Here is a 72089-nt window from a genome sequence, read left to right on the forward strand (position 1 = left end):
AGAAAATGGCTCAACTTACCCCACTCTCCCCGACTAACATTGAATAATATTAGACTCACACACAACAAAGGAGACCACGTCAACATTTCAGTACAAAGAGCTACAGTGAAGGAGTATTACATGACAATGCATACCCATGCAGTTTTTGTGCAGCCATGCTTTGGTGAGGGATATCACTTACCTTATAATGTAGACCTTTCATCTCAATATCATATTGGGTCTCCGTTTGACTTTATTCCGTTTTAGTGAGCGACAGAGTTGGTAAGTGGGACTCTGGGCTGAGGCTCGGTCATCACCATTTCCTACCACTGTCAGAAATGAATCCTGGTTTATTTAAAGCACAAATGAATAAGGTCAGATTCATCATAGTGTTCTTCCTCTCATAGTTTAAATTTTTCATGTTATTCAGGGGACAAAAATAAGCTTTCTCCTCCATTCCTGATCTGTGATATCCCATTACTCATGAGTTCTCACTCTGGGACTCATATATCTGCGTAGGCCTGGTAGGTGCTGTGAATGCAACTACTTAAAGCAGCAAGGACCTGGTACCGACTGTGAGGATTGACACTGTTTTCAAGGTTATTTTTGATCCCGAGAGAAAGAGCCCTTCCCAAGGGCAGAAGCAATTTAGAAATCAAAAATAAGTATTTCATGACTCTCAGTTTATATCAAGGCTCTAACTTTTAGCACAACATTTAAAAAAGAGGTTGCACCAATGCCGAAGAAAGAATAATACAGTTAAATATCTTGATATCTTAGACCTCAAGATGTTTTCATCCAGTCCCAACTTGAGATAATCCTTTTTTTAAAGACATTCTTATGAAATGGTCATTAAATGATCATTCGTGGGTAGCCTTGTTGAAGTGGATGAAGTGGGCATTTGGATTGCTTCAACCAATTACTGACAGCTTTTCCAGGCTCATGAAAAAAGTCCTTGATGCTCACAAACAGGTTGGTGTAATTTTTGCCTCGAGGGCCACATTGGGATTTTAAAATTAACAGAGTGCCACACAGATTTTTTTCAGAACGATTTGTTTGTCAAAAGCAATTTGTGGGCCAGCAAAGTGCAGTTATTTGAAAACATATAGCTCCATTATAATTTCTACATACTTCCTATTTAGTTTTATACATTCTAGAGTGGGTTTTTTTAACCCCAAAAATATGTTTTTCTACTCAAACCTCACAGCATTGGTGCTCATAGTGTTGGGTGAGACAGGATCTTTCCAGTGGTATTCAGATGCTCCTGCAGTGCTGTGCTTGGTGGAGGAGGCCCTGTCTTTGAACTCTCTCTCATACAAACACATACAGCCCACACAGCTCTCTCATATGTAAGAAGCTCTTAGGGGCTTTATAGGGGGAGGTATGTTAGCCCTCTCTAACCCACACCCACAGGTGTCTGTGTACATTCATTACAAATGCTATCTCTTTTTTTTTTACAAATGCTATCTCTCTTCCTGAAACATTACTTATTTTTGCCTGTTGACATCAGACATTAGAAACACTGTATCAGTGTAATATAGTATCATATCTCAAGATCCATGTTCATTGTGGTGCCACACTGGTGCTGATTAGAGGCAAGGCAAGCTTAATTCTGACCCATGCAGCTTGGGCTACTGTCCTGTCAATCAGGGGAGGTAGAGATACTGTTAGTTTGGGGATGATGAGAGTAAGAGCAACCCTGTCAGCCCTCACCATCATAGCAGGGGTGGCTCGAAGAAGTTATATGTGTTACATTAGATACAGTCAGTGGCTGAGAAACAGAGGCCGGTTTGGCTGAGTTCCTTCACATTCTCCTGTACTACAGGGACACAGGGAGGGAGGGGGACTGGGCCTGCATCCTTATTTATTCTCAGCCAGGCTGGTGGCAGCAGGTGCGTCCCTAACTTGTAGTTATGGCATCAATTTAAATGACAGATAATTACTTTTGTGACAATGTGCCAATTAGATTAGGCCCAGGCAAACAACATAACAGCAATTTGCTATGCTCTGGTGAGCAATAACACACCGATCATCATTAAGAGCTATGACCAAAATAGCATGCTGCTGTGAATTGCAAATACTATTACAAACCAAAACGGAAAAGGAGAGATCATCTGCTTGGAAAGAAACCTGGAGGATTATATTTCTCTGACCTGTTGAATAACATGCATAAACTTTAATTAACTTATTTAGCCTTGCTTCAGGCCACAATGATTGGTTAAAGTAGGCTTCAAGACAGCAACTGTCTGTTAAGTTTTTCCAAAAAGATAAACTGACAACATATAGTGGATGTTGTGTCTACGACGTCAATGCTTCTCTGAATCTACAGGTAACTGCCAAAATAAAGGAAACACTTAGGTAAATGAGGGATACAAAGAATATTGAAAGCAGGTGTTTCCACACAGGTGTGGTTCCTGAGTTAATTAAGCAATTAACATTTCATCATGCTTAGGGTCATGTATAAAAATGCCCAGTTGTCCATTATTTTGGCTACCATGGCTAGAGGAAGAGATCTCAGTGACTTTGAAAGAGTGGTTTTAAAGGGGCATAGGGGGTTTAAAGGGTATGTGTGTGTGTCTGTTTCAGTCACCAGATCTCAACCCAATTGAATACTTATGGGAGGTTCTGGAACGGCGCCTGAGACGGCTTGAGAGCGGCACCTGGAATTTCTCATGGAAGAATGGTGTTGCGTCCCTCGAATAGAGTTCCAGACCTTAAAGAATCTATGCCAAGGTGCATTGAAGCTGTTCTGGCGACTCGTAGTAGCCCAATGCCCTATTAAGAGAGTCCCTCATACCTACAATTGATTGCGCTGATGTCATTCTCAGTCAAACAGAGACTAGCTCAGAGGTTTTCCATGAACGCACATCTCTCTTCTCCGCTCTGCATGGAACAAAATGAGACTAAAACAGCAGGGCCATATGTTTATAATATTCAGTCTTCATTTACAACCCATTTATGACTGCCTACCTGGGGAGTCTTCAGCATAATTCATTGTTATTATGATCTAATTGGTTTGCAAAAGGCTTAATCTTCCTTCAGGAATTAACAGGGTGGTGTTGGGGGTGGGAGGGTGCTGGGGGTACGGTGGAAAAGGATTTGAATAACTAAAGCTTGCGGAGAGGCATTCTCTCTTTTTTGTTCGCTCTGACTGACACTTTGGCAGCACCATGACGCATTGCTTGGGGTGGCTCCCAGAGCGAGGCACCTAGCTAACGAGAACTCAGTCATGGCAGCCAACTTCATGTTGTTTATCTGAAACAGACGCCGCCTCTTCCCCTCCGTCCTCATGCCTGAATGACCGGCATGAAGAACGCCAGGGGCCAACGTCAAAGCACGAGGGCACCTTTACCCATAAACGTCTCCTTTGAAATAGCCTTTGGGAGGTGCTACCTGTTGGAAACGGTGTGGTCCGGAGATGCCACAGTCACACAGAGGAATATGCACCAGGGAACTTTCCCCGGCTTCCTGTCAATAGAGCTTGGAGTGAGGCTCCATGAATAATATATCTTCTGGCATTTGCCGTCGGGGGTCTTAAGAGGGATGAAGCGGCCGCGATGCCAGTCATCCGGCACGCAGCGTGACAATTGTTCTCTCTCAGTTGTCATGGGGATTCTTATTTATTTATTCGTTCTCCAGTTTTATTGGGATATGGTGATGGACCGGGGAGGGGGGAGGTTGTTTTGTGGATGATGCATGCCTCTCTAAAGGCTGATCTTAAATGTATTAATTTGCTCTGCTACGCTCCGAATAATTGTCATGCACTGCCAGATTTACCTCTTACAGGCCTGTTATTCCCAAACTCATATTTACACCTGGCTTTTTCAATTCTGAGCTGCTCCCAGATTCACAGCTGTCACTCTAGTTACACACACACACACACACACACACACACACACACACACACACACACACACACACACACACACACACACACACACACACACACACACACACACACACACACACACACACACACACACACACACACACACACACACACACAGGCACACACACAGGCACACACACAAGCACGCACACATGCACAAACACAAACACAAGCACACACACACTAATAGATATCTCAAATATATATACTGAACAAAAATATAAATGCAATAACTGAGTTACAGTTCATAAAAGGAAATCAGTCAATTGAAATAAATAAATTAGGCCCTAATCTTTAGATTTCACATGTCTGGGTAGGGGCGCAGGGAGCCAGGCCCACCCACTAGGGAGCCAGGCCCAGCAAATCAAAATGAGTTTTTCCCCACAAAAGGGCTTTATTACAGAAACACTCCTCCGTTTCATCAGCTTTCCAGGTGACTAGTCGCAGACGATCCTGCATGTGAAGAAGCTGGATGTGGAGATCCAGGGCTGGCGTGGTTACACTTAGTCTGCGGTTGTGAGGCTGGTTGGACATAATGCAAAATTCTCTAAACACCATTCAAGGTGGCTTATGGTAGAGAAATTAACATCCAATTCTCTGGCAAGAGCTCTGGTGGTCATTCCTGCAGCCAGCATGCCAATTGCACGCCCCCTCAAAACTTGAGACATCTGTGGCATTGTTTTGTGTGACAAAACTGCACATTTTAGAGTGGCCTTTTATTGTCCCCAGCACAACGTGCACCTGTGTAATGATAAAGCTGTTTAATCAGCTTCTTGATATCCCACAGCTGTCAGATGGATGGATTATCTTGGCAAGTGAGAAATGCTCACTAACAGACAAATTTGTGCAAAACATTTGAGAGAAATAAGCTTTTTGTGCATATGGAACTTTTCTGGGATCTTTTATTTCAGCTCGTGAAACATGGGTCCAACACTTTACATGTTGTGATTATATTTTTGTTCAGTATAGAAATGTGCACAAGCGGGAATGCTATTGTACAGTATATCTCATATGAGAGAATGCTCAGAAAAGAAGACAATTACTCTGTCTGCCATACAGTATGGATAGCAATTGTGAAGGCAATTTCTGAAAGCTTCTGTCTCATCATCTCTCTCATTCTGGGCACTTTACTGAGAAGATGGACAGAGATGATCTGTACGTTTTCAGCCTTCCGTCTGATTTCACGGCACCTAGTTTCTTTGTTACACTATACTTAACTACAGATTCAAAAATAAAGAACAAAAAGGGAAGCCAAAATCAAAGGCCTTCCAAACATCCGTGCTGCTTCGCATGGTTTCAGTAGGAAGTACACTGCAGCAGGCATCTGCCCTTCAATTTGCTACAGATGACAACTGCTCAGTGAACTGTGCTGCACGCACTTTAGACTGAAAGGCCTTCCTGTCCAGTCACAGATGGAGCTGAATGATAACAGCTTCACCCAGGGGCAGCAGAGGAACGTTACCCTCTCTTGTCAGAGAAACTCTCATGGCTTCAGGCTATTATTCAACAATGACATTTCCCGGCTAATCAATATCTCATCATTGGCAGTCAACACAGCCTGATCCTTGTCCCTGGAAATAGCTGGAGTTCTAAGCGCACATATACCATTGTGTGTGTGTGTGTGTGTGTGTGTGTGTGTGTGTGTGTGTGTGTGTGTGTGTGTGTGTGTGTGTGTGTGTGTGTGTGTGTGTGTGTGTGTGTGTGTGTGTGTGTGTGTGTGTGTGTGTGTGTGTGTGTGTGTGTGTGTGTGTGTGTGTGTGTGTGTGTGTGTGTGTGTGTGTGTGTGTGTGCGTGCGTGCGTGCGTGTGCATATGTCAGTTGTCACATCTCACATCAACTATTTCACGATGAAAACTTAGCCTACATCAATGAATTGATAAATGTGTGACAGACATTATTAGATTACATTTCCTAGACATCCAATCTTCTCATACAAGACAATGAGGTGAGAAAATGTCCTCTCTTTACTTTGGTTTCTTTCTCTCTATGCAAATCATCAAAGAAACACATAAACACCACAAAACAAAACGCACATCAGGCTCAGAATGGTGAAATGTCAGTCATAGTTCATAAGCTAATAAGCTTTAAGGCCCCATGAGATTCCCATTCTTTTCTTGTGCAAGACAAAGCAGTTGAGGAGGCGGATGATGGAGTGAGGTGTGATGATAGGGGGGTTATGGTAAATATGAGCAGGATATAAGTCAACAGATAAAATAAGTCACTCAAAGCCGTTTCCTCTCCATTTCACACACCGCGATATAGTTACATTTTAGAGCTGTCCGTCAAAGTGACTGGCAGCCAGTCCCTCTTCAGCGATAACACATAAAAAACAACTGTGCTTTCGATATAGAATAATATCCTGTTTTCTATGATAATTACAGACACCATGCCTATTTCATTGTTGTTTTGGGGACACCTTAGATATTTAATGACAAAAATGTGTCGGCTCAATCAGAAATTACCTTTACATTTCTATCGCACAATCTGTAACACTTTAGCGATACAGATTGAATAGAGCCTATACCAAGGCAAGAGATAGAAACACAATAATTTATTGATAAACAAAATATTGAAAAACGTATTTTGCATAGAAGTGCGGAATGTAGCATTTACGTTTTCTAATTAAGCAATAATGCCCAGGGGGGTGTGGTATATGGCCAATATACCACGGCTAAGGACTGTTCTTAGGCACGACGCAACGCAGAGTGCATAGATACAGCCCTTAACCTCGGTATATTGGCCATATACCACACCCCCTTAGGCATTATTGCTTAATTAGAAAACGCACAAATACACGCACGCAAACAGACACACATGCCAGAGGTGCCTTATTGCTATTATAAACTGGTTACCAACATAATTAGAGCAGTAAAAATAAATGGTATACGGTCTGATATACCACGGCTGTCAGCCAATCAGCATTCAGGTCTCACCACCCAGTTTATAATTACAATCAATCTTGCAGAATGTGCAGACAGTGTATGGCACTCGCTAAAGGCAGCATGCATGTTTTGAAAAAGTCACTGCGAAATATCAAAACATTCTACCCACACAGCTACATAAATGTGATAAAATTAGCAATTGCTCTTTTGTTTTAGAAACTGCATTCATAACCAAGTGGGAAGGTGGTACTTACCACATTCGACTGGGAAAAATCCACTTAATAACTAATGAAAGTGCTGCCCCTCCAACTCGTAATTACAACTAGGAAGACCCCGATCTTTCCCACATGCTGAACTCTAACACCATGAACCACTGAAAATGGAAGCAAAAATGGCCGTGATTTCAACTGTCAATGGTGAGAATAGTTCATTAGTACCTTCCACGCTCCAAGCACGTGAACACTCCAAGTCCTTCCTCCGAAATACACAAGTCGCTCCTCCAATCACTCCAACATGATGTGAACGCGGCATTACTAGTGGGAAACTCATCTATCATCCCTGGGGGGCAATTCGTATGATATGTTACGAATTACAATTTGTACAATATGTTACGAATTTGTAAGTGCTTAAGATCCCGGACTGCATCTTTAAATGCAACAACAAAACATTATTTATTAAAAGCAATATATTAATATGGTTTTTGAACACTATAATTTGTTTGCGCGCGTGATAGCTGTACTTTTAGATTATGGTTAACGCAGCTTGACATTGGTGTTTTACCCAATGAATGACTTGGAGTTTATATATAGAGAGAGTGTGCAGCTCTTTTTATAAAATAATTTGCCGCAGCTTGTTTGCCATTAGCCAATCTGAGTTTCTCAACAAGTTCAAAGCATGTGAACGCATCCAACTCGTATTTACTACTTTACAAATGGAAATTACCACCTTCCCACTTGGTTCTGAACACAGCATAATTCCAATAGTTCCAAATTATACTGCAAATAAAGGGTGTAATTTTCATCATAAATGGTGGATGGAGGGTGTTTTCCAGGTCAGAGTTATAATGCTTATTTATAAAGTTTATAAATATAAATATTTTTTTACACGTTTTCCTTTCAGAAATGGTACACATAGATATTAAGTGTGAAATTTATGCAACAGTTATAAATGCGGCCCCTGGGCCCTGCTCATCCATAAGGTCTTACGGCAGGCCTGCCTCCTGCCCCATGGAGGAGGACTGATGTCTGGGTAATGGGTCTCCCATCCCTGGGTGAGCCATTTTTCCATTTATCTTAGTTGGAGGGTGGCTGGGTGGGCTGGCAGTGGGAGGCGGATTGATGGGTGGTAATCAAATGAGGGCCAGTGTTGCTGCATCACCTGCATAAGGGACGAGCCCTCCTGATGTGACAGCTCCATTGAAGGCCCACACTCAGCACTCAACGTGGATTCTGATATTAATTGGTGTGTTTGGCACAGCCCCCGCTGATGCTTGGCACCACCAGACGCCATAAACTTTTCTCCATTTATTACACTCAGTCCACTTGAGTGGCAGAGTAGAAGGCATTCTGATCAATTCAATTCCAGTCCATGCTCCATTGGCATCATTTATATCTACACTACAGGTCCTTGCCAGGAATCTAACCGAAAAAACCTAATTACCTGCCTGGGAAGACGTTTTCAAAGGAAATATTGGGAAAGCTTGGACTGGTGCCAGCAGGAGGAAATACAGCTGAGTGTTGCAGTCCTTGTAGCATCAACACACACACTGACAACACCTAGCACACTTTTAGTCCATCTTCATTCCATCAAAGCACGCATGTATTGTAGTAGTACAGTGTATACAAATCATATGCTTTTATTCCATTTTTTATTTTACTTTTATTTTAGCAGTCCCATTGAGACTGAGCTTTGAAGAGCAAAGTATGATAAGAGTCTCTCACTTTCTTCACATTACAGTAGGTTGGCTTACACCACTGCTACATCAACGGCAGGTAGAATATTTAATTGAGGAATTATTTGCAACTTACTGATCATGATGGATCACAACTGACTTGACTACAACCCAGTCTGTATGTTTAAAGGTGTATTTACAGGAAAGAGAGCCAGGGCTTTTTTCACTTCATTTTGAGCTTAAAAACTCTAAATGAGATCCTCTGTTGAGCCATGTTATTATTGTCCTCAGTCGCTCTGGAATTCATAGACAATTTTTTACAATCTCATATCTATCATTTTCATTGCTGTGTTTATAACTCATCTCCACACCAAAGATAGGCCTCTTACCGTCAGGATTGCTTTCCAGTCGATTGTGCGCGAACAATCACAGGTTCTATTATCATGGAGGCATTTTTCCAGGTACAACAGGGTGAGAGGGAGCATCAAGAAAACCACTGTCTTTTTTTCACAGCAAAAATAAGGTTAATAATAAAAGACAGGGACAAGGTCATTGCTTTCAAATTACGCTTAGCCTGATCTCAAATATCTCCTTTGTCAGCTACAGGGACTGGAGAAATTGTGGCGGTGGGAAATCTCTAGCTTTCATGAAGCCAAACACCACAAAAGCCCCTTTCATTTAACCCCTTGGCTTTGTAAGCCCTGACTCGCTGGGTCCTTTTGAATGGAGACCTGAGTGTAGAGACCAGAAATGAATAGGATCAATCTCCCTTCTGGTGCTGGGACATGGAAAGGAATTCTCCTCTGGTTAGGAACAGGTAGGGAGGGAGGCCATTCATACGCTCTGCCAATCCTAATTACTTCACTATAGATTTTATACAGGACTTCAGTTATAACAGACTGGTAGATTCTGATGGTATGAACTGGAAATATTGCAAAGATATTTCTAGGGTTTTTTGAAAATCAAAGTATAATTTAAATGCCAGCTTTTAGCAGATATCTTACAGTATGTGGTGAGCATCACTTTTTCTCATGTCTATTTTTAATGCTGTTATTCTATTACAGCATCACACAAATATCCCTTTAAGAATACTGAATACACACAGACAGAATGGTATGCAAAACGATGTAACATGCTCTCCTTTTTCTCTACCATATCCTCGGGTGTGTATCCACACTATACTTTCAGTGCTGACACAATACCATCATTATTTTTACTTGCTGTGGTATTTTGGCTCGCTGCACTCAAATGAAATAATAGTACAGTGACAATGTGTGCATGGCTGTATTTAACAGCTTATATCAACCTCCTCCATTCACAGTATTCCATCCATACACTGAGAGCAGGACTGGAGCTGACAGAGAGGGGGGGGGGGCAGATAGAAAGGACAGATCACAGCACTAAAAACACACCTGTATTTGTATTGTCCACATCCTGCAGGATCAGATCCATCAACAAACCCTCACTGCCTCCACCCAACCTGGTCTCAGAGTATTTCATATTATTCTGTACGTAAATCCGAGACACTCCATTTAGTATCATATGTTACATTTGTTATGGTTAAATTCGTAACATATTCGTAACAAACACTTCAGCGAGCAGGCCTTTCTAGTGCTTTCCTCACCATCTTAAATAAGCATGCCCCATTCAAAAAATGTAGAACTAAGAACAGATTCACTTTTTGTGCTGCCCTTGACCAGCACAAAAACATCCTGTGGCATACTGCATTTGCATCGAATAGCCCCCGCGATATGCAACTTTTCAGGGAAGTCAGGAACCAATATACACAGTCAGTTAGGAAAGCAAAGGCTAGCTTTTTCAAACAGAAATGTGCATCCTGTAGCACAAATTCCAAAAGGTTTTGGAACACTGTAAAGTCCATGGAGAATAAGAGCACCTCCTCCCAGCTTCCCACTGCACTGAGGCTAGGAAACACCGTCACCACTGATAAATCCACGATAATCAAGAATTTCAATAAGCATTTTTCTACGGCTGGCCATGCTTTCCACCTGGCTACCCCAACCCCGGCCAACAGCTCTCCACCCCCCACAGCAACTTGCCCAAGCCTCTTTTTCACCCAAATCCAGACAGCTGATGTTCTGAAAGAGCTGCAAAATTTGGACTCCTACAAATCAGCCGGGCTAGACAATCTGGACCCTCTCTTTCTAAAATGATCCGCTGCAATTGTTGCAACCCCTATTACTAGCCTGTTCAACCTCTTTCGTATTGTCTGAAATCCCTAAAGATTGGAAAGCTTTTCAAAGGGGGAGACACTCTAGACCCAAACTGTTACAGACCTATATCCATCCTGCCATTCCTTTCTAAAGTCTTCGAAAGCCAAGTTAACAAACAGATCACCGACCATTTCGAATCCCACCGTACCTTCTCCGCTATGCAATCTGGTTTCCGAGCTGGTCATGGGTGCTAAACGATATCATAACCGCCATCGACAAAAGACAGTACTGTACAGCCGTCTTCGTCGACCTGGCCAAGGCTTTCGACTCTGTCAATCACCACATTCTTATCGGCAGACTCAACAGCCTTGGTTTCTCAAATGACTGCCTCGCCTGATTCACCAAGTACTTCTCAGATAGAGTTCAGTGTGTAAAATCGGAGGGCCTGTTGTCCAGACCTCTGGCAGTCTCTATGGGGGTGCCACAGGGTTCAATTCTCGGGCCGACTCTTTTCTCTGTATATATCAATGATGTCGCTCTTGCTACGGGTGATTCTCTGATCCACCTCTACGCAGACGACACCATTCTGTATACTTCTGGCCCTTCTTTGGACACTCTGTTAACAAACCTCCAGACGAGCTTCAATGCCATACAACACTCTTTCCGTGGCCTCCAACTGCTCTTAAATACAAGTAAAACTAAATGCATGCTTTTCAACCGATCTCTGCCCCCGCCCGCCCGACTAGCATCACTATTCTGGACGGTTCTGACTTAGAATATGTGGACAACTACAAATACCTAGGTGTCTGGTTAGTCTGTAAATTCTCCTTCCAGACTCACATTAAGCACCTCCAATCCAATATTAAATCTAGAATCGGCTTCCTATTTCGCAACAAAGCCTCCTTCACTCATGCTGCTACACATACCCTCGTAAAACTGACTATCCTACCGATCCTTGACTTTGGCGATGTCATTTACAAAATAGTCTCCAACACTCTACTCAGAAAATTAGATAAAGTCTATCACAGTGCCATCCATTTTGTCACCAAAGCCCCATGTACAGTCGTATGAAAAAGTTTGGGCACCCCTGACAATTTTGATGATTTCCATTTATAAATAATTGGGTGTTTGGATCAGCAATTTCATTTTGATCTATCAAATAACTGATGGACACAGTAATATTTCAGTAGTGAAATGAGGTTTATTGGATTAACAGAAAATGTGCAATATGCATCAAAACAAAATTAGACAGGTGCATAAATTTGGGTGCCCCAATAGAAAAATCACATCAATATTTAGTAGAGCCTCCTTTTACTAAAATAACAGCCTCTAGACGCTTCCCATAGCCTCTAATGAGTGTCTGGATTCTGGATGAAGGTATTTTGGACCATTCCTCCTTACAAAACATCTCCAGTTCAGTTAGGTTTGATGGTTGCCGAGCATGGACAGCCCGCTTCAAATCATCCCACAGATTCTCAATGATATTCAGGTCTGGGGACTGGGATGGCCATTCCAGAACATTGTACTTGTTCCTCTGCATAAATGCCCGGGTAGATTTTGAGCAGTGTTTTGGGTCGTTGTCTTGTTGAAATATCCAGCGCCAGCGTAACTTCAACTTTGTGACTGATTCTTCAACATTATTCCCAAGAATCTGCTGATATTGAGTGGAATCCATGCGACCCTCAACTTTAAGCCTTTTCTGCGTGTGTGCAGAAAAGGCTTCTTCCGCATCACTCTCCCATCCTTGTGCAAAGTGCGCTGAATTGTTGAACGATGCACAGTGACACCATCTGCAGCAAGATGATGTTGTAGGTCTGTGGGCTGTTTTTGACCGTTCTCACCATCCTTCGCCTCTCCGTTATTTTACTTGGCCTGCCACTTCTGGCCTGAACAAGAACTGTGCCTGTGGTCTTCCATTTCCTCACTATGTTCCTCACAGTGGACACTGACAGCCTAAATCTCTGCGATAGCTTTTTGTAGCCTTCCTCTAAACCATAATGTTGAACAATCTTTGTTTTCAGGTCATTTGAGAGTTGTTTTGAAGCCCCCATGTTGCCACTCTTCAGAGGAGAGTCAAAGAGAACAACAACTTGCAATTGGCCACCTTAAATACATTTTCTCATGATTGGATGCACTTGTCTATGAAGTTCAAGGCTTAATGAGCTCACCAAACCAATTGTGTGTTCCAATTATTCAGTGCTAAGTAGTTACAGGTATTCAAATCAACAGAATGACAAGGGTGCCCACATTTTTGCATAGCCTATTTTTCACATCTGATTTAATTTCATACAACTTAATATTGCTACACTAAAAATCTTTGTCTGGACAATACCCCAGTACTCAGCTTTTATTAGAAAATGAATGGCATGCCACTGTGATCATTTTCTGTGACGACAGAGTAAATTATTATGCAACCTCAGAGGGGTGCCCAAACTTTTTCATACGACTGCACTACCCACCACTGCGACCTGTATGCTCTCGTTAGCTGGCCCTCGCTTCATATTCGTCGCCAAACCCACTGGCTCCAGGTCATCTATAACTCTTTGCTAGGTAAAGCCCTGCCTTATCTCAGCTCACTGGTCACCATAGCAACACCCACCCGTAGCACACACTCCAGCAGGTATATTTCACTGGTCATCCCCAAAGCCAAGTCCTCCTTTGGCCGCCTTTCCTTCCAGTTCTCTGCTGCCAATGACTGGAACGAACTGCAAAAATCACTGAAGCTGGGGACTGATATCTCCCTCACTAACTTTAAGCATCAGCTGTCAGAGCAGCTTATTTTTGTTAAACTTTATTTAACCAGGTAGGTCAGTTGAGATTAAGTTCTCATTTACAACTGCGACCTGGCCAAGATAGAGAAAAACAACAACACAGACTTACACATGGGATAAACAAACGTACAGTCAATAACACAATAGAAAAATATATATACAGTGTGTGCAAATGTAGAAAGATTAGGGAGGTAAGGCAATAATTATGCCATAGTGGCGAAATAATTACAATTTAGTATTAACACTGCAGTGATAGATGTGCAGATGATGATGTGCAAGTAAAGATACTGGGGTGCAAAAGAGCAAAAATAAATAACAATATGGGGATGAGGTAGTTGGGTGGGCTATTTACAGATGCGCTGTGTACAGGTGCAGTGATCAGTAAGCTGGGGCGGCAGGTAACCTAGTGGTTAGAGTGTTGGGTCAGTAACCGAAAAGTTGCAAGATCAAATCCCCGGGCTGACAAGGTAAAAATCTGTCATTCTGCCCCTGAAAGAGGCAGTTAACCCACTGTTCCTAGGCTGTCATTGTAAATAAGAATGTGTTCTAAACTGACTTGCCTAGTTAAATAAAGGTTAAATAAAAAAATATATCACACATTTAGAAAATTCCTAACATATTGTAGATTTTGCAAATTCTTAACATATAATAAAAATTGTAATTCATAACATATCATAGGAAATGGGTGATGGACTTCCACAAATTAATACATGCCATACAAAACGTAATATATCATACTAAATGGAGTACCCTCGGATTTATGTACAGAATAATACGAAATGCTCTGAGACCAGTTTGCTCCACCATGTAATAAGACAGGTTCATGTCACAGACAAGGACACTATCTGAGACAACTCAGTCTTATCCTTCCCGCCCCCATGTCAAGGGTAATCTTGTTCCCTGTTCGTCATATTGGCCACCACAATGAGAGGCATCATCACTCTTGCCTGGGCCGACAAAAACGGACAGTGATGGTGAACAGAGAGGACCCGTGTTGGACCACAGATACTGTCAACATAAAGCTAAAGTGAGAGATTTGAGAGAAAGGGGAGGGCGAAAGGGACGGACAACAACATCAACAACACTATCTCTTGCATTCAAAGCCAAGAGATCTGGAGGCCATCTTTACAAAAAAAACTTTATCTGTGCATTCTTTCAATGATACAATGAATAACAAATACTTGCTTCACTTTGCAAAGGTCACATTTTGGCAACATGTAGTATTATTTCATAGAACATCTGTTTTCACATTTGATTTGAACAGTTCACTGACGGCTCATACAAACATGCACAGTGTATCCGTGCTGCTATCTTAGGTGACCTGTCTTCTTATTCAGGATTCAGCACTATGTATATGTCAATAGACATATTTTTAGATGGCCATCATACAGTACCCTCTACTGTATTTAAGCCATGTTGCATTGCAGACAACAAAATCATAATCAAACGCATACCATACTGTACATGTAAATATCTGAATAAAAGTCCATTTAAACCCAACCACGTCTGTTATGTCTGCAGCCGGTCATATCAAGCTTTATTAGATAACATGTTTGAGCTGAAAAGCTTTTAAGAGGCATGTTGAAGGGGCTTCTCCTTTTCCTTTCCTTAGGAATAATCATGGGCCCACAGCACCATCTACAGGGGATCAGCATTTATGGTAGCCATTGGTAGTGGTAGTACAGCTGTAGTGAGACTCAAACAAGATTAGGGGGCTCAAACGTTTCTCTTTTTTATCACCAAAAATGTTACATAATCATTTTCCATTAATAATGTCACCTCCTGGTGCTGTGAATTTGCTCTCATCTACAAGAAAAAACTAAGAGAAGAACAAGAAAAAAACAGCACTGCTGTTGATGTCATTCGTTGGAAACCTTATTAAAAGTCAAACAGGATGGGATGACATGCTAAAATTGCCAATGTTTAGCCAGGTGAGTGGATGAGAACTAAACCACAACACAGGGAAGTGATTCAAAAGAAACGGGACTGCTTCAGAGTCCAATAAAGGCCACTGTATGTACCACTCAAGTGGATATGCTGTCAAGGGCTGGTGGAGTAATCTGTTCATACTCATGGCCATTTCATTCCAGCATCCGTTAGCAAGGGTTTTTCAGAGTATTCATGGCATCCCCTTTGTTTCTTTTGGTCTCCAGTGAATGCGTATAGCTTCAGCTCCTGCTCAGTGGAAGGATGTGTGTGTAGGTTGGCCCTGATAGGTCTAATACAACACAGCTAGAGGACATACCGTGACCTTGGGACTGACTAGAAGGTTCTATCTGACATTTTGGTCAAAAATGAGTTATTCACATAGAGTTGCTGTTATAGTGAGATACACTATATATACAAAAATATGAGGACCCCTTCAAATTAGTGGATTCGGCTATTTCAGCCACACCCGTTGCTGACGTGTATAGGTCTTGTTATTGTAAAGTTGAAACGTTTTGGAGCAACAACGACAAAACAGCTCTGAGATCTGGGACTTGGAAAAGACTCATTATCTCAAACTATACATTTTGAAGATAGAACCTTATAGTCCCAAGTCCTTGATTATTAATATCATAGGTTCTGGTCCACTTTTTCAATTACTTGTATTTTTTCCCACCACATTTTCAGAAGAAAGGCCGTAATGTAAACTCTTTATGGTAAAAACAAATAAATACACGTGCCTTAGTTTAAGTCCCTTAGGAGAGACTGCTGTTTTTGGTCTTGTTCTATATCAGTATAAAAACCTCCATGGAAGGTGTACTTCACAAAAATGACAAACTTACAACATTTTATAGATTAATAACAAGTAGTTTACTAACTTTGGGTGTCAGAGACCAAAAAAATATATCAGTTTATTCATCCAGTGCTAAGCTTTAGCGATGTTGCTAGTTATCCATAGGATATAGTGTACTTGTCATTTTAGGGAACTATCACTTTAACAAATGTGTGATGAACATGAATTAATATATTGATGATATGATTAGAAAGAAGGAAGTGTATTCTTTTTTATTGAAATTGAAATAATATTTACATTCTGTCCCAGATAGAACCTTATGGCTGAACCCAAATTACATGTCAATGTAAAATGATTTACAAATATTTTAGGATTTTGATACTCTGCACTTCAGGTAGCTTTAAGGTAAAGACCTTAATGGGTTATGAAAGAAGAATTTACTACAAAACAATTCTGAGATCTGGGATGAGAAACTTTGATACTCAACATCTCAAAATTATGCTTTGCGCAGACTGAAACTTATAGTCCCAAGGTCTCAATACACTAAGTCACAAACCAACTCTCTACTTTAAGGAGAGGTACACAGACTAGCCAGGTAAAACACATAGTCCAAATTGTAGGAGGGGACAGATACACTGCTTAGGCTGAGATATGGGTCGATAAGAAATCCACAATGTGGAAAAGAAAAACGATTAAATCAACGCATGCTGTGGAAAGCAGCAAAGTCTTCAAGATGCTACATGCATCTTCCCTTTCCCTGGTACATGGCAAGAACTCATGGCCATCCCGAGGGACTGGATGATCAATCATAGGGTCACACAAAGAACACACACCACACCCCATACTGTACACCAGTCATATGTACCAGGGATAGGACTTTATGTCAGCAAACAGTTGGCTACCAGGAGACAAGCTAATCCCCTGGTGGAGATAATGCCCAGAGAAAGAGAGGAAGGAGACCCAGTTTATTTTGGTAGAAAGTCTGCCTTAAGCCCACAGCCTTCTAATACCTGCTGACAGACTAGGCCACAAATCCAAGGCCGTGGCACAGGATGACAGTCCATGACAGAAACACACGTCCCTGGGGGGATTTCACCAGGCCATGATGGAAGCATTATTACTATCAGCAGAGTAATAGCCTCGGGAATGGATCAGTGTCATAAACACTGACTGATGCGCCATATGCTCACATAGGAGGTGAGGCACCGGAGGGCTCAGAGCAGAGCCCAACAGCAGTCTGAACCGCTAACCAGGAGGTAGGAAGGGGAGGCGAGAGAGAGAGTTACATGGAACACGTTTGTTGGTGGATGACCTTTCACCCCTCCAGACAGCAGAGAGGTCATTCTTACAACGCCATCATAGAACTTATAAGCAGTGACAAGCTGAAAGTGGCATGTTTAGACCTGGCTGGTAGAGGCCAAGCACAAATATCCAACAAAGGTGGTGACCAGCCTCATGAGAGGTCTAGTTGGATAAGTAGAACAGGATATAAAGTAATGCCTATGAGGGTGAACATCAACATCATCAACCTTTTTCATCAACCATTCACTTAAATACATATCGATTGTAATGACTTCCCACATGAGAGTTGCTGTATTCAGGGAACACTGATGGGTTGAGGTATTATGCACTGCCCAGCTAGCACATAACATTCTGAGAACCATATGTTTCTTAGAGCTTGGTGAGAGCGTGGTTGTCCTATGGTTATTTTTCATAAAACCTTCCCACAATGTTCTGGGAATGGTGCACGATACCCAGATAGCACATGACATTTTGAGAACCATATCCCAATGGGCACACACTGGTTGAATCAATGTTGTTAAATTACGTTGAACCAACTTGGAATAGACGTTGAATTGGCGCCTGTGCCCAGTGAGATGTTTCTTAGGTGGGAATTTCAGTACTTCAGCATAGCTGTCACGTCTACTCCGTCTCCAGCGCGCGACATCGTCAGTTTACTCATTATTACGCACACGCACACCTGTCACCATCGTTACGCGCACCTGCGCCTCATGAGACTCACCTGGACTCCATCACCTTCCTGATTACCTCCCCTATATCGGTCACTCCCTTTGCTTCTTTCCTCAGGCGTTATTGTACGCTATTCGTGTTTCTTGTTTTGTTCCATGTTCTGTCATTTATTATTAAATACACTCCCTGTACTTGCTTCCTGATTCTTAGCATACACGTTTCAATAACGTTTTCTGCAGGTTTACTCATGGTTCTATTTAAAGTCATGTTTTCAGAACATAAAGAAAACTGCATAAAAACCACAAGAAGACAGTAACATTCAAATAATGATAAAGAGTTATTTAAAAAATATATACATTTCATTCTCAGCTTCTACAAACCTTTCTCTATCCTCTATCTTGTTAAATGTGTTCCAGTGTGTTGGCTGCGCCCACTAATTGGCAACACCTGATCTAAATGAGTGCTTGTTTCCTTTGAAATGGGGTCTGTTTGAATAGAAAAAACATGGCATGCTAGCTCCATCCTGGTGGCGCAGTAGACTAATTCCATAGATAAAGAACAGAAGATCAAAGGTTTGAATCTCACTGACGCCATGCCACAATAATAAAGAAAAGTGTTTGCATGATTAATGCCTAAGGAAATTAATTTCCATGTGTCCTATCTGTGCTTGTAGTTCAAAACAGTTAACCTAAGATAGAAATGTTATTACAATTCTTATTGAAACATGTTTTCAGAACATTAATTACCCTCAAATAACCTATAATTTCCATTCTCAGAACATTAATAAAACCTCCCAGGAAAGCTTTCAGGGACCCATAGCAAAACGTTCTCAGAACCTCCCTGTAACCTGAAAAATAACATTCACCAGCTAAATTTTCACTTCCGCTCTCAGAGCGTTTAAAAAACAGTAAAAAAAACGTATGGCTTTGTTCCCAGAATCAATTCGAAACCCAAAACGTACATTCCCACAACTAAATGTGCTAGCTGGGTGCATGGCCATTGCAATCCTTCCCATTTCTCTCTGCACATTCTCCCAGTGGGATTTAAAAATGAGCTTCAATTATACTTTTTCATCTTGATTGCATTTTCATGAGCAGCCAGAAGTGTAGTAAAGTCCTGACTGGTGATTCACTCATGAGGTGATGGCTTACTGCCCTCCTAAACCCACTTCATCAAAACAGATAGCAACAGTAGCTCTGCTATACCAACCCATCCACACACTGATAAGAGCAAAGGTCATGGACTGGCAGGGGCTGTTCATGAAAGAGGCGGCTAGGAGCCCTAGGAAGTCAAAATGAGGACCCTTGAATTACATCCTCCATAATTGTTGTCCTCTGACTTACTCCAAAAAAGTCCCAAATGGGCTGGAGACATCTCAGAGCTGTGTGAACTCTACTGTCAGAAATCTCTGGGTTTTCAACTTTCCTTCCCCTCGCCATTTCCTTCATATTGAACTTCTAAGACTACATCTTGAGAGGCCTCATCTGTCCCGCCAAGGTCGCCTCAAGCCTCACTCCGGCTATCAACAAATCTTCTCACTGCACCACTCCTGTCACCCACCTCCTCTCTCACTTTTCTTCTCATCTGTAGGCACCCTTACCCCCTCCACCCTTTAGAGGAAAAAAGAGATACAGAGAGAGTGAGCTGAAGAGAAATGAGATAAACACTAAGTGTGTCTTTGAATGATAGAGATAGAGACCCAGACATTGGCAGTCTGGGAACTAAAGTATGTTGACTTTCCTTTCATCTCAGTCCTCTCCTCCACACCTCTGGTCTACCCTGAAACTGCCAGATTTTCTTTCAGACCTGAGGATGCTAAAGGAACCACAACAAAACACAGATTTAAGCTTTGCTGATGCTAATCTGTCTTCAAGCCATTCCAGACTTGACGGGATACACAAAAAATCTCTGGAATTAAGCAGGATGCCTAGCTGATTCAGAACAAGATAACAACATGCTAGTCGTTTGCAGCTAAGTGAATCTAAGCCTTTACATAGTTCCCAAAAAATCTATGCCAGGAAATAGCAATATCATGTCCATGCTCCACAGAATACATAATCCATCGAACACTATGGAACATACTAATACTCCCACCGCAGTTCCATTCACGGTTCCCTCCTGAACACACTCCTCTTTGTTTAGAGCTGTAACTGACACCTGAGTGTCAGAAGGCTAAGTGAAAAAAGTCTCAAAGGTAGACTCAGCAATTACATCATCATACACAGTGGGGCAACTTCCTGCAGACAGAAATCAACAACAATAATATTCAGAGACCTTTCGTCATTAAAGACAAAAATATGATTATTAAAGAGTATAAGCGATGGGTTACAGGCAAGTTTTATAGGTAAAAACACCTCATGACTGAGAGGAAGCTAAATAAAGAAAATAATGGCCAATCCTCAAAAAGGGCTTTCGTTTTTGAGATACCCCTACCCGTGGTAGATCAAAACACAACCATGTTTTTTCACATCTATACATTTATGAAATTGATGGTTGTGAAAAAAATATTTTACTGCCAAAGTGGTTAAATGTATAGATATTGTGACACTCCCTAAATGCAAAAAGTGCAGAATAATGCATGGTTGACCACATAAGCCAATATCTAACCCAATATTACAAGCACTGATGTTGCTAAAATGTGGAATACCATTAGTCAGTTGTCTGGACTACATACACAAATAAACAGCATTGGGATATTTTATTGCAGCTTGGACATATAGACCTGTAAACACAGAGATACAATAGGCGGGAAAATCAACTATGAATATTTATCACAAATGTAAGCTTTACCTTTTGGTAGCTGATTAATAGACAACTTTCAAAGTGAAATTTAGACTCTTCGCAGTGCTTGAGGCGTCACTACAGCCCTGGGTTTAATCCCAGGCTGTGTCACAGGTGTTTGTGACCGGGAGACACATGAGGCGGTGCATAATTGGCCCAGGGATGGGACAAGACTGTAACTACCAATTGGATATCATGAAATTGGGGGTAAAAGTACATAATATATACACTACCGTTCAAAAGTTTGGGGTCACTTAGAAATGTCCTTGTTTTTGAAAGAAAAGCACATTTTCTGTCCATTAAAATAACACCAAATTGATCAGAAATACAGTGTAGATATTGTTAATGTTGTAAATGACTATTGTAGCTGGAAACAGATGATTTTTTATGGAATATCTACATAGACGTACAGAGGCCCATTATCAGCAACCATCACTCCTGTGTTCCAATGGCACGTTGTGCTTGCTAATCCAAGTTTATCATTTTAAAAGGCTAATTAATCATTAGAAAACCCTTTTGCAATTATGTTAGCACAGCTGAAAACTGTTGTCCTGCTGATTAAATAAGGAATAAAACTGGCCTTCTTTAGACTAGTTCAGTATCTGGAGCATCAGCATTTTTTGGGTTCGATTTCAGGCTCAAAATGGCTAGAAACAATTAACTTTCTTATGAAATTCATCAGTCTATTCTTGTTCTGAGAAAGGAAGGCTATTCCATGCGAGAAATTGCAAAGAAACTGAAGATCTCGTACAACGCTGTGTACTACTCCCTTCACAGAACAGCACAAACTGTCTCTATCCAGAATAGAAAGAGGAGTGGGAGGCCCCGGTGCACAACTGAGCAAGAGGACAAGTACATTAGTGTCTAGTTTGAGAAACAGACGCCTCACAAGTTCTCAACTGGCAGCTTCATTAAATAGTACCCCCAAAACACCAGTTCTTTAACACTTTTCTTTAATAAACAAGGACATTTCTAAGTGACCCCAAACTTGTGAACGGTAGTGTATATATATATTCTTTAAAGGCATTTCGGCTCTAAGGAAAACAAGTGGGCTGAGACATTGAAAACTGCAAATCCATTATGGTGTCCAAATCCAATATGTTTACAATTAAACAATACCATTAAATGGTGGTTTAATCACTGCATGTTTTAAATGAGAGACATTTTTCAGATTTGTGTACTGTACTTATGACCTGTACGTAATACAATTTTTGTGTAATTCAACTATGTTTGGAATCAATAGGCCTGCCATAATTACACTCAAAGACCACTGTTTGGATATAGAAGGCAGCAGACTGCTTGGCATGGCAACCTCAAGTATTTATTAAATCTAGAATCGGCTTCCTATTTTGCAACAAAGCCTCCTTCACTCATGCTGCCAAACATACCCTCGTAAAACTGACTATCCTACCGATCCTTGACTTTTGCGATGTCATTTACAAAATAGCCTTCAACACTCTACTCAGCAAATTGGATGCAGTCTATCACAGTGCCATCCGTTTTGTCACCAAAGCCCCATACACTACGACCTGTATGCTCTCGTTGGCTGGCCCTCGCCTCATATTCGTCGCCAAACCCACTGGCTCCAGGTCATCTATAAGTATCTTCTAGGTAAAGACCCGCCTTATCTCAGCTCACTGGTCACCATAGCAGCACCCACCCGCAGCATGCGCTCCAGCAGGTACATTTCACTGGTCACCGCATTTCCTTCCAGTTCTCTGCTGCCAATGACTGGAACGAACTGCAAAAAATCACTGAAGCTGGAGACTCATATCTCCCTCAATAACTTTAAGCACCAGCTGTCTGAGCAGCTCACAGATCACTGCACCTGTACATAGCCCATCTGTAAATAGCCCATCCAACTACCGCATCCCCATATTGTTATTTATTTATTTATTTTACTCTTTTGCACCCCAGTATCTCTACTTGCACATTCCTCTTCTGCACATCTATCACTCCAGTGTTGAATTGCTATATTGTAATTATTTTGCCACTATGGACAATTTATTGCCTTACCTCCCTTATCCTACCTCATTTGCACACACTGTATATAGACTTTTTCTATTGTATTATTGACTGTATGTTTGTTTATTCCATGTGTAACTCTGTGTTGTTGTTTGTGTCACACTGCTTTGCTTTATCTTGGCCAGGTCACAGTTGTAAATGAGAACTTGTTCTCAACTAGCCTACCTGGTTAAATAAAGGTGTGTCATGTTCTGACCTTAGTTCCTTTTTTATGTCTTTATTTTAGTTTGGTCAGGGCATGAGTTGGGGTGGGCATTCTGTTGTTTTTTCTATGTTTTGTTCTGTGTGTTATATTTCTATGTGTTTGGCCAAGTATCGTTCTCAATCAGAGGCAGGTGTCGATCGTTGTCTCTGATTGAGAATCATACTTAGGTAGTCTGTTTTCCCACTATGGGTTGTGGGTAGTTGTTTTCCGTTTTAGTGTTTTCACCATTCGGGACTGTTTCGGTTTTCATTTTGATTCTCTTGTTCTTTTTGTATTTTGTATTCATTCTCATTAAAAGTTATTATGGATACCTACCACGCTGCATTTTGGTCCTCCTCTCCTTCCACCAACGAAAGCCGTTACAGAACTACCCACCAACCAAGGACCCAGCAGCGTGGTAAACAGGAGCAGAGGATTCTGGACTCATGGACATGGGAGGAGATACTAGACGGTAAGGGACCCTGGGCACAGGCTGGGGAATATCTCCGCCTCAAGGAAGAACTGGAGGCAGCGAAAGCTGAGCGGCGGCGATATGAGGAGGCAGCCTACTGGCCTGTCTCCTGGTAGCGCCTCCATGCTCTGGACACTACGCTGACAGACACAGCAAACCTTCTTGCCACAGCTCGCATTGATGTGCCATCCTGGATGAGCTGCACTACCTGAGCCACTTGTGTGGGTTGTAGACTCCGTCTCATGCTACCACTAGAGTGAAAGCACCGCCAGCATTCAAAAGTGACCAAAACATCAGCCAGGAAGCATAGGAACTGAGAAGTGGTCTGTGGTCACCACCTGCAGAACCACACCTTTATTGGGGGTGTCTTGCTAATTGCCTATAATTTCCACCTTTTGTCTATTCCATTTGCACAACAGCATGTGAAATTTATTGTCAATCAGTGTTGCTTCCTAAGTGGACAGTTTGATTTCACAGAAGTGTGATTGACTTGGAGTTTCATTGTGTTGTTTAAGTGTTTCCTTTATTTTTTTGAGCAGTGTATTAAAAAGTATGTTTGAATGACAGTGAGGGGCAGTGTTTTTACAGCTAATGCAGTTTGCCTGAGGCTGATGCTGTGCAGGTGTTTGTGCATATACACACACTCTCATTCAAATAAACGCATAAAAGAACACACACACATACATGTAATAGTGCCAGACATGCACACAAACATATACAGTTGGCATTGCTGTTATGATTGTAGTTGTCCTTGATGTCCTTTGTTTTTTTTTTATTATTATTTTGCATTGTTGTTTGCTGTTTTCTTCTGTCTTTTTCTTTTTTCTCTTTAGTTCATTCTCTTGGTTGTTGGTGCATTGGGGGGTTCTTGGGGGTGGGGAATGGAATTAATTAAAAATGTTATTTTCTTATTCCTCTTGGGGGGGACTGTGGGAGGGGTCTCGAATGGTTGAGGGACAGCTATTGGGGAACTGTGCAGGGATCTTGGAGGGTTCGGATTCACGTTCTTTGGCCTGGTGGGAGATCTGTCAACATGCCCTTGAGCAGGGCATTGACCCTGGATGCTTATGTGTGTTGCTCTGAATGGGAGTCTGTTGGATGACTGGTATGGTGTAGTTGTTGAGCGGCTTCGCTGCAAGTATATTGTATGTTTCAATATTCAATAAATAAAATGTAAAAAACTAAAATTTGAATGAGCTTTCATGCTGTGGTGACTTATGTTTTGGTCTGGGAAACTGTTCAATTATCCCAACAAGGACATCATTTGAAATGAAATACAAATTATTTAACTAGGCAAATCAGTTAAGAACAAATTCTTATTTACAATGACGGCCTACCCCGGTCAAACCCTAAACTGGACGACCCTGGGCCAATTGTGCACCACTCTATGGGACTCCCAATCACGACCAGTTGTGATACAGCCTGGAATCGAACCAGAGTATGTAGTGACGCCTAGCACTGAGATGCAGTGCCTTAGACCACTCCACCACTCGGGAGCCCAAAAATTCCATCTATGGCAAAGAAGAGGCCCCTTAGGATAGTCAAAGTTAAACAAAGATGCCGTATGTGATTGTTTACGGTGGCTGGGGATTGACTGTGAGAGTGGTCTTTGTGCACCATGTTTGATCAGTTCCACCACCTGTTCAACCCCTTTACTTTCCATCAAAGCCCATGCACCATCTTCAAATGTTTATGTGCTACGTCCCTCATAACCAATGCTTTATAGTCATAGTCTATGACCTACATTCTAAGTAACCTCTAGGTTCTGTCACTCTCTTCATCTTCTGCTTGACCTGCCCCCAGCCAATAATCACAACCAACTACCCACAGTAAATATCAGCCAAATAATCATCCTAAACTCTTAGAAATAAATGTGCTATCTAGAACCTTAAAGGGGTTCTTTGACTGTCCCCATAGGATAACTCTATGAATAACCATTTTTGCTTCCTGGTATAACTTCCTGGTAGAACTACATGGAACCCAAAAAGGTTCTACCTGGAACCAAAAAGGGTTCTACTATGGGGACAGCCGAAGAACCATTTGGAACCCTTTTTTCTAAGAGTGTACCTGATTCCAAAGAAATATAAAGCAATATTGAGCATGTGACCTGCAGGACTTTCTGCCACATTCAACATAAAAAACTTCAACTGCAGGTCAATAAAGTGTTGGAAAGATGTACAGGCAGGTCTGTTTGTGACAGCCCTTTCACAGACTCTCCTTCACAGCCAGACAACCAACCATTTGATAACATTCCAGTTACTTATTGGCAAGCAAGCTGCATCTGCTGAGTGCCTGCACCCAACTGTTATAGAAATGGAAACTGATCACCACACAGCCCTGAATACCCTGCCAGCCATACAGGAAGGTTACTGCCCTTGTCGCTGAAGCTTGCCCAGAATGACCAATTAGCTGCGCAAGTCAGGCCCCAGGACTACAACCACTACTGGCTACTTTCTCTTCTCACTCTGTTAGCACACACTCCCCAGCTAGCACATTTTCTTCCTTGGAAGTTGTGGGAACATACTGTATGTTTTTGGTTTCACATTGGTTGTGGGAACAAAGCCATACGTTTCCTGACATGTAAAACCGAAGGAAGAAAATTACGATCTGGTAACAGAAGTGAATATTTTGCCTGTTCTGGGAACATATATTTTTAGTTTGCAGGGAGGTTCTGAGAATGCTTTACTCGGTTCGTTGAAAGTTTTCCTGGGAGGTTTTATTAATGCTCTGGGAACAAAAATTATAGGTTATTTGGAGGTTTTTTAATAACTTCCTGAAAACTTTCACTGAATGTTTCAATAAGACTGCTAGTGTATTTGGGTAATTTTTTATTTATTTATTCCAAGCACAGATAGCACACATGGAAATAGATTTCTTTAAACCTTAATCACACAAACACATTTATTTTATTATTGTTACACGACATCTGTGAGATTTGAACCTATAATCTTCTGCTCTCTATCAATGGAATTAGTCTTAGGCACCACCAGGATGGAGATAGCAAGACATGTTTTTACACATACAAAGCTGTTCATTTTAGTCTATTCCAATGGTCCCCATTTCAAAGGCAACAAGCACTCATTAAGATCAGGTGTGGCAAATTAGTTGGAGCTTCCAACACACCTGAGCATACTTAATTAAGAGTCTATTGACACACCGGTGCATCAATCTATGCCTTTGGAAAGTATTCAGACCCCTTGACTTGTTCCGCATTTTGTTAGGTTGCAGCCTAATTCTAAAATTTATTAAACAGTTTTTCCCCCCTCATCAACCTACACACAATGTCACGACTTCCGCCGAAGTCGGTCCCTCTCCTTGTTCGGGCGGTGTTCGGCGGTCGACGTCACCGGCCTTCTAGCCATCACTGATCTATTTTCCATTGGTTTTGTCTTGTCTTCCTTCACACCTGGTTCCAATCCCATCAATTACATGTTGTGTATTTAACCCTCTGTTTCCCCTCATGTCCTTGTCGGAGATTGTTTGATTGTATGTGATGTGCATGTATTATGTTGGTGTGCGACGGGTTTTGTACCCACTTTTGTTATTTTGTACATTTTGGTTTTTGGAGTTTTATCATCATTTATTGAACAACTCCAATATTACCAAGTTCGTTCTCCTGCGCCTGACTTCCCTGCCACCAACACGCACCCATTACACACAATACCCCATAATGACAAAGCAAAAACAGGTTAAGAAATTTTTGCAAATGTATAAAATGAAATATCACATTTACATAAGTATTCAGACCCTTTACTCAGTGTTGAAGCACCTTTGGCAGCGATTACAACCTCGAGTCTTCTTGGGTATGACGCTACAAGCTTGGCACACCTGTATTTAGGAACCTTCAATGCTGCAGAAATGTTTTGGTACCATTCCCCAGATCTGTGCCTCGACACAATCCTGTCTCCAAGCTCTATGGACAATTCCTTGGACTTCATGGTTTGCTTTTTGCTCTGACATGCACTGTCAACTGTGGGATCTTATATAGACAGGTGTGTGCCTTTCCAAATCATGTCCAATCAATTGAATTTAACACAGGTGGACTCCAATCAATTTGTAGAAACATCTCAAGGATGATCAACGGAAACAGGATGCACCTGAGCTCATTTTCGACTCTCATAGGAAAGGGTCTGAATACTTATGTAAATAATGTATTTCTGTTTTTGTTTTTAATTGGCAAAAAATGGGTCAATATCATTAAAAGTGTTATTTTTGTCCGCAAGATAAATCATTCTAAATAAAAAATATACACTGGATCAAATTTCAAAAGGATCCTTATGTGTGTATGCCTTCATGATAATAGAAGCATAATGACATAAACTTCAAAGTAAATTTTATAATTTTTTTACTATTTTATTTCAGTGGAAGGAGGCAATTTTTCAATGTCCCAAGTGCTGCACAATCAACTTCAACGAGAATAATTCGGAGTAAAATTCTACATGAAAAAAAATATTTCAACATTTTCAAATTTTCTTCAATAAATGTTATCTTGTGTATAGTCTTTTTATGTGAAATGCTGCACTTTTTATAAGAATATTGACTATTTTCTGTACGTCCTCAAAGTCAATGACATCACAAACAGGAAATTATGTCACTTCCTTAGCGGGAAAACAACTGTGGTGAACTTGGTGAGTATCTAGATTTCATACTATTATATTCTCATCATTATATGTTGGTGATGTGATGTGGGAAAGCATAACATGTCCACCCTGTTAAGCAAAAATACAAAAGATGACAATCGAATTTCATAATTTCCATATTTATTTGTCAAACAATGCAAATTCCTTTTCAAGTGGCAGCCATTATCCTAGCTTCATCACGATCACTTGGAGCATAGTTGCTCATTTTAGCTAAAAATGTCCACCCTGTTATTGTCCACCCTGTTATCCATGTACGTGTAACAGGGTGGACAAATGGATATCTTGCAAAATATGTGTTTTTGTTCATAAATTGTATTACATAATTACTAGTATATATAGCATGTATAGTATTTTAAGAATAAATACATATCAATTGAATCAGTTCTTTCTGAAGGAATGGCATCTCCTCTTAGCGCATCTGAAAGACAGCGGCATTACAGAGAACGACATAATGCTGACCCAGAAAGAAGGAGAGAGTATCTAGAGAAAAAGAGGGAGAAATGGAGGAAAGATAAAGAGACAGGGAAGAAGAAGGCAATAGCTGAACTCAGTGACAGAGTGCAGTGTGCAGAAAGGAAGAAATGGAGAGATTCAAAAAGGATACTCAGAGCCAGGGCCAAGGCTAATGCGTTGCTGCAGTCTGCAGAGGTAACCCTCCTTCCTCCCCTTACACACATACATAATTGTTTTTGTTGTACAGTAGCTGGTTGAGTATTGAAATGTGTAAGGTGTTTGTTACTCTTTATATCTTATCATATGCTATCTCTTCTCACCTCAGATGCCTGCCTTAGATGCCATTAAAGGAACGATGAATATTCATCAGGTTGTCAGTGTCTCACCAGGCCAGATAAAATACAGGGACATTACTTGTCTGTGCAAGGATAGTGGCATGTTGGACTGTCCTTGTTTTCAGCTCAAAGAGGCAACTCTGGGTGACCCTGCAGCATCTAACCAGCTCCCTGCATCTCATGACAAGGCTGACACCACATGGCGACCTGGCACCATTGAACTTAATCACGTAGGGGAGTGGTGTGTCCATTATGACCATGAAGGATACCCTGGCATCATCATGGATGTAGAGGAACACAACATTAAGGTGAAGTGCATGCACCGGAATGGCATCAACAAATTATTCTGGCCAAGTCCAAAGGAAGATATTTGTTGGTACTCTGATGGACAGATACCTTGTCTGATGCCAGAGCCACAGGCTGTTAAACGCTCTGTGCAGATGGAAAAATAAAGTATGTGGAAGAGCATTTGGGGTGAAAGGGGGAGAGATGGAAAGAGGGGGAGCGAGAGAGGGGGAGAGGAAGAGAGGGACAGGAATGTGTTTTAATGCTAATTCCAATGATTTTGTACCGGCATATGTATTTTTGTGTTGTTGTTTTTGAAAATGTAACTAAATAGCAGTTCCAATGTACATCTATTACTATGTAGATGTCTATTCAGTGTTCAGTATTCAGTGTTCAGGGTTTAATTTATGTTCTGTCCTGTTACAGCCATCCACCCTGTTATCTTGGAATCTTTTTCAAATTAATTCAGTTACATTGTCAAATATCAAAAATGTGTGTAATGTATTTTAAAGAGTAAGACAACACAACACAACACAATTATAAACTTGGATAAAATATCATTAATACCTGTCTCAATTTAGAAAGATAAGGTGCAAATTAGATGAAGCTCTGTATAAAACCACGCATTGTATACAAAATCTGTTATTTCTTTATATTTTGACCAGAACAACTGGACAGGGTTGACAAGGGGACACAATAGCTTTATGAAAATGTAAATATTATTAAAATAGTTGAATGAAAGTAATTAAAGACAGTTAAGTGCATGTCCGTAACAGGGTGGATATAGCATATGTGTCACGCCCTGACCTTAGAGAGCCTTTTTTGTCTCTTTTTGGTTTGGTCAGGGTGTGTTTGGGGTGGGCATTCTATGTCCTTTATTTCTATGATTTGTGTTTCTATGTTTTGGCCGGGTATGGTTCTCAATCAGGGACAGCTGTCTATCGTTGTCTCTGATTGGAAATCATACTGAGGCAGCCATTTTTCCCACCTGTGATTGTGGGTAGTTGACTTTGTTAGTGACACTATAGCCCTCGGAAGCTTCACGGTCGTTTATTTGGTTTCTTGGAAATGTACGCTTACCACGCTGCACTTTGGTCCACTTCTTTCGACGGCCGTGACAATATGGCTGATTCACTGAAAATGTGTTTATAATTATCTAACTCCTGGAGCTTGGCCAACATGTTTTTCTACAAGTCTAATATTTCCTTTTTATAGTAAAACATAAAAGGAATACAACATTTTTAAATGTTGCATGGTCCAAATGGTACTGTTTTGTGATATTGACCCAAATATCTTAAAACCTGTTTTCACTTTGTCATTATGGGGTATTGTGTATAGATCGCTGAGGAAATTTAATCAATGTTAGAATAAGGCTGTCACGTAACAAAATGTGGAAAAAGTCAAGGGGTCTGAATACTTTCCGGAAGCACTGTTAGTAACATAATTAAAAAATCAGTCAGTTCAAGCTAGAGATATCAGCGGTGGAAGGTGGTTGAGCAACAGCGGTGTTTGTCAGACCATGAGACATCCTGGAAATCGGTATTCTCACGAAAACGTCTGTAGCGTCCGAAAGGGTGGGCCTACAAACTAATATGACCACTCTATGGAAAGATGAGAATCTCCGTTTTGCCCTATGACCCCCACAAGCCAGACGGGACTCGTCTGATGTCGGTATGGTTGATGTGCCAACTTCTGTTTATAGCGTCCAAACTGTTTGGGCTATAAACGAATGTGACTCCATTGTGGAATGGGGAGATTCTCATGAACACAATGGTGTTCTCTACGACTTCTCCGAAGGTAACCGGTACCGGTTTTTTAAAAATAAATAAAAATGGAGGTACTTTTGTGCCCCTCAATAAAGGGTACAAAAAATATATATCCTTAGTTTTCTTATATCTCCTAGATATAGGAGACACTTCAAAACCTTATTCCTTCACCGTAGGCACCATCCCTATGGTGAAGCATGGTGGTGGCATTATCATGCTATGGGGATGTTTTTCAGCGGCAGGGACTGGGAGACTCGTCAGGATTGAGGGAAGGTGAACAGAACGAAGTACAGAGAGATCCTTGATGAAAACCTGCTCCAGAGCACCCAGGATTTCAGACTGGGGCAAAGCCTCACCTTCCAACCTAAGCACACAGCCAAGACAACACAGGAGTGGCTTCGGGACAAGTCTCTGAATGTCCTTAAGTGGCTCAGCCAGTGCCTGGACTTGAACCCGATCAAACTTCTCTGGAGAGACCTGAAAATAGCTGTGCATCAACCCTCCCTATGCAACCTGACAGCGCTTGAGAGGATCTGCAGAGAAGAATGGGAGAAACTCCCCAAATACAGGTGTGCCAAGTTTGTAGCCTCATACCCAAGAAGAATCGGGGCCGTAATCACTGCCAAAGGTGCATTAACAAAGTACAGAGTAAAGGGTCTGAATACTTATTTAAATGTTATATTTCAGTTTTTATTTTTAATACAAATTTCTAAAACCAGTTTTTTCTTTGTCATTATGAGGTATTGTGTGTAGATTGATGAGAGAAAAAAAACGATTTAATCAATTTTATAATAAGGCTGTAATGTAATAAAATGTGGAAAAAGTCAAGGGGTCTGAATACTTTCCGAATGCACTGAGTTTAGGGGATCTCACAATATCTATCGCTAGCTAGCTAGGTTTCCATCCAATTGGTTACAGATTTTCATGCGAATATTCTCAAATACGCATAAAAACAATATGTATATTTTCCCAACAGAGATGTTTCCATCAAATTGACATGTTGCACATAAAAGGCTGTGCGTGATGACATAGTGCACATAAAAATACATTTTGTTAAATGGGTTTCCATCGCAACTCTACTGATGGTTTTCTCACAAAAAATTGCATTCTGAGACCCGACCCCCCCAAAACATTGGGATATTCTTTTTATTTTTTTTACTAATTGTCCTCTGTAGTGGTCATTAGGATGTAAATATAAAAGAATTGACATTACAGTCAATGGGTACAGTAGGTTAAAAACAGTTACAGCATCTGGGTATCCACTACAAAGGACATTTCTTGATAAGCTATACAATGAAACAATTATTACACAGCCCTGACAACTCACTTAACTATTTCTGATATATTCACTTACAAGAAACAATTTCAATATCACTCACACAAATTATACACTTGTCACGCCCTGACCTTAGAGATCCTTTTTATGTCTCTATTTTGGTTTGGTCAGGGCGTGAGTTGGGGTGGGCATTCATGTTTTGTGTTCTATGTTTTCTATTTCTGTGTGTTTGGCCGGGTGTGGTTCTCAATCAGAGGCAGCTGTCTATCGTTGTCTCTGATTGAGAACCATACTTAGGTAGCCTTTTCCCACCTGTGTTTTGTGGGTAGTTGTTTCTGTTTTTTGTGTCTGCACCAGACAGAACTGTTTCGGTCGTTCTCTTTGTTGGTTTTGTTATTCAGTGTTCAGTATTATTAATAAATCATGAACACTTACCACGCTGCGCTTTAGTCACCTTATTCTTCAGACGGCCGTAACAACACCGAACAAAAGTATAAACGCAACAATTTCAAAGATTTTACTGAGTTACAGTTCATAAGGAAATCAGTAAATTTAAATAAATTCATTAGGCCCTAATCTATGGACTTTACATGACTGGGAATACAGATATGCATCTGTTGGTCACAGATACTTAAACAAAAAGGTTGGGGCGTGGATCAGAAAACCAGTCAGTATCTAGTGTGACCACCATTTGCCTCATGCAGCACAACACGTCTCCTTCGCATAGAGTAGATCAGGCTGTTGATTGTGGCCTGTGGAATGTTGTTCCACTCCTCTTCAATGGATGTGCAAAGTTGCTGGATATTGTCGTGAACTGGAACACGCTGTCGTACATCTCGATCCAGAGTATCTCAAAATGTGCTGAATGGGTGACATGTCTGGCGAGTATGCAGGCCATGGAAGAACTGGCACATTTCCAGCTTCCAGGAATTGTGTATAGATCCTTAACATGCATTATTATCATTCTGAAACATGAGGTGATGGTGGCGGATGAATGGCACGACAATGGACCTCAGGATCTCTTCACGGTATCTCTGTGAGTTCAAATTGCCATCGATAAAATGCAATTGTGTTCGTTGTCCGTAGTTTATGCCTACCTATACCATAACCATGGGGAACTCTGTTCACAATGTTGACATCAGAAAACCGCTCGCCCACACAACACCATACACGCTATCTGCCATCTGCCCGGTACAGTTGTAACCGGGATTCATCTGTGAAGAGCAGACTTCTCCTGCGTGCCAGTGGGCCATCGAAGGTGAGCGTTTGCACACTGAAGTTGGTTACGATACCGAACTGCAGTCAGTTCAAGACCCTGGTGAGGACTACGACCATGCAGATGAGCTTCCCTGAGACGGTTTCTGACAGATTGTGCAGAAATTCTTCGGTTGTGCAAACTCACAGTTTTATCAGCTGTCGGGTGGCTCGTCTCAGACCATCCCGCAGGTGAAGAAGCCGGATATGGAGGGCCTGCGCTGGTGTGGTTACATGTGGTCTGCAGTTGTGAGGCCGGTTGGACGTACTGCCAAATTCTCTAAAACGACGTTGGTAGAGAAATTAACATTCAATCTGGCAACAGCTCTGGTGAACAATCCTGCAGCCAGCATGCCAATTGCACGCTCCCTCAAAACTTGAGACATCTGTGGCATTGTGTTGTGTCAAAACTGCACATTTCAGTGGCCTTTTATTGTCCCCAGCACAAGATGCACCTGTGTAATGATCATGCTGTTTAATCAGCTTCTTGATATGCTACACCTGTTAGGTGGATGGATTATCTTGGCAAAGGAGAAATGCTCACTAACAGGTATGGCACCAAATTCTTTAGAAATAAGCGCTTTGCTCGTATGGAACATTAATTTCAGCTCATGAAACATGGGATCAACAATTTGAATGATGCGTTTATATTTTTGTTCATTCTAATTAATAATTACACACACTTCATTTTAAATTTCCATAAAATGTGCACATTTTGATGGCAGAGATTTTTTTTTAAACCAGGGAGATAAAGTTGTCAAGGTCACACCCCCACACATATATAATTGAAAAGCCCAGAATGTCCTCTCAAAAGGACAATAGGACTTAATACAGTGGCTTGTATGGCCTCAGAGATACGGACCAAGAACTGATGTCCACTAGAGGACAAAAATGAATTGCTGGGTCTCAGGAGGCTATAGTGAGTGTGCCCACTCTGGTGCGCCCTAGCCAACAGCGCTGCTGGCTGGAGCGGACGTATAGCCTACACGGTGAGATTATTATGGACAAAAGAGCGAGATAAGTTGTATTTTTAAAACGGCAGTCAAGCACTAATTAATATGTCACCAGAATAAGACCCTCGATATTTATTGGAAAGGAGCATGAAGCTCATCGTGTGACTGACTCCAAGTTTACTTCGATATGGTTATTATATTCATAATTGCGCATAAAAGCTTTTCCACCAACATTTCTCGCATAATTCATTTCATCGATACAAAAAGATCCCACCTTGTCTAGAGTATTTTGTTTTGTGACATTTGGAAAGGTTACGAAAAATGTGACTCACCACCTGGTTTCGGTCTTATGTTGCAAAATCTTTTATTTATTTATTTTTTTACATTGGTAAAAAGTATAGACTCAGACCTACAAAATTGTATATCATACACTGCATTTTTGAGGAACAATGGGAAAGTAATTCTGATTTGAAAGTTGATAAACGTGTAACTTCACTTTTTAGAAAATGGCCTTTGAATGTTTGTTTTGGTACCTACTGGAGAGCTTTGTCTACACACATTCAGCATTTTTCACTCCCTCTTAAGCCTGCCTCACCCATCTCTTTAAGGAGTCACATGTGAGGTCATGTGCTAAACAGTGAGTAGTGTAGTTAAGATTTTCCATCAGGCCTGTCATTACATTTTTTATTCAACATGTACTTTACTTACACAAAAAGGTTGGATGGAAATCTGGTTAATTTAACCACTTTTTCAGTAATATATTTTTACACAACCATCCATTTCATAAATAGGAGATGAAAAAGCATGGTTATGTTTTGTTCTACCTCAGCTACCTCAAATTTGGAGGCCTTGCCCCTAGCTTAAACAATGCTGAGGCAGGTTCAAAGTGGCAGTGAACAGGAAAGGATGGGGGATGGAGAGGGAGAGCAAGGCCCAGCAGGAACTGTACAGGATATTATTAGAACCAAGCGTCCCTTGTACCAAATCAAACTTCAGCAGTATTCATACAGTACATGGATCATACACTATTGAAAATAAATATGTATTATTTATTCATATTGCCTTAATTCTTAGATAAATATCAAGTCTACAGTGAATTTGTTTGAACAGCAGCTATACTTGCTGGATGAGGCTGTGGGCCTGGAAGAGGATTTGTCAGATAACAGATGTGATTAATTTCAACCACAACTAACTTAGCTACAAACATATTATACACATGCAGAAAGAAAAGTAGTAAAATACTAAACTAAGGATAACAGAAAGCACAGGAGGCAATGGATGAAACAGAGAAGAGACCAATATTTGACAAGTGGGTTGTTGTTCTGGCTTCAGGAATGGCGGTTCAAATCCACTCTCTTCCCTCCTGTTGCTACACTCCAGTTGGGCTTTGCGGATGGATGCCACCAATGCCACCGAGCGAGGCAGACACAGTCAAACTAGATCAGAGAAAAATGTAAGATCTGCTATGCAGCCCCTGAGACAGTCAGAGAAACAGAAAGCCCAGACACAGGCATCATTACACATCATTCCAGCTAACAGCAAACTCAATCCCAAGGCGCTGCCTGCCACAATGTATGACTGGCTATACTGTAGTGGTTCAGAACAGCCAGGAGATGGGGGGATGTTCTCAGGGTAACAGACAGCGCTTCACCACTCGTGTTCATTTTTTAGACATACACAAATGACAGACTATTTCTCTGCTATCTGAAGTATTTCCCTGCTTTCTAAAGTAGCCTCTGCTTTGGGTACTTGTTCCTCATTTCCCAGTTTCCATGTTTTGTCCTCTACCTGTAGCATAGAAGGAACTGTGTTTAGAATTACATTAGGTTACTTGCCAGACCAGGGCAAATGTTTCAACATTTGTTAATCCCAAAATACTGATATAAATGGCAGAATGGTACCAGAAATCAAACATGATATCAATGCTCACCAACATAGCCTATGTACCATGACGTTAGGTGCTGCAGCAAACTTCCATTTTCATGGAAAATTCAACAATAGGTGAGTGAGGTGCACTTAATTTTCCACGCCTTGTACCGGACCTACTGTGAAATCCTTTGTTTTCCTGCAATGAGATCTCAATTGAAAATGTTAGGGGAGAACAAAAAAACAAACCAGTGAGGATTTTTAAAGAAAATTTTACATTTTAATGGAAACTGAAATTGTGAACACTGAATTTCTTTCATTTATTACATTTGTTTGGAAATTGAGGGATATTATCATGCAAAAAAAAAAGAAGAAGCATTTGTTAAATTCAGAAAATGAAACCATTTCACACTCTAAAACTTGTAAATGTCAACTTGTAAATGCCTCAAATTCTGAGGGACAAATTTCCTAGGGGCCAATTGATAATCCATCAACAGGCACAGAGTACAAAGATGGACTTGGCACCACACACAGCTGTTTTCTTCAGACACACATCTCAGTATGACCACACCACCTTTCAAAAAGAACAGTAGCACTGTGGAGCCCCAGAAATAAACACTTTTCCCTTGTCTTTAACATAATGTGCATCTACAAATAGCTCTCATGTGCCAAAGAGAGTAAACAAAATGGCCCCATCCCACCCCCCCCAAAAAAATGTTTTTACAGGAGGCATGGGAGACCGTGTTCACTCCATTTTCACCTTAAGTCCAGCATTTCCCATTACAGACAATCGATAACTGGATGAAGAAGCAGCACTTTCGGTATTTGTGATTTCTATTTACATGTTGTTGTTTTATTTTAGATTTGTCCTCACTCATACCAACACAGACTCCCACAGTGGCATTCAGCTGCTGTTGGCTCAGACAAAGGCTGGCTTAAACCATCAATCTTTCCAATCTAAGAGCATGGACCATACAGCGGCTGAATATCCGAGTAGTGTACCTTTGGCGAACGCGAAATAAGAGTTGTCAAACAGTATATCAATCCCCTTTACGTCACTCCCCTTTAACACCTGTGATGAAGAACATCAGGTACAAATTCTTTATAGGAACACTCTGGATTTCTTTCATTGCTCATATCTCCACCATTGCCATTTGTTTTCAGACACAAAGATCTGAACATTGGGGCTGTATATACAATTATGAGAATTGAGATTCAATAATGAAATGGTCTTTAAAAAGTAGGTACTTGTTAAGATTAAAAAAATGAGACAGCCTAATTCTCCCCATCATTTTCCTTTGACGCAAAATAGTTCCATTCTAGTTGTGCATCTACAAATAAATTAAAGTGACACAAAATAAAACAAAAACAGCTTATTAAACATACAAAGTTAATACATTACTTGCGTTAGATCAATTCAAAAGTAAAATTCAAAATTGCTCTACTAACTTAACGACGGACAGACTATAATATACCACCAAGCAGTTTTCATTAAAATGCAAGCTCACTGAAAGATTTTGCACATCATTCGATTTTGAGCTGTGAAATTTTCCTTCAAAACATCTAAAAACGCACATTGCTTTCAGCTTCTTCCATGTCAGTGAAAGGAAGCAGCAAAGGAAGCTGTAAAAAATGTTAAACAGCATTGCAAATGTAGATTTTTTTTTTTAAACAAAAACACATGGCACAAATTATTATTTTTTTTAAAGAAGAAAAGATCCAAATCACTGTAAAAGCATACTTTTCACACAGGCACATGAACATGATACAAGGGTCTTGAAAAAAAGGGGGAAACTTGCATATAATTGGAAGAGCTCACTTTTACACACACATCAAACAGCAGTCCTCCTATTCAGAACTCGGAGGACTGTGCGAGTATCCTTGAGGTGATTGCACGTCCTAAGGAGGATGAAAATACAGACAGAAATCACTTTCTCGATTTTCTTTCACCGCACAAAGCACAAACGCGCTCTCTTGTAGCAGAGTATTTCTCAAACCAACTCCTCTATTAAGAACCAGTTTTTGGTTTACATCCTACTACACTATCGTTAAAGTAATATAGCTATATTATTTTCTTAAATACAAAAAATACCCATTTTACTTAAGTGCTTTAAAATATCTAAGGGGGAAAACTTTTGTGTTATTTCCCTAGAGATCAATGAGCCCTCTTAAGAATCAAATAAAAGGGGACATGTCTGGATCAAAACAATGAACATAATATGTACTTAGGACTGTTAGAGCACACCGACTCCAAAGAGATTGCATGCCCGCTTTCACAAAGAACCATACTTGTTCTCCCACTCAGGATAAAAAAATTAAATTAAAATTAAAAAAAGAGGTTAGGGTTATGAAAATGACAAACTTGTTTTGTTTTTTTACTCCGTGGTATGATCTGGTGTTTTCTATTCCAATATTTTGGGGAACCAAGTAAAGAAACATAAATCGACTGCATGAACATTCAGAGTACAAGTAATAAAAATTAAAAAAGATATACATTTAATTTTTTTGCCGTCAATGTCACCATTGCAAACTATTCAAACTTGGTTGTCCATCGCAAAAACAATTCCCACTGCCGATCAAGACAAAATAAAACAGATCAATTTCGCCATTGTCCAGCATTAGCCAAATAAGATATTATTTTGCTCGATAAGAGTTTCCCCATCTGATAACACTTAGTAAAATACCACATCCAGAGGTCTATCCTTTGCTTTGAATTCCACAGCGAAGTAACTTAAAAAAGGGCAATCTCACCACTTTTCAACCTAATTGTCATTATCTCCAGCACAATACCAGTGTCTACATATGTGAAAATGGTGCATTACTAAAAAGTTCTACCTGATAACAGCAATTTTTCAAATGCAATGAGATTCACAATGACATGGGGAGCAAGAAAATACCCTCCCTCTGGCTAGAAACTTGTTGCAGGTTTTGGAAAATCAGTTTCTTACTTTTAAAACCTACCCTGTGATGTCACAGAGAAGCATTTCTTTAGGACCTTTCTTCTAAACCACAGAAATGTGCGTTTTTCATATGTAGACACTGGTATGGTGCGGAGATGATGAATGAGGTTGAAAAGTGGCAGAATTGCCCTTTAAGTGTATGTGTGAGACAGTTTTGTACACAGCAGGGGTATGTGTGACCTTCTTGTAGTTCCCTCTCAGTCTGCAAGAACAAGCCATGACGTGACCAGAAAACCCAAGAGAGGGCTGGACTAGGAAGCACAGACATAGATTCCTGCCATTGCATATAACCTGGACTGGGAACACAGAGAAGTGCTTCAGGTCATGAATGACAAAAGAATCAAGGACAGTAAGAGATCCCCTGTCCAATAACAGGTGGAAAACGGTGCAAATCAGTGTGCTTAAAGTGAAATTGCCTAAACAGAGAACTTAAAAGGTTTGAAGCCTACATAACATGTATGACAGCTGCTTGCAAGCAATGTCAGTGTTTTCTGTAAGCTAAATATTTTGGTATTTTATCACAGCTCTGTAGTTTAGTATTAAATATGACTCCAATTCAATATTTGAGCAATTCAAATTTGAGCACAATATGAGGATCTTGTTCTGAACCATTTGGCAGAAAACAAAATTGTTCCAACTTTGTCATGGCTTTACCAATGCTACCTGAGTGACATTTTGTATTTATTCATTTATTTTTCTTAAAAAGAACAGCCCAACCAAAGCCATTCTTAAAAGAAGTTAGTATGCCATTATATAAATATATACACAGTACCAGTCAAATGTTTGAACACACCTACTCATTCATGGGTTTTTTATTTTCACTATTTTCTACATTGTAGAATAATAGTGAAGACATCAAAACTATGAAATAGCACATGGAATCATGTAGTAACCAAAAAAGGGTTAAATCAATAGAGTTTAGATTTTTCAAAGTAGCCACCCTTTGCCTTGACAGCTTTGCACACTCTTGGCATTCTCTCAACCAGCTTCATGAGGTAGTCATCTGGAATGCATTTCAATTAACAGGTGTGCCTTAAGTTAATTTGTGGAATTTCTTTCCTTCTTAATGTGTTTGAGTCAATCAGTTGTGTTGTGACAAGGTAGGGGTGGTATACAGAATATGGTCTTTTACCAAACAGTGCTAAGTCCATATTAAGGCAAGAACAGCTCATTACTTTAAGACATGAAGGTCAGTCAATTCGGAAAATGTAAAGAACTTTGAAAGTTTCAAGTGCAGTCGCAAAAACCATCAAGCGCTGATGAAGAAACTGGCTCTCATGAGTACCGCCACAGGAAAGAAAGACCCTGAGTTACCTCTGCTGCAAAGGATAAGTTCATTAGATTGCAGCCCAAATAAATGCGTCAAAGTTCAAGTAACATAATCATCTCCGCATCAACTGTTCAGAGGAGAATCAGGCCTTCATGGTCTAATTGCTGCAAACAAACCACTACTAAAGGACACCAATAATAAGAGACTTACTTGGGCCAGGAAACACAAGCAATGGACATTAGACTGGTGGAAATCTGTCCTTTGGTCTGAGGAGTCTAAATTTAAGATTTCTGGTTCTAACCGCTGTGTCTTTGTGAGATGCAGAGTAGGTGAACGGATGATCTCCGCATGTGTGATTCCCACCGTGAAGCATGGAGGTGTGATGGTGCTCTACTGGTGACGCTGTCAGTGATTTATTTATAATTGAAGGCACACTTTACCAGCATGGCTACCACAGCAGCGATATGCCATCCCATCTGGGGGATCATTTGTTTTTCAACAAGACAATGACCCAACACACCTCCAGGCTGTGTAATGGCTATTTGACCAAGAAGGAGAGTGATGGAGTGCTGGCCTCCACAATCACCCAACCTCAAGCCAATTGAGATGGTTTGTGATGAGTTGGACCGCAGAGTGAAGGAAAAGCAGCCAACAGGTGAAGCTGGTTGTGGGAATATCAGCATATGTGGGAACTCATTCAAGACTGTTCGAAAAGCATTCCAGGTGAAGCTGGTTGACAGAATGCCAAGAGTGTACAAAGCAGTCATCAAGGCAAAGAGTGGCTACTTTGTTTAACACTTTTTTGGTTATTTCATAGTTTTGGAGGTCTTCATTGTTATTCTACAATGCAGAAAATAGTAAAAATAAAGAAAAACCCTTGAACAAGTAGGTGTGTCCAAACTTGACTGGTACTGTATATCTGTAGTAATTGAAAGATTTTTAAAAAACGATGTTAAATAAAGTGCTATTAATCCACACAACCAAATAATTTATGCTAGAGAAAAGAAACTAATGTCCTTCCTTAGCGCAAAACCAAAAACCCAACAGAGGGAGATGGTAGTACCAATGACATCGTGGTTGTCCACTCATTGTATTGCCAAATTTGGCCTGCCTTGACATGTTTAGGCCTCTTGACACAGTCACTTTGATCAAAGACTACCTCGATGATACGGTATTATGAAACGTCATCACCACCAAATCTCTATGCACAGTATAACAAAGAGCGGCTGGTCTGGGACATGAAATGATTACTATTGCGATTGTTTTCTGTCTAAAATTTGCTTGGTTATATTATACTGCGACTTCTCACATCTCATCCACACATGCAAGAAATACATTGTCATAAGAGAGAGATTAAAGACCAAATGCTGAAAGGGCAAATAGTATCATATGCTGAACAGGTTGGTCAGCAAATCAAAAGCAAATTGCTTGAGAAAGAAAATAGGAAATTTGCCATTTCTCCACATGGTGTCAGCAAATATAGCTTAGACAGGCCTAATGAATTAGACATTTTGAACCTCCTTACTGATGAAATAAACAACATTTTTTTATTTTTTTGAAATATCACTTACATAGATAGCCCTTGCTCCACAATGTCACTTCCGAATCTTCCCGAAAACTCCCACAATCAAGTGAAAAGCTCAAGAGAACCTACAACTAAAATTAAGGAACAGCCTACATTAATCGTAATCTGAAATTAATGAAATTTGTAGACTGAAAACAGCAAGTGTTAAGAAATAAAAGTACAAATAAAGCTAAACTCAGATATAGACAATTAATGCCAAAACTTTTTTACTGATTAGCACGGCTACCAAAAACTGACAACCGAACCACGAGATTATGACATGGCTTTAGTTTCATTCTGATTTGACACGTCTCTATCTGTGCTCTGGGAGTTTGTTGCTACTGTAGATCACATCTGAAATCGCTAAACCATACAAAACAGAGTAAAATAGTTGTCAAAACTGATACCAAGCAGTCAGGTCTTTGCTGGGCATAGTTATTTCACTAAAGTAATTAAGACAAATGCGTTCCCTCAACATATATATTTCTCATTTAACCTGCAGCCTAACAGGACTATCAATACTACCAGCCTTCTCATAATCTTCACATTTTGTAAATTTCAAGGCGTTCTTAGAATTGAGTTAATTTTCTTTTAAAATGTATTCAAATGTGCACATATACTGATGTGTATGCATAAATCATAACACATACACAAATGTACATATATTGGACTAATTTGAATGCATGAGGAAATAAAACGATTGAGGCATCCTACTGTCATACAGTCACCACAGTTCAATGGGCAAGAGGATAAAGGCTCGGGAGGTGCAGTTTGCACCTTCCTCAGTCTTATGTCCCCAACACCCAGAGGAAGGAGCTATGAGACCAACATCTATTACAGCAGAAAGTGTCACAAGTGTCCATTCACATGGGAGAGGCACCCAAAATTTCTTTCAAGTGTTTGAGTCTTTGTGTAGTCCAGAGCGTCAGCCAAAGCTCTTGCGCTCAACTTAATGCCAATAATTGGATTAATATTTCCTCATATTACACCTTCCCTTGTCATCTTCCTCTTCTCTGACGCACCCCCCAAAAACGAATCCCATTATCCCATTCTGTATTCCAATAAATGTATGTCACAGGACACACATCTTTCTGTCCCAATATCACAGTTGACTCAATTTTGTTTTCCAAAGGGATCATAACCGCCAAAGAAGACATCTGCAGCACCCAGGTAGGGAGAAGGTACATGTAATTGTTGACATGCACTACCTCACTGATCAGGTCCATCCTTGGTCTTGTCATAACAGACTACTCTTTTTGGATCTGGGGGGGAGAAGGACAGAAATTGAGTGTGTAGGCCCTGGGGAACTTAGTTAACGCATAATGCATGTTATTCAAACTTCAGCTGTATACCTTTGAACATCAAATAGAAAACCCAACTTCACATCTTTAAAAATACACTACACAGAAAAGAGACCTTTTACTTTACCTTGTTTTTGCAAATTGAAAACATATTCCATTTCTGTAGAGAAAAAAAAAAACGGATTATCATCTCCAGATGCATAAGACAATTTTATTATTAGACACATTGTCTTTAATGTGAAGCTAATGGATTTAAAGCTTTTGGTGCAAGTGAAATAGTAGGTTAACGCTACTAATGTGTAATACATATTAGATTAAATGGGGCCGATTTCAAGTTTTCATAATCTGTAACTGGCATTTTTGGACTCCGATTATGGCCGATTACATTGCATTCCACGAGGAAACTCCGTGGCAGGCTGCCCACCTGTTATGCGAGTGCAGCAAGGAGCCAAGGTAAGTTGCTAGCTAGCATTAAAAACTTATCTTGTAAAAAAATAATCACTCTTCACATAATCACTATTTAGCTACACATTGTTGATGATATTACTAGGTTACCTAGCTTGTCCTGCGTTGCATATAATCAATGCGGTGCATGTTAATTTATCATCGAGTCACAGCCTACTTCGCCAAACGGGGGATGATTTAACAAACTCGCATTCACGAAAAAAGCACAATCGTTGCACGAATGTACCTAACCATAAACATCAATGCCCTTCTTAAAATCAATACACAGAAGTATTTTTTTAAACCTGCATATTTAGTTAAAAGAAATTCATGTTAGCAGGCCATATCAACTAGGGAAATTGTGTCACTTCTCTTGCGTTCATTGCACGCGGAGTCAGGATATGTGCAACAGTTTGGGCCGTCTGGCTCGTTGCGAACTAATTTGCCAGAATTACGGTTTGGTTCCGTATTTCACTGAAAGAATAAACGTTTTGTTTTCGAAATTATAGTTTCCAGATTTGACCATATTAATGACCAAAGGCTCGTATTTCTGTGTTTATTATAATTAAGTCTATGATTTGGTAGAGCAGTCTGACTGAGCGGTGGTAGGCGGCAGCAGGCTCGTAAGCATTCATTCAAACTTTACTGCTTTTGCGAGCAGCTCTTAGCAATGCTTGAGACTAGAGGTCGACCGACTATGATTTTTCAACGCCGATACCGATTATTGGAGGACCAAAGAAAGCCGATACCGATTCATCGGCCGATTTTTAAAAATGTATTTGTAATAATGACAATTACAACAATACTGAATGTACACTTATTTTAACTTAATATAATACATCAATAATCAATTTAGCCTCAAATAAATAATGAAACATGTTCAATTTGGTTTAAATATTGCAAAAACAAAGCATTGGAAAAGAAAGTAAAAGTGCAATATGTGCCATGTAAGAAAGCTAACGTTTAAGTTCCTTGCTCAGAACATGAGAACATATGAAAGCTGGTGGTTCCTTTTAACATGAGTCTTCGATATTCCCAGGTAAGAAGTTTTAGGTTGTAGTTATTATAGGAATTATAGGACTATTTCTCTCTATATGATTTGTATTTCATATACCTTTGACTATTGAATGTTCTTATAGGCACTTTAGTATTGCCAGTGTAACAGTATAGCTTCCGTCCCTCTCCTCGCTCCTACCTGGGCTCGAACCAGGAACACATCGACAACAGCCACCCTCGAAGCAGCGTTACCCATGCAGAGCAAAGGGAACAACTACTCCAAGTCTCAGAGCGAGTGACATTTGAAACGATATTAGCGTGCACCCCGCTAACTAGCTAGCCATTTCACATCGGTTACACCAGCCTAATCTCGGGAGTTGATAGGCTTGAAGTCATACACAGCGCAATGCTTGAAGCCCAGCGACGAGCTGCTGGCAAAACGCACAAAAGTGCTGTTTGAATGAATGCTTACGAGCGTGCTGGTGCCTACCACCGCTCAGACTGCTCTATCAAATCAAACTTAATTATAACACACAGAAATACGAGCCTTAGGTCATTAATATGGTCGAAACCAGAAACTATCATCTCGAAAACCAAACGTTTATTCTTTCAGTGAAATACGGAACCGTTACGTATTTTATCTAACGGGTGGCATCCATAAGTCTAAATATTCCTGTTACATTGCACAACCTTCAATGTTATGTCATAATTATGTCAAATACTGGCAAATTAGTTCGCAATGAGCCAGGCGGCCCAAACTGTTGCATATACCCTGACTCTGCATGCAATGAATGCAAGAGAAGTGACACAATTTCACCTGGTTAATATTGCCTGCTAACCTGGATTTCTTTCAGCTAAATATGCAGGTTTAAAAATATATACTTGTGTATTGATTTTAAAAAAGGCATTGATGTTTATCGTTAGGTACACATTGGAGCAACGACAGTCCTTTTTTGCGAATGCCACCGCATCGATTACATGCAACGCAGGACACGCTAGATAAACTAGTAATATCATCAACCATGTGTAGTTAACTAGTGATTATGATTGATTGATTGATTGTTTTTTATAAGATAAGTTTAATGCTAGCTAGCAACTTACCTTGGCTTCTTACTGCATTCGCGTAACAGGCAGTCTCCTCATGAGGCAGGTGGTTAGAGCGTTGGATTAGTTAACCGTAAGGTTACAAGATTGAATCCCTGAGCTGACAAGGTAAAGATCTGTTGTCCTGCCCCTGAACAAGGCAGTAAACCCACCGTTCCTAGGCCGTCATTGAAAATAAGAATGTGTTCTTAACTGACTTGCCTAGTTAAATAAAAAGGTGTTAAAAAATATATTTAAATTTGGCCAAATCGGTCCAAAAATACAGATTTCCGATTGTTATGAAAACTTGAAATCGGCCCTAAATAATCGGCCATTCCGATTAATCGGCCGACCTCTACTTGAGACACAGCGCTGTTTATGACTAAACTAAAGTGCCTATTAGAACATCCAATAGTCAAAGGTATATGAAATACAAATGGTAGAGAGAGAAATGGTCGACGAGTCATAATTCCTATAATAACTACAACCTAAAACTTAACTGGGAATATTGAAGAAATGGGAATATTGAACCACCAGCTTCATATGTTCTCATGTTCTGAGCAAGGAACTTAAACTTTATCCTTTTTACATGGCACATGGCACATGTTGCACTTTCACTTTCTTCTCCAACACTGCATTTTTGCATTATTTAAACCAAATTGAGCATGTTTCATTATTTATTTGAGACTAAATAGATTTTATTCATGTATTATAAAGTGTTCATTCAGTATTGTTGTAATAGTCATTATTACAAATATATATATACAAAATATTTAGGCCGATTAATCGGTATCGGCTTTTTTTGGTCCTCCAATAAATCGCTATCGGTGTTAAAATCATAAATCGGTCGACCTCTAATATGTTCATAGAATTGATAAAGCAGGGGAAGAGGAGTTACCTTTAGTGTGATAAGTAACAGCAGCTTTCAGATCAAACGACCCCCAGCTACCTCTGTCCAGGCTCTTAGAATGGGGCGGCTCTTTAGACAGACCCAACACCAGGTTGGTCAGGGGGGCCTGGGCAGGCACAGCACTAATGTCTTTACAAGAGGCCAGAAAAACTGCACCTGGACTCTTAGTCTCACCCTTTGTCTTGTCCTGTCTAGACAGCTGAGCCTTTTCCCCATCCTCACCCTTCACTGTAGCAGGTGGGCAAGCTGGGGCACTAGTCCTTTTCTCTGAGTCTTGAGCCAAAGTGAGAGGCAAAGGCTCTGGGATTGATAGATTAGAGTCAAGGCCTGGCTTGGCAGCAGGGCATTGCTCCCCTTGAAATGTTACCACTGCAGCCTTGCCCTCCACGGCAGCCACCGGCCCGCTTCCTCCTTCTGGCCCCACGTTTGGCTCATTGATGAAAGACAGCCCCCACTGATTCTGGAAAATGTCCCCCAAGGCTTTCTGATTTGTCTGAGCAGCCTGGGTGTCCAATTGGCGAGCACTAGGGAGCACAGGTTGCATATTTAAAGGGTTTAGGGGGTAAATGAAAAGAGTACACTTTCTCAGATCTACAGCTGCAGGGTTGGTTAAAGAGTTATAGTCATTGTCCAAAGTGGATGCTACGTTCTCCCCACATGGGAGAGAGGGGGCTGGCGGAATACTACTAGCAGCGGGAGTGAAGAAGGTACCAACAGACGGGCAACTATTTCCATCTCCAGAAACGGGGCCATTAGTAAAGCTAGCTGAGATGATGGTTTTCATAGCAGACATGGGGACCTGTGAGAGTCTACCAGGCACCTGAGGAGGCTGCACCTCTCCTCCAGCCTGGGCTGCTTTGTTGAGGTTCTCCTTAACTTTACTTGCATAACTAATCTTGGGCACTATTTTAGCACTACTGTTGTCCACAGGAAATACTGGAGGGGGCTTGAATAAAGTCCAAGAGTCCTCTTTTGAAGAGGAGGAGAGCTTGGATTTAGGCCTATTCTCAAACTTTTTACCAAAGGCACCTGCAGCAGTCTTACTGTCTGAGTTTTTCTTCTGCAGTTCACCCATAGCCACCTCTGGAGCATCCATCCGCTTGACTGCTGTCTGGGCGTCTGCTTTATGGACAACTCGCGAGCTCACCAATTTCTCTGTTGGTTCAAGTCCAGAAACCTCTGGCTCCTGTGTGGCATTGCCCTGCTGCATGACTCTCTCCCTTTCTCTTGTCACATGCTCTGTGTTCTTGATGCTGTTGCGTCTGGTCTTGCGTTTCTTAGGAGTAGTATATCCACCTTCTGAGCCACTGCCATCATTATCAGGGGGTGTCTTGCTGGAGTAACCATTTGTAATATGAGCAGAGTTTACCACCCCATTCAGAAACAAAGCAGATTCCTTTTTGTCCAAAAACTTTCCCTCATAGTGATTAGTGAAATCCAGGGCCTTGTCATTTATGTGGTCCATATTCTTCTTGTGAACAAGACCCTCTTTGCTGCCCACTTTTGAAAGAGTGGTAAAAACATTTCGTGTTGACTTCTGTTTTACGTTAGCATTTATCAAATGTCTGTTACCATTGCTGTTGGTGGGAAGAGGAATACCAACAAAATCCTTTGCAGACAGAATCTTCTCCCCCGCCACCTCCCCGGTGTTTATTTTTCCATTGCCTGTAAAAGAAAACAAAAGAAAGTTAGTTGCACTGCCAATAATACTTTTTTAGACTATAAAGTCCAAGCAAAGTCCATAATTCCCTACCACCTCACTCTCCAAATATATCAAAAGGGACTAACATACCTAATCTGTCTACAAAAATGCAAGCTCGCAGCTCCTTTTACAGGAAACATGGCAAGGCCTTTATAAGATGCTGTATCATGACTATTTAGACTGAATAGGTCAGCTGGCAGCAAACAACCACACACCAGTGCCAGATCAGATTCCCTTGAACATAGTAGTCCCATAGCCTACTTGTGACTAGATACCATACATAAATCACTGAAGAAAAATGTGTGCTGTAGGTAGAAATTACCATTACATTGTCCTATAACGTTTGATAAGGGGAAGGTGGTTGACAATGTAACTAGGCTTGACTTTGCTAGCTAATACTAAAATACGTTCCATACTAGCATCTAAAGACAACATTTTAAACTAGATGAAAGATTGTCATTTCGCCTAAAATACCTGTATAAAATATGGATTAACAAATAACATCTTAATGTTATATTCAGAATAACTAAAATTGTGTTAAATGGTGTTCTATTTTCTTGTCTGAACTGAAGCCAAGGAATGTAACATTTTGTTTTATGCATGCCATCAAGTGTGAACTTATCGAAAGAAACTGGCTACAATTACATTTCAAGTTACGTACTTAGTTAGCTAAAACAAGCAGAAATTGGTTCTGAATTGTTTATTAAAATAAAAATCCCATGAATCAGCCTGCTTGCTAGCAAGAAAATGCTATGTCGTCAAATCACCTACCCAGGCTAACATGTTTGCGTGGCTTCATCATGGTTAAATAAACGCAACAGGCCCGACCCAGCCGAACCTGCTTGTAAGTGTAAAATGTCTGGCACGAACCAGCTACTTAATCCCCGAAAAGTCTCAAAAGTTAGTTAGTTAGCCATCTTGCTTTTGCAGACCTGTCTGCAGCCAGGTGGTAGTAAACAAAATAAAATTGAAACTTGTTTTATGGACAAATCTCACTCTCGTTGCTAGGATTAACTAGCTAGCTCGTTAGCTTTCTATCTCGCATTTTCTAACATGGCCGACGGGAAATGGCAACTCAGAACATTCCAGTGGAGCCGGCTTGTTTTTGTTAGCAAAATATTTCACGGAATTCCGACCAAATTTGCATGAGTTTTTTGACAGAGTCAATGTATGCACGTGACAAAATAATTGAACTACAAAATGACTAATTAGTAGCACAGGTGAATTTTGTCAGGGAGTAGCATAAATGTAGAAATGGGTGGCGAAACCGGCGCACAAGGTCAATCCGCATCTGTCAAACCATCAGCTGTCACGCGACGTTTAACGAACCCATCCAGCAATATGCAGCGCTTGACCCAGCTAACTAATGAGCTAAATATGTTTTTTTTAACAGCTTGCAACCACTCTGCTATGAGTCACGCAAGCTACATCGACGTAAGTAATAAACTGGCTAGCTAAGTCATTGACATTAGCTAGCTTGCTAACTTTTCCGGATGGCCCAACCTGTTTTCTTCGTCTGCGTTTCCTGATGCTGGTACTGGAAGTAGATCTGATCATTTTTTAGAGATGTTTTGTATTGAATGGGGTTTCTTTCTTCTCCATGGTGGTGATATCGTCTCTCTTGTGCCCGATCTTTGGGCTGTTCCTCCATTGAAGTGTAATATAATATCCGAGCTCGTCTACCAGTGTGCACCGCTCACTGGGCAAGTGGGAGAGCAGACTATTGAACTGTCCAATCAACGCCACTGACAAACGGAAGCTATTCGAGGTCTCTGTATTCGTCAGCTGTATATCTAAGAAGTATTTAAAAAATGTTGGTGGTTCCCCCAGCAACATTGCGAAGGTATTGTCAATATATACATTCATGCAGGTTGAACAACTGGAAATATTATGTAAATCAGAAGCGTAGAGAGATTATATTTTATTCAAGCAAATCTGAACTGCCCTAAGTGGTCCAGTCACACACACCATTGAGACCTGCTGAGACATGTATCCATATACGGTTTATGCATGTATCACATTGTGGTTGGTTGGATTTTACAATACATAATTCTGTATCATGCATCATTCTAGCCGGCATTCAACTGACATGGGAAACAATTTAATCAAGATACAAATACTGTCTGTGTAAAAAGCATACCAATTATAAAATATAGTTTAACACATTTGGAATATGCTTTGTAGCCATCTGACATGGTGTGGTGGACAGCTCTTCCTGTCAGAGCTACTGTAAATTGCTATCCAGGCACCAGGTGGTGGCATTTCATAGTTTAGAGATTTCATCCCACCCTGATCTTCAACTACTGGTAGTCAATGTTTGACCACTAAGTGACCACTCAATTTGTATTTTAAAAGCACATAATGAAACAAATTATTGTACAGACATATAACCTAAGGGTACTACTATGCCATAAGAAGGATTAAACTGTGAATAGCTTTCATACACCATGAAGATAAACCCGGTATTTCCCATTACCTATTGATGAACATAAGGCACCAGCACCACTTGACATCTCACCACAGAGATGTAATATTGGTTTATGCACATCACATGTGAGTCCTTCCACATAGAGGACCTATGCACTGCAAGTCAGAGTTATTCAGCCACCCTCACCCCTCCTCTCCCAGCCTGCTCTCTAAGGTGCCGGAGGTCACTGTGCTTGTGTTGCCGTCTGGAAGTCTACTTGAGTGCAGTGAAGATGCGTCAATGTGAAATACCTCGTCGGTTCCGTTGCTGCTGGCTTCTTTCTTTCATTTGCTTTTCAATCTCGCTCCTCCATTTTGGCACTGTGGGTGATGCAGTAGGACGGGTGGCAGTGAGCGGACTGGACGTTCTCTCACAGGAGCCACATAGAGGTTTGGTGGTCCTTGGTGTGGGTTTGTGCGTGGACCACCACCATTGTGGAAACTGTTGACAAAACCCTTTCAATCAGAGAAGATCAGATCTCACTCAGGGAATTTGATGTAATGAGTTGTGTGCTCATCACAGCAGCAGATATTCATATATGCATACATGCCAACACTTTTTTCTGTCATGTAATTCCTTAGGTTGCACTTGTAAGTGCCAACAAGTTTTATTTTTATGTTCATTCTTAATTAAGGGCATTTCACTCATTCAAAAGTTCTGGTCCTAAGCCGTAAATAGCATCTAAAAGGCTTGTATCAGGTCACGTATCAAAGAGCAGACAGTGTGAGACAAACTTGCTTCTTGTCAGGCAACAGAGCTCTTCCCGCACTAGCCAATCCCCATGTTCCTTTGGAAACATCACTCATTTTGCAACCATAGGCAAGGTTCTCAATTGTTATCAAAATTATGTTTTTAATATTGTGAGGGTAATCCTCTCACAAACAGCACTACTACCATAATCCATGCCTTATGGTAGTAGTGCTGGAGAGCATGACACCCGGTGGCAGGTAGCCTAGTGGTTAGAGCGTTGGGTCAGTAACTGAAAGGTTGCTGGATCGAATCCCCGACCCTGACAGGGTCATTCTGTCCCTGAGCAAGGCAGTTAACCCACTGTTCCCCAGGCGCCAAAGCAGTGGATGTCGATTAAGGTAGCCCCCCGCACCTCTGATTCGGAGGGGTTGGGTTAAATACGGAAGACACATTTGAAGGCATTCAGTTGTACAACTGACTAGGTATCCCCCCTTACCCAGTTTGCAGTAATGCCAAGTCTCATAGAATGGTTTCCTTATTTGCAGTGGCACATCTTTCAGGGCTCCTGAGTGGTGCAGCGGTCTAAGGCACTGCATCTCAGTGCTGGAGGAGTCACTACAGACCCTGGTTTGATTCCAGGCTGTATCATAACCGGCCGTGATTGGGCGGCGCACAATTGGACCAGCGTCGTCCAGGTTAGGGTTTGCCCAGGGTAGGCCGTCATGTAAATAAGAATTTGTTCTTAACTGACTTGCCTAGTTAAATAAAATAATAACAAATCTTACTGCAGTGTGTACAGTGGCTTAGTGGGTATCTGTTAGGATAATTAAGTTCTCATTCTTTAACCAATTAAATTACTCAGTCTGCTTTATCAGGATTTGTAGGATACTGATAGAAATAAAAACGGACAGAGGCCCAGTCTACAAAAGTCAAATGTTAATTTACGGGAACGTTCTGCCAATCATTACATGTACATTGGTTTATATACCTCTCATTTCGTCATAAATGTCCCTCTAATACAATGATAATATAGTTTACAAGTCCTTCTCATATATTGCCTGCCACCTGTTGTACAATCTACTACAAGCCCAAGGTTTCTCCCCTCCCTGGGTGGGGAGACTTCCTTCCCTGTTATCAGTTCCACAGTGGTCACAAGTTGTCTGCCACAGTTCCTTGCCTGCTAACAGTCCCTCTTTCTTATGGACAAACATTCTTCATCAGACAGGATATAATTCTGTTAGTTATATTTCTAGTTAAATGTATACATAATTTAGTCATTATTCATAAAAATCCCATAACAGTATCACAACCATTCATAAAGGTCTGAACAGATGCAGTATATGGTTTGCAGGAAGAAATCACTTTAAGATTCACTCATATGTGTCTATTTGTTATCTGTATTTTAATGGCCATCTGACTATACTGTCATGTGTCCCTGCTTGTCTCCTCTAGCTCGGGCACGCCTCTCCATGCCACAGTGTCCGTGTGAGCCACAGCCACACCCTGGGGGGTCCGTGGGGTGCTGGGGACCAGTCCGGCAGAGGACCAGCCAACCAGCAGGGAAGGCAGTTTGTAGACTCTGAGATGTGTTTCTGGTGTAGGGAAGTCCAACAGAATCCTCATAACACCAGGTAGGACAGTGCAAATGGAAGGTTTGTGTTGGCCTCTTTTGAATCCGAGTGTGGAAGTCTCCTTACTCGTCTCTGGTATACAGTCCCTTTACAAGTCAAAATGTTGAATAAACGTCATTTTAATTTACTCTACCTGTTGTCTGCTTTATTTTGTTCTTCTGCCGTTGAACATTTTAGCAAAAATATCAACAGGAAAGTATTATTAAACCAGCTTCAAAATGCAGGTCTCCAAGTGTGTCTCTCACAATTTGTTTGAGGCACATGCACAAGACGTAAGTGTATACTATTGGAAGTCTTGCAGGTGTTTACATGGTTTTGCACATGTCAGGTGATAGAAATCTCAATGGCAGTACCAGTGTTTTGAAAAGTCAGTTTAATAATCCTGTGGATATTTTTTCTCAAATTTGTAGATTCATAAGGACCAACAGCACAGAAAACCGGTAGACAACCGGTAGTTCAAATTACATTTATTCAACATTCTGGCTTGTAGATCTCGTGAGAGAACATTTTCAAAATAAATGTACAGCATAGTCTGAGGTATCACAGTCTGATGTATTAGATTTGTGTATAACGCATTATTCCTAATGCTTGGAGAGAGAATTGTATAGCACTGAGCAGAAGGGATTTATCTCTGTTGATGGGCCCTGTCTGAAATGTTATTGTTGGCCTTGGGTCTGCAGAGACCATACATACTTACTATGAACTGTATTTAATGTATGCACATGTTAATATATGTAATGTAAAATATTCTGCATGAATGTGTTTGCATAATATTATGTATATGAGTTGGGTCTTTATACGAGCTTGGTCTATAAAAGAGTCCACAAAGAACATGCGTATTTGTGTAGTGTGTGTGTACTTGTCTGTGTGCTTGCTTGTTTGTGCCTGTTCATGTGTGTGCCTTGTGTACGCTGATGCTAAGACTGTTTCTGGGTTAATGAATACATAAGGTAAGCTAGTCAAGCAGAAGAAGAGAGACGCAACCATGCGTTTCCCCTGGCATTAGCTTTCAGCTTCAATCCAGAACAACCCATCTTGCTTTTTATTGTGATGCCAGTAGAAGTCAAGCTCAACCCGGATAGTTTGAAGGATGCCTTTGTGTGATGCTAACATCACATAATATATACTTAGTCCACAGTATCCTTAACTGGGGTGTGTTGTCTTTAGCAAATGTGCTGTGATGTGCCCTTCTAGATGTGTTTATATCATGTGACTTATCTGCTATCTGTTCATTTAGCCCCTGACATTCTGTTACTGTGGCACTGTTTGTCAATTCCATATTTTCCTGTTTGTTTATGGTGTACAGTTTTGGTAAATTGTTACTTTGTTGGTGCTGTGTTTTTTGTTTTGTTTTTTTGTCCCTACCGAGGAGGATGGAACTCATTGAACCAGCCAGAGTTCTATGGAGAGCGGAGAAATTTGCGCTAACACACAGCTTATCTCGGAGGCTTTAATTGGCACATGAACCATGAAGGGACCCCCACTGACTCTCACAGCACTTAGACAGGCTGGATTTAGCATTTTGATTGCTGGTGTTGACGTTGAACTGACAGAAAGTAGACGTTGCTCAATCATAGATAACACAGGGAAACATGCCCTGGAAGAGTGTTACTTGTCATTGCCATGTTGGATTGAGCGTTTGAGGGTTCCATCTTTCAAACTGCTGGGCTCAGAGGTGGCCTCTGTCAGGGTATTGATTGGCTCTGGAGGCTGAGGTCAGGTCATGTGTCACTAGGGCATCTTTGTCTGTAGCTGGTAGGCTTGGTCTGGTGTGAGGAGGAAGTCATTACAGTACATTTCAAACACATCCATTAACCCCCCCCCCCCCCCACACACACACACACACACACACACACAACACACACATAATGATTTCACAGATTCAAACTTTTCACATGATTTTTGAGAAATGCTGTATTTAAAAATATAAGATTAGTGTTTGTTTCAAAATGTATTTCCTATCCACACAGTGTAGGATTGGAGAATCTCTCTGACATCAATGAGACTACAGCGTTTGCTACAGTACATTCATTTATCTCCTCATACAAGTATTTGGGAGTATGGCTAGACGGTACACTGTCCTTCTCTCAGCACATATCGAAGCTGCAGGCTAGAGTTAAATCTAGACTTGGTTTCCTCGTAATCGCTCCTCTTTTCCCCCAAGACGTGATCGACCGATGTGGTCTCAACAGGCTATTCTGTTACAATATCACAAAGAACCATCTACTAGCCCCGACCCGCTAGCTTTTCTGAACGATGTGTCCCCTGCTCGCCTAGCATAGTAGTGACCGAACAGCACCCTGACTCACCTATTGCTGCTCTTTTGAACCTATTATCACTCGGCTACGCAGCTGATGGCCCCTGGACTGTTTCAATAACACGGTACCTCTTTTTGTTTACCTGTCGGCCCCAGCCTCGAACTCAGGTCCTGTATGTAATTAACTGACCCGCTCTGCCCATTCATCACCATTTACCCGTTGTTGTCTTAGCTCCCCTGATCAACACCTGTGATTGCTTTATGCCTCTCTCTAATGTCAATATGCCTTGTCTAATGCTGTCTTGGCTAGTTTTTATTGTTTTACTTCACTGTAGAGCCCTCAGTCCCGCTCAAAATGCCTTAGATATCTATTTCATCCCACCCCACACGCATGCAGAGACCTCACCTAGGTTAACTGATGCCTCCAGAGACGAAACATCTCTCATCGTCACCCAACACATAGGTGTACCTCCACTGTACTCACCTCCTACCATACCCTTGTCTGTACATTATGCCTTGAATCTATTCTACCACGCCCAGAAACCTGCTCCTCTTATTCTCTGTCCCCAACGTACTAGACGACTAGTCTTTATAGCCTTTAGCCGTACCCTTATGCTACTCCTTCTCTGTTCCTCTGGTGATGAAGAGGTTAACACAGGCCCTGTAGCACCTGGGGAATAGGAGTGGAACTGGGGGCTATCATTTGTTGACTTCTGTAACCGTAAAAGCCTTGGTTTCATGCATGTTAACACCAGAAGCCTCCTCCCTAAGTTTGTTTTTTTCACTGCTTTAGCACACTCCACTAACCCTGATGTCCTAGCCGTGTCTGAATCCTAGCTTAGGAAGGCCACCAAAAATTCTGAAATTTCCATCCCCAACTACAACATTTTCTGCCACGATAGAACTTCCAAAGGGGGTGGAGTTGCAATCTACTGCAGAGACAGCCTGCAGAGTTCTGTCATGCTATCCATGTCTGTGCCCAAACAATTCGTGCTTCTACTTTAAAAAATCCACCTTTCCAGAAATAAGTCTCTCACTGTTGCCGCTTGTTATAGACCCCCCTCAGCCCCCAGCTGTGCGCTGGACACCATATGTGAATTAATCGCCCCCCATCTAGCTTCAGAGTTTGTACTGTTAGGTGACCTAAACTGGGATGTGCTTAACACCCCTGCTGTCCTACATTCTAAGCTAGATGGCCTCAATCTCACACAAATTATCATGGACCCTACCAGGTACAACCCTAAATCTGTAAACACAGGCACCCTCATAGATATCATCCTGACCAACCTTTTTTTTTTAAATGCTGTCGTCAACCAGGATCTGTGATCACTGCCTCATTGCCTGCGTCCGTAATGGGTCCGTTGTCAATCGACCACCCCTCATCACTGTCAAACGCTCCCTAAAACACTTCAGCGAGCAGGCCTTTCTAATTGACCTGGCTCGCGAGTCCTGGAAGGATATTGACCTCATTCTGTCAGCAGAGGATGCCTGGTTATTTTTTTAAAGTGCTTTCCTCACCATCTTAAATAAGCATGGCCCATTAATAAAAAATAAAGAACAGATATAGCCCTTGGTTCACTCCAGACCTGACTGCCCTCACAGCTTCCCACTGCACTGAGGCTAGGAAACACTGTCGCCACTGATAAATCTACGATAATCGAATTTCAATAAGCATTTTTCTATGGCTGGCCATGCTTTCCACCTGGCTACCCCTACCCCGGTAAACAGCTCTGCACCCCCCACAGCAACTTGCCCAAGCCTCCCCCATTTATCCTTCACCCAAATCCAGATAGCTGATGTTCTGAAAGAGCTGCAAAATCTGGACCCCTACAAATCAGCTGGGCTAGACAATCTGGACCCTCTCTTTCTAAAATTATTCGCTGCAATTGTTGCAACCCCTATTACTAGCCTGTTCAACCTCTCTTTCGTATTGTCTGAGATCCCCAAAGATTGGAAAGCTGCCGTGGTCATCCCCCTCTTCAAAGGGGGAGACACTCTAGACCCAAACTGTTACAAATCTATATCTATCCTACCTTTACAAGGTCTTCGAAAGCCAAGTTAACAAACAGATCACCGACCATTTTGAATCCCACCGTACCTTCTCCGCTATGCAATCTGGTTTTCTAGCTGGTCATGGGTGCACCTCAGCCACGCTCAAGGTCCTAAACGATATCATAACCGCCATTGATAAAAGACAATACTGTGCAGCCTTATTCATCGATCTGGCCATGGCTTTCGACTCTGTCAATCACCGCATTCTTATTGGCGGAGTCAACAGCCTTGGTTTCTCAAATGACTGCCTCACCTGGTTCACCAACTACTTCTCAGATAGAGTTCAGTGTGTCAAATCGGAGGGTCTGTTGTACGGACCGCTGGCAGTCTCTATGGGGGTGCCACACGGTAACAATTCTCGGGCTGACTCTTTTCTCTGTATATTTCAATGATGTCGCTCTTGCTGCTGGTGATTATCTGATCCACTTCTACGCAGACGACACCATTATGTATACTTCTGGCCCTTCTTTGGACACTGTGTTAACAAACCTCCAGATGAGCTTTAATGCCATACAACCCTCTTTCCGTGGCCTCCAACTGCTCTTAAATGCAAGTAAAACTAAATGCATGCTCTTCAACCGATCGCTGCCCGCACCCGCCTGCCCAACTAGCATCACTACTCTGAACGGTTCTGACTTAGAACATGTAGACAACTACAAATACCTAGGTCTCTGGCTAGACTGTAAACTCTCCTTCCAGACTCACATTAAGCATCTCCAATCCAAAATTAAATCTAGAATCTGCTTCCTATTTCGCAACAAAGCATCCTTCCCTCATGCTGCCAAACATACCCTCGTAAAACTGACTATCCTACTGTTCCTTGACTTCGGTGATGTCATTTACAAAATAGCCTCCAACACTCTACTCAGACTGCATCCAATTTGCTATCACAGTGCCATCTGTTTTGTCACCAAAGCCCCATATACTACCCACCACTGTGACCTGTATGCTCTTGTTGGCTGGCCCTCGCTTCATATTCTTCGCCAAACCCACTGGCTCCATGTCATCTATAAGTCTTTGCTAGGTAAAGCCCCACCTTATCTCAGCTCACTGGTCACCATAGTAGCACCCACCCATAGCACGCGCTCCAGCAGGTATATTTCACTCGTCACCCCCAAAGCCAACTCCTCCTTTGGCTGCCTTTCCTTCCAGTTCTCTGCTGCCAATGACTGGAAAGAATTGCAAAAATCACTGAAGCTGGAGACTCATTTCTCCCTCACTAACTTTAAGCATCATCTGTCAGAGCAGCTTACAGATCATTGCACCTGTATATAGCCCATCTGTAAATAGCCCACCCAACTACCTCATCCCCATATTGTTATTTATTTTTTCTGCTCCTTTGCACCGCAGTATCTCTACTTGCACATTCATCTTCTGCACATCTATCACTCCAGTGTTTAATTGCTATATTATAATTACTTTGCCACTGTGGCCTATTTATTGCCTTACCTCCCTAATCTTACTTCATTTGTACACACTGTATATATACTTTTCTATTGTGTTACTGACTGTACGTTTGTTTATTCCATGTGTAACTCTGTGTTGTTTGTGTCGCACTGCTTTGCTTTATCTTGGCCAGGTCACAGTTGTAAATGAGAACTTGTTCTCAACTGGCCTACCTGGTTAAATAAAGGTGAAATAAAAAATCAATAAAAAAAAAAACATTCAGCCATCAGAATTTCCACCAGTGCTCCTTATAGGACACATCACTGCACTCTATAGTCTTCTATAAACTGGTAATCTCTGTATACCTGTCGCAAGACCCACTGGTTGATGCTTATTTATAAAACCCTCTTAGGCCTCACTCCCCCCTATCTGAGGTATCTACTGCATCCCTCATCCTCCACAAACAACACCCGTTCTGCCAGTCACAATCTGTTAAAGGTCCCCAAAGCTCACACATCCCTGGGTCGCTCCTCTTTTCAGTTTGCTGCAGCTAGCGACTGGAACAAGCTGCAACAAACACTCAAATTGGACAGTTTTATCTCAATCTTTTCATTTAAAGACTCAATCATGGACACTCTTACTGACAGTTGTGGCTGCTTTGTGTGATGTTTTGTTGTCTCTACCTGCTTGCCCTTTGTGCTGTTGTCTGTGCCCAATGTTTGTACCATGTTTTGTGCTGTTACCATGTTGTGTTATGTTGCTACCATGCTGTGTTGTCATGTGTTGCTGCCTTGCTATGTTGTTGTCTTAGGTCTCTCTTTATGTAGTGTTGTCTCTTGTGTCTGTGACCATCATTAAATGTGAAGACTTATTTATATAAAATTAGGTTTAATTATTAAGTGATGAAACTAATAATGTAAACATTAATTAACTAGGAAGTCGGGGCACCATGGAAAAGGTTGAGATTAAAGTTATAATTTTCCGAATATAAATCTTCAGATATTTTAATATCTGATCAATTAGTCTCATTCATGCACATTTGTGGCCTGCTGGAGGTCATTTTGCAGGGCTCTGGCAGTGCTCCTCCTTGCACAAAGGCGCAGCCTCAGCCTCAGGAGGCTGAAGAAATTCGGCTTGTCACCAAAAGCACTCACAAACTTCTACAGATGCACAATCGAGAGCATCCTGTCGGGCTGTATCACCGCCTGGTACGGCAACTGCTCCGCCCACAACCGTAAGGCTCTCCAGAGGGTAGTGAGGTCTGCAGAACGCATCACCAGGGGCAAACTACCTGCCCTCCAGGACACCTACACCACCCGATGTCACAGGAAGGCCATAAAGATCATCAAGGACAACAACCACCCAAGCCACTGCCTGTTCACCCCGCTATCATCCAGAAGGCGAGGTCAGTACAGGTGCATCAAAGCAGGGACCGAGAGACTGAAAAACAGCTTCTATCTCAAGGCCATCAGACTGTTAAACAGCCACCACTAACATTTAGCGGCCGCTGCCAACATACTGACTCAACTCCAGCCACTTTAAAAATGGGAATTGATGGAAATTATGTAAAAATGTACCACTAGCCACTTTAAGCAATGCCACTTAATACAATGTTTACATACCCTACATTACCCATCTCATATGTATATATACTGTACTCTATATCATCTACTGCATCTTGCCATCTTTATGCAATACATGTACCACTAGCCACTTTAAACTATGCCACTTTATGTTTACATACCCTACAGTACTCATCTCATATGTATATACCGTACTCTATACCATCTACTGCATCTGCCATGCCGTTCTGTACCACCACTCATCCATATATCTTTATGTACATATTCTTTATCCCTTTACACTTGTGTGTGTGTGTAAGGTAGTAGTGTGGAATTGTAAGGTTAGATTACTGTTGGTTATTACTGCATTGTCGGAACTAGAAGCACAAGCATTTCGCTACACTCGCATTAACATCTGCTAACCATGTGTATGTGACTAATAAAATTTGATTTGATTTGATTTGATTTGAGGTAGCGGTCCTGCTGCTGGGTTGTTGCTCTCCTACGGCCTCCTCCACGTCTCCTGATGTACTGGCCTGTCTCCTGGTAGCGCCTCAATGCTCTGGACACTACGCTGACAGACACAGCAAACCTTCTTGCCACAGCTCGCATTGATGTGCCATCCTGGATGAGCTGCACTACCTGAGCCACTTGTGTGGGTTGTAGACTCCGTCTCATGCTACCACTAGAGTGAAAGCACCGCCAGCATTCAAAAGTGACCAAAACATCAGCCAGGAAGCATAGGAACTGAGAAGTGGTCTGTGGTCACCACCTGCAGAATCACTCCTTTATTGGGGGTGTCTTGCTAATTGCCTATAATTTCCACCTTTGTCTATTCCATTTGCACAACAGCATGTGAAATTTATTGTCAATCAGTGTTGCTTCCTAAGTGGACAGTTTGATTTCACAGAAGTGTGATTGACTTGGAGTTACATTGTGTTTAAGTGTTCCCTTTATTTTTTTGAGCAGTGTATTTACGCCTCGATGTCGTTGTCTCTCCGTTAAACACTCGATCGTCCTGTAGAGTTCATCAGTCTCTGGTTAACTTTCCCAGAAGTCACAATGTCTTTCATGGTTGTACGGGGTTAGAATGGATACTTCAGAGTACCATTTGGAAATGTTCTCATAGGATAGATGCTTTGTCGGTATTCTCGTTCTAGACTTATGTAATTTCTAGCTGGAGACTAGTAATTATACGTCTAAGATTTGCTCTTATTCTGTAGTGATCAATAGTCTCAGAGTTTAACCATTTCCAGCCGTGTAGCCAAACTACAGCTGTATGGTCTCCGATGGCCTATGGAATTGCAGCCATTCCAACGTGGGGACTCCTGTCCCGGCGTTCTCTGACTTGTTAACCATTCGAGACGTCTGGCTTACCGTGGGTCTCTTTGTCATGAAATGTACATTTCGGCACAGGTGGTGACGCCCGACGTAATGGCTATGCCATTGATTTGGTTAACTTTATATGAAGACCCATTCTCTCATTTAGAAGGTTAACATCACATTACATTTCACAATATTTAGATGTAAACCTGACAGCTTGGAAATGTACACTTAAGAGATACAGTTATGTGTTTCCTGTCCTTCATGAGATCACCAAACGAAACACACTCGTCATAACTGTCCCTTTAAGTGTCCACAGACCATTCCCACATTCTCAAAAGTAGAAATATTGTTTAGTTCTCCCCATTTTGGGGATTAGGAGTTTTGAATAAAATAAGGTCTTTGTTCTGGTAGACTCTCTCAGTACTGCATGGCAGTTTCTACCAGGTATTTATGACCTGTTGTAAATTCATAAAACTAGAGAGAGCTATGATCTTCCCCCCAGGGCACGTCATGACACTCTCTTGTCGTGATGTGTGTGTTGTCCTATATTTCTATTTTATTTTTAATCCCAGCCCCCGCAGGAGGCCTTATGTCTTTTGGTAGTCCGTCATTGTAAATAAGAATTTGTTCATAACTGACTTGCCTAGTTAAATAAAGGTTAAATAAATAAATTAGCTATCTGTGAAGGATGAGGAGCTATCTCTGACAGTTTGCCTTCACATGACGATATAACAACCTACCAGCATCAGACTGAGGTACATCAGGTAGGCCAAAACAATCTGAGAGAACTTTTTATTTGTTTTACTTTTATCGTGTATTTATTGCAGGATATGTACACAATATTCACTGAGAGTATAAAACATTAGGAACACAAGGTGTCAAGCGTTCCGAACGCACAACCATATTCCGTTTAAAGGCACCTAAATATTTTGTCTTGCATAATCACCCACTGAATGACACACACACAATCCATGTCTCAAGTTTCTCAAGGCATAGAGATCCTTCTTTTACCTGTCGCCTCCCCTTCATCCACACTGATTGAAGTGGATTTAACAGGTGATATCAATAAGGGATCATAGACTGACCAGGTGAAAGCTATCTCATGGAAAGAGCAGGTATTCCTAATGTTTGTACACTCAGTGCTGTATATAAATCAAACATTAAAATGGCCTTGTAAAGCTCTTATTCATTGAGCCATTGTTTATGAGGTGGTTGGCAAGAATGTTTTCTATAGATGATCTTTATATACCCATGCCCAAATCATCTCTACAGTCTGCTGGTTGTACAGAATCACAAACTCCCAACGCATGCAATGTATAAAATGTAATCCAAATTAAATTATAGAGAGAGTACTTTAATCCACATTATGGGCTCCCGAGTGGTGCAGTGGTTTAAGGCACTGCATCTTAGTGCTAGAGGCGTCACTACAGACCCTGGTTCGATTCCAGGCTGTATCACAACCGGCCGTGATTGGGAGTCCCATAGGGCGGCACACAATTGGTACAGGTTTGGCCGGGGTAGGCCGTCATTGTAAATAAAAATGTGTTCTTAATTGACTTGCCTAGTTAAATAACGGTTAAATAAATAAATAAAAATTAATTATGTAGTCTGGATATTGTCATTGGAAAGCAACACAGCTTCAGTCTGGAGCCTGAGTTTGTGACTATTTCTTCTCTTGTTTGCTCCTGACTGTATTTGCCAGTCCACAAAGGTCTTATCTAATTCAGTTACAAGGTAGAACCAAACGGGATATATTATGTATACTCCAGTTATCTGGTTTTATTAACGTAAAGACTTGTTATGCTGTTATGTGCAAGCACTTCAACCAGAGCGATACTAAGATCATGGAATGGATGTCTGTTCTGTTGATCTCATCTGTAGGTTTTTGTTGAGAAGTCACTTTTTATTTACTCAGTGTTGGAGTCTGCTCAGGCCTTCCTCTCACAATGTGCCACTGTGGATCAGAAGACAGCAAAGGAAGTAGGCAGGATATGGCAAAACCAATAATCAGATCGTTAAGTCAAGAAATGAGCAGTACTGGTGCGTGGGTAAAATCACTGGTGAAGCCAAGTCAGTAAAAAAAGGCATATTACATGTTGTGTGTTGTGATAATTGCGTTGTTTGCTCTATAACCCGTTAAGTCATATGCCTTGTGACTGTGATATACTGTATCCGAGACAATAGGAAGACACAGTGGCAGAAACAATTCAACCACACCTTTGCTTCATCACAAAACCGGAGAGCAACCTCTGTCCGGTGAAGTCCACAAAGCATATTGCATGTAACAAACAGTTACATGACCTACAGCATGGTCAAGCCAATTAATGTTTCCGACATTTTCGGACTGCTAAACAACTGTTGATTTGGAACCATGGAGAGTTACCTCAAGTTGCAAAGAAAACAGGAGCTGCCTTCACTATTCCAGCACCATTTCAACATCAACATTTTACATCATCAAATCACCTATGCTTAGTCTAATACAGTGATAACTAAAAGATACAAAAAATGATTTAGTCCCAATCAACTTAAGCTAAATATGATGTGGCTGTCCATGGTTCTGATTTCTGTGTGTGTGTGTGCATGTGAGTGTGTGCACAAGCAGACAAAACATTTACCCTACTTGTTGAGAAACGCCAATCCTCTTCTCTTTCATGTTGCAGTAACGGTCTATGACTCTGTCATACAGTAAACGGTCTATGACTCTTATTTTTTGTTGTCCAAGACTAAAATGTTAGCTTGCTAGCCTAACTTCCTTTCATGGGAACATTAGCCAGTTAACATTAGCCTTCTACATCTAGCTACATATTGAACTTCCATCCTCTCAGGCAAGGGTCGCAATGTATGAAATTCATGGTTGAATCAGAATCACCATTATAATTATTGGCCAGTACGCAGAATTAAGTAAAACCACAAGTCCAAATCACTATCTCCATCCATGGCTAATTTAGGAAAGGGCCAATTGTAGCTAGCTAGCTAGCCACCAGAGAACAACAAAACAACGAGATGCAACAATTCAAGTTGTTTCTGTCAATGACGTATTGCTCTCGAAGGGATGTGATTGGAGTGAAGCCAAATCCAAACTGGCTTCCCTTGACACTTTTATTTTTGGTGCGCCAGGACCATTCACAGCTGAACTCACTCAGTTATTTTATACTTTGTTTATCAAGGGAGGCCAAATGCTCGCTGGCTTCCCTTACGTTTAATGCCACCCGTAGCATTAATGTCATATTCTTTTTGACCAGACCGCATCAGATAGATGGCCTACACATGCAGAGACAGAGGGGTGCTGTTTTGCTCGCTCGAATGCTTTCTCTAGTGGGATACATTCAGCCTCTTGCGAATTTAAGGAAAATTATGAAACACAGAGAGACAAAAGATTAATTATTTTATATGTTTTATTTTTCTTGGTCAGTTTTTTGGAGAAGCTTGGCTTCCCTTGGAATCCATGAATACACACCACTGGGAATGAGTTATGTGTTCCTGGTTGGGAAGAAAATGCTTATCACATAATTAGCTAGATCCATTGTCATTGACTCTGCAGTGAGATCTGCCCCTCCTGTTCCTCTGCCTCATCTCTGTAGATGTGAGTCCTCAGCAGCAGAGTACCGGTAGCTGGGTGTCGAGGCAGGCTGCAGTGGCTGCAGACATGTGGGAGAGAGTGATGTCACGCAGTGTCCAGCGCCACAAACACATGCAGTGTACACAGAGCTGCACTGGGTAGGGAGGAGCTGTTCCTGGACATAGAGCAGCCTGAAGGGGTGCAGGAGGGCTGGGGGCCCATAGGAGCCTAACCTTTTAAAGTGAGTTGATATGCTTCAAATGCTTAAAGGAGCTATATGTAGTATTTTTGCATTGTAATTTCTGAAAATGGCCTTCATATATCTGCAGTAATAGTGGAATGATAATGTTTCTCTATGTTTTTTCACCCCAAAATTTAGGGGGGCCCACATAGCTTGGCCTTAAAGACGTAACATAGTAAACGTAAATCTGTGACACTCAAATTAGTATTATATGTTAGGTATGGTTACATAAGACAGAAGGTTACTTAAGCCAAAAATGAAAATCCTTTCATGTGTGGAGGTTGGTCGGGGAGGATGGGTGGGCGTACAACGCGAACGTCTAGCAACCCAAAGGTTGCGTGTTCGAATCTCATCACGGACAACTTCAGCAATTTATCTAATTAGCAACTTTGCAACTACTTACTACTTTTTAATAACTACTTAGCATGTTAACTAACCCTTCCCCTAACCTTAACCCCAAACCTGAACTTTAACCCATAACCCCTAGCCTAGCCAACGTTAGCCAACTAGCTAACGTTAGCCACAACAAATTGGAATTCGTAACATATCATACTAATTTAAGTGTCACAGATTTACGTTTACAATATTGGCCCAGGTTGTGTCCAGGTTGGCCCACACAAAATTGCATTAAGATTGTGCAGCCTTCCTATTGGTCAACAAAAGACGGTCCATCTCTGGTTGTCAAATTGGAAGGCTGCACCCTTCCTCTCTTCCATCAGCATCAATCAGAGGTGTGGTTAAGCACAATCATCAATGGCAGAAATTACACTGCCACTACCTGGTTGCTAAAATTCTATCATGTTTGCCTAATTTCAGTTTGTGACAAAAGCAAAAAATGTCTGAGAGAAATGCTGTGTAGAGAATCATTGTATCATCTAAATTGCTGTGAAATATCTTTTCAATAACAAAAAATAGCGTACTTTCAGCTGTTTGAAGCTGGTGTACAAAACTGAAACGAAAAAGACACAGAAATCGCCCTACCTGTTTGCATTGTTCACCTAATTTTAGTTTGTGACAAAACAAGCAATTTATAATGTAGAGAGTACCATCTAAAATCGCTGTGAAACATATTTTCCATAATGAAAAATATTGTTTGAAGCTGGTGGACAAAACCGAAACTAAGAGGCTCAAAAGTGGGGAGGGGATGGTGAGTAAATCCAGGAGGGGGGAAGGTTGTTTAGATTCAGCATAAGTGTTGTTGCAATTCGTCCAGCTTCAACAATGTTTTATTTTTTATTTAACTTGTATTTAACTAGGCAAGTCAACAAGGGGGAAGCATCTTAGAAATAGTTCCTTTAATGCAGGGGTTCTCAAACCTTTTGGGGCCGGGGACCTGTTTTGTGATGGCAAATTCCTCAGGGACCCCCTCATAATCAGAACACAACAGGTGAGATTAAAAATAGCATACAAGGAGTTTTACTATGACTCCGGCAGTGCATGGCCGGACGAACCAAGTCTCGGGCCCAGGGAAAGAACATTGCCTCTGCAATTCTACAGAGTTTGTCATGTAGCAGAGATGTTTTGTTGTTGCAGCTTTAAAGCTAATATCTTGCCAATCTTAGAGATGTGTGTGCTGCAGTGTTTGTTTCCCTCTTGCAGGAGTCCACTGAGGAGAGGCTGAGGCAGTTGCAGGAGGTCCACAGACACCTTGGACCCAGGTCCCAGCATTGATTTGCCATGCTTTGTGCAAAGCCTTGATCTCCTGGTTAAATATGTCATGCTACATAGCTGTGCTTGCTTGATTTACATTGCTGTTTGTTTTATTTTAGGTTGAGTGCAGATTCCATGGGAACGTGCCATATCGCCCAACAAAGTGCCATACTACAGTCGTGGCCAAAAGTTTTGAGAATGACACATATTTATTTTCACAAAGTCTGCTGCCTCAGTTTGTATGATGGCAATTTGGATATACTCCAGAATGTTATGAAGAGTGATCAGATGAATTGCAAATAATTGCAAAGTCCCTCTTTGCTATGCAAATGAACTGAATCCCCAAAAAACATTTCTACTGCATTTCAGCCCTGCCACAAAATGACCAGCTGACATCATGTCAGTGTTTCTCTCGTTAACACAGGTGTGAGTGTTGACGAGGATAAGGCTGGAGATCACTCTGTCATGCTGATTGAGTTCGAATAACAGACTGGAAGCTTCAAAAGGAGAGTGGTGCTTGGAATCATTGTTCTTCCTCTGTCAACCATGGTTAACTGCAAGGAAACACGTGCCATCATCATTGCTTTGCACAAAAAGGGCTTCACAGGCAAGGATATTGCTGCCAGTAAGATTGCACCTAAATCAACCATTTATCGGATCATCAAGAACTTCAAGGAGCGCGGTTCAATTGTTGTGAAGAAGGCTTCAGGGCGCCCAAGAAAGTCCAGCAAGCGCCAGGACCGTCTCCTAAAGTTGATTCAGCTGCAGGATCGGGGCACCACCAGTACAGAGCTTGATAAGGAATGGCAGCAGGCAGGTGTGAGTGCATCTGTACGCACAGTGAGGCAAAGACTTTTGGAGGATGGCCTGGTGTCAAGAAGGGCAACAAAGAAGCCACTTCTCTCCAGGAAAAACATCAGGGACAGACTGATATTCTGCAAAAGGTACAGGGATTGGACTGCTGAGGACTGGGGTAAAGTCATTTTCTCTGATGAATCCCCTTTCCGATTGTTTGGGGCATCCGGAAAAAAGCTTGTCCGGAGAAGACAAGGTGAGCGCTACCATCAGTCCTGTGTCATGCCAACAGTAAAGCATCCTGAGACCATTCATGTGTGGGGTTACTTCTCAGCCAAGGGAGTGGGCTCACTCACAATTTTGCCTAAGAACACAGCCATGAATAAAGAATGGTACCAACACATCCTCCGAGAGCAACTTCTCCCTACCATCCAGGAACAGTTTGGTGACGAACAATGCCTTTTCCAGCATTATGGAGCAACTTGCCATAAGGCAAAAGTGATAACTAAGTGGCTCGGGGAACAAAACATCGATATTTTGGGTCCATGGCCAGGAAACTCCCCAAACCTTAATCCCATTGAGAACTTGTGGTCAATCCTCAAGAGGCGGGTGGACAAACAAAAACCCACAAATTCTGACAAACTCCAAGCATTGATTATGCAAGAATGGGCTGCCATCAGTCAGAATGTGGCCCAGAAGTTAATTGACAGCATGCCTGGGTGGATTGCAGAGGTCTTGAAAAAGAAGGGTCAACACTGCAAATATTTACTCTTTGCATCAACTTCATGTAATTGTCAATTAAAGCCTTTGACACTTATGAAATGCTTGTAATTATACTTCAGTATTCCATAGTAACATCTGACAAAAGTATCTAAAGACACTGAAGCAGCAAACTTTGTGAAAATTAATATTTGTGTCATTTTCAAAACTTTTGGCCACGACTGTACATTAAGTAAGCCATCAAACCCAGACCACTTGTTGAGATCATCCTCAGATGAAGGTGCTCTACCAGGCAGTTGGTATGATTGGATTATTACAGTATAACAAGAATGTGTGATATACAGTGTCTAAAATGAAGAGACAGAAATTAGCTCTTTGTCACTGCAAAAAATCTGGATACACCTGAAGTGAGGACACTCCATCATGTGGTGCTGATCTAAACATGTCCATATTTCCCTCCTTTCCCCAGCTGATCTGAACAACACCAGGTTCTCTGCCTATCGAACAATACATGAAGCTGCGACGTGTACAACAGGGCTTGAGATGTGTAATTTAGTAATTTAATTTTGACGTTCTTATCCAGAGCGACTTACAGTAGCAATTAGGGTTAAGTGCCTTGCTCAAGGACACATCAACAGATTTTTCACCTAGTCGCCTCAGGGATTCAAACCAGCAACCTTTCAGTTACTGTCCCAACGCTCTTAACCGCTAGGCTACCTGGCTCCCCTACTTCTGAGTATTTTATATATTGCATTACACTGGGCTGACTCTGTACTGGCACCCCCCTGTATATATTGTTATTTTTTACTGCTCCTCTTTAATTACTTGTTACCTTTATCTCTTATTCTTATCTGTGTTTTTTTGAAACTGCACTGCCGGTTAGGGGCTCGTAAGTAAGCATTTCACTGTAAGGTGAACCTGTTGTATTCGGCGCATGTGACTAATAAAATGTGATCTGATTTGAACTACACTCCATTGTATTTTGTAACAAGATACTTTCGAAAGCTGTACTTTAGTATTTTCAAAATACAAAATCATTTTCAAAACCATTTCATTATAACGGTTCACAATTTTGTGGCTGTCACGACTTCCGCCGAAGTTGGTTCCTCCCCTTGTTCAGGCGGCGGTTGGCGTCACCGGTCTTCTAGCCATCGCCGATCCACCTTTAATTTTCCATTTGTTTTGTCTTGTTTTCCCCCCACACCTGGTTTACATTCCCTCATTACTTGTTGTGTATTTAACCCTCTGTTCCCCCCATGTCTGTGAGTGAAATTGTTTGTTGTAAAGTGCTTGTGCACTCTGACTGGTTCGCAACGTGTTATTTTTGTACCCATATTTTGTTGTTCTGGGTGCCGTTGGTTTTGCATATTAAACTGCTCCGGTTATTACCCAGTTCTGCTCTCCTGCGCCTGACTTCCCTGCAGCCAGTCACGCACCCCTTACAGTGGCCTCCTTTCACCCTGCATTGGTATTAAAAGTCTGATGGCACTATGGTGTGATAAGAGCATCTACTAAATGGGTATGTAAAAATTAACAATTGCAAAGCATGCTGAGTATTACTCTGATGAGCTCTGCCCCAAAACAAGGTCAATGACAATACCCAGTGTGCTTTGCAGTTGTTAATTTTCACATACACATTTACATTTTGTTCATTTAGCAGATGCTCTTATCCAGAGTGACAGTGCATTCAACTAATGTAGATAAACAACAACATACAGTGGGGCAAAAAAGTATTTAGTCAGCCACCAATTGTGCAAGTTCTCCAACTTAAAAAGATGAGAGAGGCCTGTAATTTTCATCATAGGTCCACTTCAACTATGACAGACAAAATGAGAAAAAAAATCTGGAAAATCACATTGTAGGATTTTTTATGAATTTATTTGCAAATTATGGTGGAATATAAGTATTTGGTCACCTACAAACAAGCAAGATTTCTGGCTCTCGTAGACCTGTAACTTCTTCTTTAAGAGGCTCCTCTGTCCTCCACTCGTTACCTGTATTAATGGCACCTGTTTGAACTTGTTATCAGTATAAAAGACACCTGTCCACAACCTCAAACAGTCACACTCCAAACTCCACTATGGCCAAGACCAAAGAGCTGTCAAAGGACACCAGAAACAAAATTGTAGACCTGCACCAGGCTGGGAAGACTGAATCTGCAATAGGTAAGCAGCTTGGTTTGAAGAAATCAACTGTGGGAGCAATTATTAGGAAATGGAAGACATACAAGACCACTGATAATCTCCCTCGATCTGGGGCTCCACGCAAGATCTCACCCCGTGGGGTCAAAATGATCACAAGACCTAGTGAATGACCTGCAGAGAGCTGGGACCAAAGTAACAAAGCCTACCATCAGTAACACACTACGCCGCCAGGGACTCAAATCCTGCAGTGCCAGACGTGTCCCCCTGCTTAAGCCAGTACATGTCCAGGCCCGTCTGAAGTTTGCTAGAGAGCATTTGGATGATCCAGAAGAAGATTGGGAGAATGTCATATGGTCAGATGAAACCAAAATAGAACTTTTTGGTAAAAACTCAACTCGTCGTGTTTGGAGGACAAAGAATGCTGAGTTGCATCCAAAGAACACCATACCTACTGTGAAGCATGGGGGTGGAAACATCATGCTTTGGGGCTGTTTTTCTGCAAAGGGACGAGGACGACTGATCCGTGTAAAGGAAATGGGGCCATGTATTGTGAGATTTTGAGTGAACCTCCTTCCATCAGCAAGGGCATTGAAGATGAAACGTGGCTGGGTCTTTCAGCATGACAATGATCCCAAACACACTGCCCGGGCAACGAAGGAGTGGCTTCGTAAGAAGCATTTCAAGGTCCTGGAGTGGCCTAGCCAGTCTCCAGATCTCAACCCCATAGAAAATCTTTGGAGGGAGTTGAAAGTCCGTGTTGCCCAGCAACAGCCCCAAAACATCACTGCTCTAGAGGAGATCTGCATGGAGGAA

General features: G+C 41.3%; 1 protein-coding gene and 1 long non-coding RNA gene across 3 annotated transcripts; one reads left to right on the top strand and one right to left on the bottom strand.

Moving 5' to 3' along the window:
- Nucleotides 1-42556: 42556 nt before the first annotated feature.
- LOC139537213 (FMR1-interacting protein NUFIP2-like) lies at nucleotides 42557-50561 on the bottom strand. 2 transcript variants are annotated; one of them, XM_071338288.1, is made up of 4 exons: nucleotides 50300-50561; nucleotides 47083-48759; nucleotides 43789-43821; nucleotides 42557-43622 (listed from the first exon to the last, which is right to left on the bottom strand). In XM_071338288.1, the coding sequence occupies exons 1-4, from the start codon at nucleotides 50445-50447 to the stop codon at nucleotides 43570-43572; spliced, it is 1911 nt and encodes a 636-aa protein (XP_071194389.1). In that variant the 5' UTR covers nucleotides 50448-50561; the 3' UTR covers nucleotides 42557-43569. The 2 variants fall into 2 exon arrangements, with proteins under 2 accessions (XP_071194389.1, XP_071194390.1); XM_071338289.1 differs by lacking the exon at nucleotides 50300-50561 and adding an exon at nucleotides 49568-49892.
- Nucleotides 50022-54415, top strand: LOC139537215 (uncharacterized). The gene is made up of 2 exons (XR_011667483.1): nucleotides 50022-50230; nucleotides 53406-54415. It is a non-coding gene; the product is annotated as an uncharacterized lncRNA (long non-coding RNA).
- Nucleotides 54416-72089: the final 17674 nt, after the last annotated feature.

The sequence above is a fragment of the Salvelinus alpinus genome, chromosome 13, assembly GCF_045679555.1.
Source record: "Salvelinus alpinus chromosome 13, SLU_Salpinus.1, whole genome shotgun sequence".
Lineage (NCBI taxonomy): Eukaryota > Metazoa > Chordata > Actinopteri > Salmoniformes > Salmonidae > Salvelinus > Salvelinus alpinus.

Bases quoted from the DNA above. Each gene is read 5' to 3' on its own strand.
- LOC139537213 (XM_071338288.1), bottom strand. From the start codon at position 50,447: ATGGAGGAACAGCCCAAAGATCGGGCACAAGAGAGACGATATCACCAC. The intron at 48,760-50,299 runs GTTGGGCCATCC...TTTCTTTTACAG, and splicing joins AACGCAGACGAAGAAAACAG to GCAATGGAAAAATAAACACC. The intron at 43,822-47,082 runs GTAACTCCTCTT...TTTTCTCTACAG, and splicing joins TGTTACTTATCACACTAAAG to AAATGGAATATGTTTTCAAT.